Consider the following 72,089-nt stretch of genomic DNA (forward strand, 5'->3'; position numbering starts at 1 on the left):
TGTAATGATCTATGCGCCAACAGTGCTAACCATAACCATAATCAATGAGATAAGAATTTTGGCTTAGTAGTCAATGTGCACATAGTATGTCATTAAAACCGTGCCAGTCACTGGACAAGTACTAAGTACACTCACTGACATTTAAGAGCCAAAGTTCACTTTCTGTGGTGGTTTTTAACCCTTAAACCTCCCCCCAACCCCCCAAAAAATGCTTTTTACCTTTTATGTCCAACATAAGCTCAACTTGGAGTTGACTAATGTTGGAGTCCATGGCCACTCTCATGAATGGTCCTTGAGGAATCTTCTGGATTGCCTCTTTTTGATTGTTTATTAGTTACAAGGTTCATGATACTGTTAGCAGCAGGTTCACATCATTTTTATCTTTTTTAAATTTGTCTTTACTCTGACGTGTATGGGGGAAATGTGTTGTGGGAGCTGGGATGTCACATTGCCTGGGAACTGCATGTGGAGAACTGGGCTGCGTGATGTTGATGTTGCGTAAAACGTGTATTGACTTGACCACTCACGCATTTCAGCTGACCACATATGACTAATAAAGCATCAGGGCTCTTCTGCTTTTTCAAAATGAGAGATTGGGTGGGATGTTTACTCAACGCTACTATTGGTCAGTGTTCTGGTGGGTGACCAAGGGCCACTGTATCAGGCATGCTGTCCTCATGTTGGAGAGGCTGAAGACCTTATCTTTTTGTTTGGTAAAACCCCTTGCCAACATGCTTGAACTGAGCCAAATTTGGACCTATGGATTTGAAGACCCTGAAATAAGAGTAGAAAAATAAGATCATGTGTAAGAAGTGGTGGCATCCCTGTGCCCCATCCCTCAGGGACTTTGTGCAGCAGGCTTTACTGGTACTGTATATACCTGAGTGAGATCCAATGCCTGCCCCGTTATTAAGTAAATCAACCCCCCCCCTCCCCCCCTGTGGATTGAGTATCTGCTCGCCTGCTGCTCTTGAGCACAGCATGCAGTCTGCTTTGTTGCTGAACACAGGCCATTTTATCTCTGCTTATCTAACAAGGAAGACTACATTGTGACAGGCGTGTAGGTCTGGTAGTGCTGTCCAATCTTCTTCACACCGAGTCACTCTGCATTACAGTTTGTTTCTCAACATCAGGAACAGGATATTGCATTCGACCAGGACTTGAGCCGCAGTGCTGCTGATAAGCCTAATGCTGAAAGATGGTGTGAAGTAATGAACGGGCAACTGTCTGCCCGGAACTATGTTGGTAGTGGGGTGGAGTTTGGAGGCACATCAGCATAGACACATCTGTGAGGAATCTGTGCCCCCCTTGGCTTGCGCCACAATACCGACTTAGTCTTTCTGGGTACTTTCGATGGCATACTGATTTTACTGTGTTGAAGACTAAACTAAAACTCCAGTTTTCATTCATAGTGACAGTCTGCCGTATGGAGGTGTGATATGGAAATGTATGCTATCTGCTTCTGGCATCTCCTGTTTTTATAAAGTAAATCAAATTTATAACTGATCTGATTAATAAAATGTGGGACACAAAATCAGTGCTGTAGCCTCACAGCTCTGCAGTCCCATTAGTTCTTTGTGTTCTCCCTTTGTCTCCGTAGGTTTTTTCTCCCACATCCTAAACGTCTGCCTTTTACGTCAGCTTGAGACTGTAAATAGACCTGCTATGAGTGAGAGTAGGCGTGTGCCCTCAAGCAGACCGGCACCTGCAGCTGCTTCAACTTCCTGCAGCCTCGTACTGAATTATGTGACCAGACAAATCTAAAAATGGCACCATTCATGCACTTTTCTAAATGTGTTTTAGCAGGACTCTGTCACTGAGAACCTGCTATGGAAGCAACAGGTTTAGATGGAAGGCCTGATGGTGCATCCACAGGGATAATTTGAAGTGTGCAGTAGGATGGCACCAGAGTTCACAGATGAATGGCTTAACACTCAAATGGAGTGGCCTTCAGAAGACTGGCAAGCATTCTGGTGTGGTGGTTAGGGCTTTGGACTTCAGATCCTAAAGTTGTATGATGATGAGCAAATCACTTCACTTGTCTGTACACAAGCTGGAAAAACAAAAGAAATGTTAACAGTTGTGTTTCAAATGGTGTGAATGGCCTTAGATAAAGGTGTAAGCCAAAAAAAAATAAACGTAAGATGGTCCTCTTTGACAAAACAGCAGAATCAATGCTTTATTGGGATGTGAGGAGCTATATAATTACATAAAATGTTTAGAAAATTTTCTCCTGTAATGTTAATCCAAATCCTGTTTTTTGGCCTTCCAGTTCCTATTAACGTAAGACAAGCTGTAAAAGAGCCAAAGCCTCTCAAACCTGTTTAATCCAATGCAGGGTCCTGGGGCTGGAGGGTGTAAAGTAGGGTCCAGACCTAGAGAAGGTGCTAGTCCGTTGCAGGTCATTTGCACTCGGCCACTTTGGATTTGCCATTTAGCCAAAACTGCACGCCTTTAAGGCGTGTCAAAGAAATCCCCACAACAACACAGGGAGAACATGCAAATAGTAAAATAACATTCTCTAAACAGCATAGTCATTGATAGTATAGTTCTCTACTTGTCTTGCACTTGTCCTGTGTTTATATATAAGCGGTCCTGGAAAACATTTTTTCATACCACTGTATGCTGAAATATGGTGTATGGATAGCATGACATTAAAACCACTGGAATTGTTTTCCAATTAAGGATGCCAGAGACTAGTCTTCCCTGTTACACACATTATTAGGTGGGCTATCAGTCTAAAGCTGCTCAGCAAACCCGAAGGTTTAAAGAGCCTGGAAATGAGGCAGGAGCCAACTCTACAAGGATGTCAGCCAATCATACAGCCCACCTACACTCACACAGTGACAGCTCATAATCATCACTTAACCTGCACATCTTTGAGAGAAGGAAGGTCTACACTAATATGGGGAGAACATGTACGCCCTGCTGGCATGCAATCCATGAGTAAGACAGGCTTACCAAAGTTCAAGTTTTGTGCCATGGAAATGGGGAAACTTCACCCGTTTAACGGCTGTACTCGGGTCCTAATCCTGGTGGTTCGTTGTGTGGTGGGTGCGGCAATGCACTTTATCAATGCATGCTCCCAACCGCCCCACGTAGAATGCAGGGAAGCACCAGCACCATGATCAGTGAGTATATTTACCTTATCTTGAAATGTCTGCCTCCTTTGCCTGAACAAAGCATGGTTTACAACACTAACTACAATATTTTATGCAATGAAAAATGACTGAATGTACCATAAAGACAGTCTGTACAGCACTGAATGGAAAAATGCTAATAGGAAGTTCTGTGTGGAACGAGATATCGTATCACACAACCAGAGCTATGGGTGCAGTTTATAGTAACATACTTATAAGTTCAGATTTTTTGTAATTCTTGTGTGGGTTAGAGGGGTGATGGTGGTGTTTTTATTTGATATGATATTTATTGATAATCTTTAAGATCTATCCATCCATCCACTCTCTTCAACTGTGTTGACATACATGCCCCACATGGTATTGGCAACCTTGAGAACTGCAATAAGTCAGCCTGTCGTCCTAACCAAGTGTTATGGGAGTCTTAGCCTGCCAGGTTCGCTCCCATTTTACATTATGAACTCCTGACCAAAAGAGTCACTAAATACCAGATGCTCCATCTGCTGGGCCAGTGGTGTGTGCGCTGTTACACACATTATTAGGTGGGCTATCAAAACAAAGTTGCTAAGAAAACCTGAAAGTTTAAAATGCCTTTAGTCAGAGAATATTGCCTTTTGGCTGCTGCCCTGCTGATGAAGTCGGCCTTTTACTATTTAACATGCAAAAAGTCACATTTCAGATTCTCATGGAGTGCCTCCTCTTCATTTAAGGCACAGCCTAAAGAGCGACCGTGTGGCGGAGGTGGTCAACACCTTTGAGTCCAGTGATCCTAAACATTCTTCTTAATCTCATTCAGGCTCCTACTACCATGAGACCCAGTCCTTTATGGGACGCCACGCACAAGCATGCCTGCTAGGGCCATGTAACCTAAAACACATTTCTTTGAAGTAGAGGCAGTATCTAAGGTGGGTTTTGAACCCTGGGCTCTGGAGCTATGCAGCAGCAACACTAACCACTGGCCTTTACAAAATGTTGTCACCTTACCCTTGTGTGCAGCAGACAGCATTATATCAGATTTTTTCCTTTAAGAAGTCATTGCATTTAGTCATCCCTCGGCTGGCTAATAAGAGGCCACCACGAGATCTGCAGCAGTCTGAGGGCCGATTAGTCATGTCTTGTATCAACTGCCCACTTCTAGAATGTCTGGAAAAAGGTAGGTGGGGATTTGAATCTCATTTGATTTATGAAAAAATAGCATGTATGTCATTGTTCACAGCCAGCAGTGTCCGAGGTTCCACCTCTGATACCATCTGAAGACTGTGAGGCACTGGCCTGCGCGGAGTGTGGTACCATGCTTTACCCACTGGCATACAGGGCCCCATCTTTCCATGACACCTCTTTGAATGTGAAAATGGATGGATTCTATTTTTTATGGGTCTTTTGTTTTTTTATCACCATTCCCATGAGTTGATTTCTCAGTCACTGCCCATCCTGCCTCATAAGCCCAGTCGGAATGCGTTCAGCATTGAGGTGGAAGTGGAGGGCTGAGGAGTCAGTCATGGCATGATGAGCAGTCTGAATATCCGCTAATGCTCTCCCCGTCATTCCATTTGAACCACACCAGACGCCCCAGCTGACCCGCGACTCCGACATTGCTGCTTGCAGCCGAGGGTCTCTGCATTTTATTCAACATTTCAATGATTTCAGTCACTTGTCCCTTCTGAATTGCAGTATTTTGGCTGGGCACTGGCAGGGGCTAGGTGTCTTTTTATTTTTAAACTTTTTTAACAAGAAAAAACTTGTTGCTTATATATATTTTTTTACAGCTTCTTTCAACAAGTTAATTGCAACCCTCCACTGCAAAGCTGACCACTAAGCCAAGGCGAGATGAGCGCAACTGAGAGGAAGGCGCGTTCACAATCAGATCTTCGATCTTCTCTCTTGTATTCTACCATTGGCTGCAGTGAGTCACATGTAATAGTTTGGCATGCATTATACTTTCTTTGAAAGGTGCTATATTATTTCAACACTTCAAATTTTAAACTACTAAAATGTTATTGTGTTTCTCGATGTTCTGTATTCTATAGCTGGCCACCTGCTGAACTGCTGGACTTTCAACTCTTTCTATCTCCTTGAAATGGGGGTACATTAAGTAAAAAGTCACTATATACAGCAAAGAGCCTTAGCTGAGCATATACTGTACCCACTAGTGTCCAGGGCCAATCGTGTGCCATTGCTCAGCTGCACCATCATTTAAATTGTTGTCTCAAAATGCTAAAGAAAAAGCTGCATCTCCATCCATTTTCTGAAATCAGGTTCTGTAATATGGACCATCAGAAACATACTCTGGCACCAAACTGGGAGCTGCCAGCCCCAGGCACGCTGACACACTTGGTAAAATGAAGAGCAGTGAATATCGCAAGCCGTGTAACTCCAGTTGTGCCACCATGCTGCTGTCAATATGTGCATTTAAATAGCAACCAGTAGTTGAAGTAGAAATAAAGAAGAGGTGATCTTCGAGGTGCTTCTGTGCTGCAGACAAATTATAGATGGATGGATTACATTCTACTAGCAGACCTTGAAAATATGCAGGCTACATACAGCCACCATGGTGCATAAAGTTACAATGCGATAGGGCCAGGGTGGAAGAGGCTTGGCTTCATAAGTGTGGTTTTAAAAGTACAGAGGGGCTTTGAGAAGTGCCATTTGACTACAAACACTTGTCAATATCTATGGAAAAGATCCAAACGGAAAGATCTAGAAATGTCGGTATACTCTACTTCAAGCACTGATAGTGACCCCAGCCTCCCAGCCTGGACTTTAGTGGCCAAAGGGATGGGCAGCCTGACTGCAGATCCAGCAGTCTTTCCACATCCACCATGAAACCCCAAGCATGTCAGTTTATGCGCCTGTGGGCAGACTGTGTGAAATGAGTGAGGCCCACTCTAAACTGACATTTGCAAGTGGACATGTTCTTGGTCTTGTTTGTTTTTGCTGATGCTTGTATATAATTGCATCATAGCTGTGTTAACATGCTGAATGAAACTTCAGATTAGATGCTCTTACTTTGTTCATCATGAAGACTTTTGAGAGGCTGGACTTAAAATAGGTCTGAATGCTGGTTTCAGAACATCTCAAACCTCTGCAGTTTGCCTGGATTGGTGCCAAGGCTTCTCTGATCCACACACTCCACAGAGCCTAAACACACTTGGACAAAGCTGGCACCACAGTCAAGATAAAGCTGATTTTTTTCAACACCTTTAACACCATTCTGCCTCAATGACTTAGGAAAAACGCTCAAGGCTTTGCATCTTGATACCCCAGCAGTTTTCTGGATCAGGGAGAACCTGACCAGCAGAGAGCAGTTTGTAAGGTGGAGGGACTGTGTGTCAGAAATGGTGTGTAATACTGGAGCACTTCAGGGCACTGTCCTGTCCCCCTTCCTGTTCACCCTCTCCTAAACAGACTTCCAGTACAATACCAGTGCTTTCCATCTACAGAAATTCTCAGATGACTCCTCCATCATAGGCTGCATTAATGATGGAGAAGAATCTGAGTACAGGAAGCTTGTGGAGGACTGTCTTATGGTACAGGGAGAACGAGCTCAACAAGAGCTGGTGGTGGACTTCTGGTGTGCCTCTCAGACCAGTCATCATTCGGTTGGGGGACATGGAAGTGGCGCAGAGCTACAAGCAGATAAGCAGCAAACTGAACTGGTCTGACAACACAGTGGCACAGTCCAAGAAGCAGAGCAGAATGGACTTCTCAAGTTGACTCGGATCTTTTGTTGTATGCAGGAAGCTGCTGGAAATGTTCTGCTAGTCCATAGTAGCCAGTGTGTTGATCCACACTGTGGTCTCCTGAGTGAAGCAACTTGATGTGCAATAATTGAACAAACTTACCAAGTAAACCTACTCCATCATAACGCTAACACTGGACACCCTGGAAGCTGTGGTGGAAAAGAAAATGGAAGCAAAATTGGATGCCATCATGAAAATCCCCTCCAGGAAGCGCTGTTTGGAGCACTTTTAGCCGCAGGCTTGTTCCTCCACTGTGCACTAAGAAGTGCCTCCGGGGGTCTTTTCTGTCCACTGCTATCAGTCAAGTGAATGCTTCCTACTACACCCCAAACCAAATGCTTATACTCCTTAATTTGATGTTTCTACATGATACTCTTTTATTATTTATTAATGTATCTGTGTATTCAATGATTGTATTTGTCCTGTGAGTCTGTATCTTTGTTTTTTCGTGTTTCTGCTGCTGTATGAATTTATCCTCAGGATTACTAACGTTTATGTGTTATTATCTAATGTTCTGAAACTGCATAAACAGGGTGGGATGCCAGTCTATTACAATCTATAAGTGAGCACGTGAGATTGACTGAGCTCTGGCCATCCCATTCAGGGTGGGTTTCTGTTTTGTGCCCACTGCTACTAAACTAGACTGAAGTTTGGAAGGCTTTCGAGCCTTAAGTCCCTGATCTTTTCATCTATTTAAATCCCCCCAAGCCCCCCCCCGTCCCTCATTATTACTGTATATGTGAATATCAATGTCGTAGAGAACCCCCTCCAGTTTATAGGTTGACACTCATAAAGGGGGCCTGTAGCCCCTGCTACAGTCAAAACTGGTTTAAGTGAGTTTGAAAATGACTTTAGGGAAGTGTCCATATAAATGGGTGTTAATTGGTGGACTGGCTTGCTGTCACGGATTGGCTCCTGCTTAGCACCTGATGCTGCCAGGATTGGCTGGTGCACCTTTACCCTTACAGACAAAAAAAGTGTGCGTGTAAAACTCTGACAGGCTTAGGGACATGTTTACTGTGCACTTGTGCTTGGCATCTCTTATCCTTACCACTATTTTAAAAATTAATAGTGCTAAGAAACTCTTTCTGAAGAATTAACACGTTTTGAAAAGGGTTAAGTAAAGTCACTTAATGCTTAACGTCCACGGCGGATGGGAGAGGTCAGTCCATCACGGGCTCAATTTAGAACGGCCAGTTCACTTCTCACCCACGTACAGAAGGGGCAGCAGCGACCCCCAAGGGGAGGCCATTATTCATCAAACCTTGGGATGACCACATCCTGTCCTCTCCGGTGCATGGCCACTTCTGGACAATAAAAAAAAAAGTCCTTATAGTTCAGTAGCAGGACTGCTTTTAGTCATTCAATGAAAGCGAGTGACATTTACTCCCTGGGAGTGTCCAGAAAGCAAAGGAGGCCGAGTCTTGGGGGGCTTCTACCTTTGCTCGCCGGCCTCTGGCTTCGGTGTTCTTTCTGCGCGGACCCAAGGGGTCGAGCTGCCATTTAGATCCTTCTCAGCCAAAGAGTTAAGAATTTGCAAATGGCCTGAACTATTCATATCAGATGTTGACTTGTTTTTGCAGCTACTGATGTATCTTTATTCTTTATCGCTCTGAGAAAATGCGTCTCTCTCTCTTTCTTTTTATATATAGAATGAGTTGAAGTAGTGCTGCGTCAGCATGTATCTGCATGAACTAAAAAAAAATGAAAAAGTGTCAGTTCTTTGCTGACATCTAAAACAAAACAACATGCACGACTTTTCGACGCTCCTAATTGATTTCATTCTTACCTATCAGAATCTTGTGAGCGCAAGAACCAACCCAGGATGGGAGGACAACTTAGCTGTTTTAATTTTACATTAGTGCGTAGGCCCACAAATATTATTCATTCAGTGTATATGTTATATAGCGCCTCGCACACGGACCATTTAATTAACAGGAAGAATCGCCTGGTGCCCTCTCATACTAACCGATTTTTTTGCAGGTGATCGGTACAGTGATTGGCGCATCGATAACATTTTAAATATCTCCAGTCCGGGGTGCTGGGTGTGAGTCCAGGATGGGAGGGTTGGAGCAGTAATTTCACCCCTCAGTCCTTACTGTTCCTGGCATTAGCGGTTACGCAACGCAGGGGATTTTCTTACCGAGAATGAAGGGGGGTGGGGTTGGAGGGGGGACCGGCTAGGCGCCACCCATCCTGAAGGATAGTCTATAAAAACGCGATCCGACTATCCGCAAAGTGCATTTGGGGTCAAAGTGGACAACAAAGAACCTCGGAAAACTTGCTTTGTAACTTGTTATTGTTTTCATTTTTGCTGTGTTTTCTTGGAACGTAATAGTTTATGCGTCCACCTTCCTCGGCGGTTAGACGGAGTGAGCTGTCACTTAGTTCAGTGTGCGTTCACTTTCCTTCGCATCCGACCTGTGGGATTACTGCTCGACCAGCATTTCCTTGGAATTAAATATTTTGTTTCGGCATGCGCATCCTGGAACCTCCACAGTAAGTAGCAACTACATTGCGATTGTCTGGCGGGTTAATGTCAAGTCGCTCTCTGGTTCTGCACGCAGGTCCCTGTCCCATCTCAAAAAAACGACCAAAAAGAGCACCTTGCGCTGCTAACCAAGCTTCTGCAGCATCTTCGGCAGCTCGCGGACCTGCTTGGACAGGTCAGCGGCGCTGAAGTCTCTGGCCGTGTGCTCTCACTTTTGGACTTTTCATTTCGCCTACTTTATGTGCAGCAGTCTCTTAGTTTAAACTTTTTTACAACTCGACGCGCCAAAGCTTTTTAGAAACTCGGCAGCTGGGGGTAGGGTCTAACAGGGAGCTATAGCGGGGCAACGCTTTCCAGTAAGCGGAGATCTAAGCCAAAACGAGCCATGCCAATTGTCGAGCGGACGAGCAGAAAGATCTCGTGAAGAAGACAAGTTAACTGACAAGTATTCCGCGTGCAGGCTTGGGCAGTCGGTGCTCTGCAAAGCATTGCGCTTACCTTTAAAGGCGTCATACTAGTTAGATATTGATCGAATTTTGGCGTTCATCATAATTTATCTGTCAGATCAGGACACCTGTCGCGCATGTCATCTTAAAACTACTGCTCTGAAATTATAACATTGTACCATATAATAAAGACATCAGCAAACCCATCTTTCAAGCAGCTTCTCACAGATCTGCTCTGTAACGGTCTATTTTGCGATCTCAGTCGGTGACCCAACGCCAAACCAGTTCCAGTAAACCAGTGATGGGCCGCTGGAAAGGCGGACAGCCTTTCACTCAAGGGAATGGAACTGCAAAAGTAAAGAAGTGTAGTTTGAGTAAAAGTGTGGAATGCCCGAAGAATATTAAAGGATCAGTTCTAGTGGTAAAGATGTCAGATCCCCCAAATGCAGCAAGTGATGCCATTGCCTTTCTGTCGTTATTTGATATAATGTATTTTCCATCTATTGTCTTATTTAACAGAATTGTGTCAAGAAACGCAGCTGGGGTCTTTCATACCTTCAGCAATGCACCTGTATAATGCCTTGCAGCGAACCAACCTCTTATCATTAGTAAAGTCAGAAGTTGTTTTTTTTTTTCTTTTCCTTTTTGTAATTCATGTGCGTATGGGGGGGACTGGCATTTGTTATAATATTTCTTGGGTTTCTGTAAAAATTAAATTTCCCCTGGGGACAATAAATGGTAAATAATATCTATCTATCTATCTATCTATCTATCTATCTATCTATCTATCTATCTATCTATCTATCTATCTATCTATCTATCTATACTCTTAAAAATTAAGGTGCCAGACTGGTTCTTCTTAGTGAGGCCATAGGGGTACGATTTGTTCGCTACTGAAGGACCCACCCACATGAATGTTCCAGAAAGAACCTTTTATTTATTGAAATCTGTAAGAAGAAGCTCCATACAGTTAATAACTATGACTGGATGGTAATAGACTTGTGAAATACCAATGAGTTTCATTTTTAAAAGGACTCTTATTGCATGTAATCAAACAGGCTGAGTTCAGGTTTCCCTAGTCTGTTTGAGTCCTGCAAGGTAGCCTACCATACATTAAAGATTGCAGTTTTTTTGTACATATGAATCTATCTATCTATCTATCTATCTATCTATCTATCTATCTATCTATCTATCTATCTATCTATCTATCATATTTCCTTTCACATTTACACATGTGTCTGTCTAGATTTACTTGATGCACTTAGAGGACCTGTATGTTTCTGTCCCTTTTTTTTTCTCATTCTGTCTGACCAAAAACTGCTAGATTAGTTCATTTACACATTGTATTGTTCTTTTGTGCCATATCTTGCTGTATGATCGACCTGTTTAGTTTTAAAAGTGGAATTCTTGTGCAACAATAAAGTAAGCTGAAAGAAGCTACAGTGTGTGCATAAAGAGTTTGGACAACATACATATTAAATGGAAAAAGGTATTAACTTTAGGGCTATCTTAACGTATAAGCACAAAGGGCATTGGCCAGAGGCCACAGGAGCATAGGAGCCCATGATGTTTCTGATGTCTATGTATGCTTCTGTTTTGCTATCAAAAGAGGGGCCCCAGCGCTCTACTTTGCCCCGGGGCCGATGAATTTGGAAATGGCTAGCAAAATATGTAGAAATTCATAGTGGACCTGTGGATCCAAGAGTTGTGGGGATGTACTCTGCCAGGCTTATTGTGGTATTAATGCACTTTACATGGCAAATGCAATGTATGACAAAGTACAAAAATAACACAGTTTTCTCTTTTCACAGGATTGAAACTCATCAGATGCCATTTGTGGTGAGTTCTATCTATCTATCTATCTATCTATCTATCTATCTATCTATCTATCTATCTATCTATCTATCTATCTATCTATCTATCTATCTATCTATCTATCTATCTATCTATCTATCTATCTATCTATCTAAACTCTCTTTATTTAGTGAAATAGCACCTCCAAGTGTTCAGAGTCTTTCTGCTTCTGTGTAACTTCATAGAACAATTCACACCTGTCCATTTTCTGATCATAAGGAGATCCTCTCCTGACAGTAACAGGTGTTCAGCAGGATCCAACACAGAAGGCCAGTCCATCACCATGCATTCAGACTCACACATTGCATGCTCTCCAAGTGGGCCAGTTTTATGGCTACTAGTCCCTCTAAATACATTGGCTCTGGACTTGGGGAAGAAGCCATCACAAGCACAAGGCAAACATGCTTTGCAAAGTCCACACATCTGAAGAAGGATGCTCCAGTAGCACTGATTCAGTTTTTGGCTAAGGATATTTCACTGTGGTGTTTTCTTGGTCTTCCATATTTGGATCAATTGTCCCGCGTTTCCCATTTTCTGCTAAAGTCTGCAGCAGCGATTGGGTGAGTCTAAATAATACTGGGGTGAGTGGAGGAACTTGGGCCGCAGGCTGGCATCCTGTCCAGGGTTGGTTCCTACCTTGAGCCCCTCATTGTTAGGAAAGAGTCCACTTCCCTTGAACAAGCAGGTGTACATTCAAAAAGTGGTTTATCAAAATGTGAAAATGTTAAATCAAGTGTTGAATGTAGTGAAATATGTAACTAGGAAAACTAATCCAAGTACCTCTTTAATTTCTTATCTTCCTCTCCACCTGCTGCCCCCACTCATACACAGCATAGCACATTAGTACAGATGGGAAGTAAACTGTTTTGTAAATGGATGGAAGCAAATTTGCCTGAACAATATCATATAATGACATTTTGGAGAAACAAATAACAAAAAAAACACCTCAGGCTTACTTGTAACACTTTTTAGCCCATCCGGTTTGCCATCGGTGTATTCTCCTTCTTCAGGCCGGGTCTTATGGAAGAGCTCATCCTGAGTAGAGTGGGTTTCCTTAATGGTGTCCTTTTTGGTGTTCGTAACTCTACAACTGAATGTGAAATCAACTCATGAACATTTTGTCTTTTGGATTTCATAAGCTGATTTATTTTAGAAGAAGATAGGCGTTTAGATCCTGACAGAGAGGACATGACCTGAAATGAAAATGCACTCTTATCACTAACAAACATATTAAAATAAGATGGAATTGTTTAGAATTGAAGGAATAAAAACTTCTATTACATAAAACAAGACAGAAATGGATATAAAGAGTTGCTAAAACTGCCAGGATCAAGCTGGACAGATTGACTAACTGACCAAACCAATATCTCAATTCTGCATCTTGGGCTGATCTGCTAAACTAGGTGGGAAGCTCAATGCAAGACAGAAAAAAAACCAAAACGGGACTGTCCTTATGATATTACGATAGTTCAGCACATGATATTGCACTGCAGGTGGGGTACAGATATCATCAATTCTGTATCTGAGTTGGGATGACACAAATAAAGCTATTGGTCATAGATGTTAACATCGTTCACAATGGATGTCGTGTTTAAATTTTAATTAATTGCACCTAAAACTGTGGCATTCATTTTCCTAAAATGGTGGTGTTCAGTTAAAATGCAAATAGAAAATGTTATCAATCTGCGCAGGTTTCAATTAAAAAAATAATTAAAGTAAAAACCTTGATACTGGTGTTGCCCTGACTTTCCCCCCAGAAATGGTGCACTTTTAGTGTTGACACACATGCCTGTTGGCCTGCTAACTGGGCATCAGCTGCTCAGCCTTGGCAGTCAAGGTTGTTTAGGGAGAAGAGTCTTCTTTAACTTGTCTTGATGTCTTTTTTTCTTTTCTGATATTGCTATTATTTTTGATAATCTTCTTCTTCTTTCGGCTGCTCCCGTTAGGGAAAATACTAATTTTTTTACACTAATATAGTGCTTTTCTCACTACTCAAAGCGCTGTCCGCGTATTGAGGACCTGGGATGTGAACCCACAGTCCCCGTACTGCAAGGGTTAGGGTTACACTTAGATTGAAACTCTTTCTTTCTTTCCCTGACCGTATGTTACCAAAGAATTTCCTCTATCTTCTTTCTTTCTTTCTTTCTTTCTTTCTTTCTTTCTTTCCCTGGCCGTATGTTACTAAGGAAGTTCCTCAATCTTCTTTCTTTCTTTCTTTCTTTCTTTCTTTCCCTGACCGTATGTTACCAAGGAAGTTCCTCAATCTTCTTTCTTTCTTTCTTCTTTTTCTTTCTTTCTTTCTTTCTTTCTTTCCCTGGCTGTATGTTACCAAGGAAGTTCCTCAATCTTCTTTCTTTCTTTCTTTCTTTCTTTCTTTCTTTCTTTCTTTCTTTCTTTCTTTCTTTCCCTGACCATATGTTTATGAAGGAAGTTCCTCGATCTTCCTTGACAAAGGCTGCAGTTTCCAGTGTAATGCCATTGTCTCCAAAGTGGTGGGTGGCGTCCTGGCTGAGCAGTGCCTCAACATTGCGAGAACGGCTTTGCGAGGCTTGCCAAAGCTGGCATATCTGAAAGATTTGCACACACACGCTGGGCTCTGAGATTACTATCACATGCAAATCTGCTCTGACTTGTTTAACCAGGCACTAACAGTCTCTACAATACTTTTACTGTTTTGCATCGCTTGCCTTTCACTCTCTCTGTTTCTCTAGTCCTCACATTCTCGTTCCTTTCCAAAGGTGTTTACTGGCCTGACATACAATATGCACAGTCTTAGCAAAGTTTTAAAAAGAAAAGATGTCTGTGATTTTCGTATTGCTATATTTAATATATACACATATGTTGAAAATTCAGAGGCTGCTGCTGGAGTACTTCTGCTTGTCTATTGGATGTGCTTTAAAAAGTCACTGTGCACCAATCTGGTGCCGTTTAGAGACACTTTAGGACATAATATAGAATACATAAGCAGAATTTTCAACAAAATGCAAGCTATAATAAAAACAGAAAAGTACATTTTACCAGTTATGTCTCTCATTTTTTTTATTTCTGCCCATTCTGATTACTTGCTGGCAGGTTATGCCAGGCAATCCTACCAGCGTTTTCTGATTAAGTTTGTGAATTGGCCGATGTGTTCCTCGTTCAGTCCTTCATATTCTAAATGTAAAGGGAATCTCTGTTGATATGTCTTCTGATTTCCACTTCACCACCACTGTTCTGTGGGCTGCAATGTCTGAATGACCAATTGTGGCCATTAAACCAGATTCTGACCAGCATGGGTATCTGCCTTGCTTCTTTCATGGAGATCAGTTATTTTCATGTTTTCTCCTTCTTCAGGCCGGGTCTCATGGAAGAGTTCATCCTGAGTATAGTGGGTTTCCTTAATGGTGTTCTTAATTCCAGAACCAAATGTGAAAATCAGCTCATGAACATTTGCCTTCTCGATTTCATGCCCTGGTTTATTTTAGAAGAAGAGAGGCATTTATATCTTGATAGGATGTGAGATGACAATACGCTCTTATTACTAACAAATGTATTAAAATAAGATGAAATTGTTTAGAATTGAAGGAATGAAAACTTCTATTACATAAAACAAGACAGAAATGGATATAAAGAGTTGCTAAAACTGCCAGGATCAAGCTGGGCAGATTGAAAAAACTATCCAAACCAACATTTTCATTTTTTTTTTCCAGTCTTCCTCTGACAGTATTTGATCGTCTAGCCACCCATTTTATCCATCCATCCATCTATTATCCAACCCGCTATATCGTAACTACAGGATCATGGGGGTCCGCTGGAGCCAATCCCAGCCAACACAGGGCGCAAGGCAGGAAACAAACCCGGCAGGGCGCCAGCCACCGCAGGGCGCACACACACACCAAGCACACACTAGGGACAATTTAGAATCCCCAATGCTCCTAACTTGCATCTCTTTGGACTGTGGGAGGAAACCGGAGCACTCGGAGGAAACCCACGCAGACACGGTGAGAACATGCAGGCTCCAGGCAGGGAGGACCCAGGAAGCGAACCCAGGTCTCCTAACTCTAAGGCAGCAGCGCTACCCACTGTGCCACCATGCCGCCCCCACTCATTTTATAAACCTGCTTATTTCATTGTAGGGTTCATCTCTGTAGCATCCAGCATAAGGAAACACCTTGCAGACTCCAGGCAAACAGTGACTCCAGCTTAGCTTTCTGAGAGGCAGCAGCACTCACCACCATGCTGCCCTGCTATTTATTTAAAATTTTCTTGACCAGTCGTTGTTGGGCCAGTGTCCCTCACTCTTTAGTCTGGTGGGCTGTGTGACATTTCTTCTAATGGTGTAGGGACCTCTGCAAACTTTTAGCTCCATTCTCACTTCACCTGTCCTACCCTGTTTGTCCATCCTTCCTTTGTCATGCTCAATTGCTTCTCTTTTGTGCTCAGTGGGCAGGTCTTAAGTTTGGCTGTCCCCTATTTTTTTTACAGTTCCCAGAAAGCTTGGCATGCGACATGGATGTCTTTGTGAAATCAGAAGGAGGCTTCTCATCATTGCTGAGTGGTCCTGAACCTCACATCGGTGAGTGCACCCCCCCGCACCTACTAAGTTTGCAAATACTGCAGGCGACCTTTGCCTCTTATTTTCATCTTTTCAGTTTCTCGTATTGTTTGGTCTGCTGCACGGCATGCAAATCAGCCCGGGTCATTTGCATAGCTTTCAGGTTCATGGACTCAGGTGTGAGTGACACTTTCTCAAACAAAAAAATGGCTATTGTGAAGACAACAAAGGGGCTTGTTTGTGGTGTGTGTCTGTGTGAGTTGTAGGTCATCCAAATTCCTGTTAGCCTAACTGTGTGCTTTCAGTTAGTAGCAGCTTGTAAATTAGAGTCCAGTTCTTTTACTAACAAATTTTCGTGGTTTGCCCGGGAACACATCCTCATTGCTCTTAAGCTCGAGTGACAGTTTGCTGCAACCCGAGAACAATAGTTTGAGCCGGGAAATGAGATAGCAGCCATGGCAAATGACACCTTCTTCACAACAGTGCAGACATTTACAGGTTACAGGGATGACTGGCCCCCCAGCTCTAAGTCACATAATTAGCCATTTGGTGCTGGGACAGTTTCCACCATTTCTGGCTGGATTAGCGACCCAAATCTCTCAGGGACATAATCAGCCATGGGGTACATGGACATTGACAGCCGTATCTGAGAGATGTGGGCAGTTACAGGGTGCGTGCACCTGCTTAGCTCCAGATGGGAGAAGGCTAACTGGTTGTGTGACTTTAATCAAGAACAGAACATCTAAAGGACCTAAAATAACATACAAATATAATGTGAAGATAAATTGGAAGAATAAGACTAGGAGGAACTCAAACAACTCAGAAAATTAATCCTTGCAGCCATACTGGGCCTTTCGATGACTACTTCAAATCGCTGCCTTTCCCACCTCCAGCCACCACAATGTCCTTCCTCTACTCTCCTCAAAGCCCTCTCCTTAATTCTTTGGTCTTTTATTTCTCCCTGCCATATGAACCACTCATTTTTTAACTTCAGAATGTATTAATGCCTGACAGAGATCAGCCTTTCAAGCTCACATTCAAGGCCAGAATTCAGAGGCCACCAGCTTAGGGTTACTGTATTGGCCACCGAATCATAAATCCTCAAGCTCAATCGTCTATTTCAAGCTGCTGTTACTGCCTGTTTGGCTGTCATTTGTTATGAACAATGGATACCCATGTGCTCCAAGGGAGACCGGCTTGCTGCTATGCAGTGGCATGGAGGAGTTCAGCTGACGTCTTCCAGCACAGTGAGGCTGTTCTTTTACTTTGATTTTCCTCGACTGTCTCATTGTGAGAAATCTTCTGCTGGACATCCAGTGGCTCCCAATCACTCCTACTGGTTTTAAGGGAACACTATGGTCACTGCTGTGGGCTTCTATCTATTATACTAGGTTTTCCATGCATCCATGAGGATTTTTGGCAAGTACTTCAGATTCCCTTCTTCACCTGAAATGATGAATAAGTTCAGTTAATTGACAACCCTGAAATTGGTCCTGTGTGGTTAAGGGTGGTGCAGCAGATGCCACAGGGTAGATCCGAATGCGAGCTCTGAAGTAACACTGGAGACAAGCACCCTGTGGATACGAGACAGACAGCATCAATATTTAACATGATTTGCTTGGGAGAGTGCAGAGGTTTTGAGTAGTGAGAAGCCCTGGCGTAAGAAGATCTTGGGTATCTCACAAGCTTGGAGTGGGAATCAATTACAAAGGTTTGATGGAGAACAGCAGAGTCTTCATCAGAACTTCAAATCGAGGCTGGTAGGCCACTTAAGGAGTTACTAGTTTATGGCATTTGATTACGTCCCAGGACATCAGCAGCAGCATTTTGAATGACTTGGTGTTTTTGCTGCTGTTGTGACCTACGTATTCTGCCACAGAAGGGTTGATGGAAAAATGTGGAAAAAATAAGAGACCAGCAGAAGAGATGTGAGCCAAGTCAACCAACCATTTATAATTGGAAGTCAGATATACACTTTATACACATACACATATTTTCATTGTAGAAAATATGTAGATCAAAGGTCATTTTACCAGGAACACTAACTAACTAAACAGACACTACTCTTTTTGTTATTTCTCCGTCAGTGTTGTAGAATGTTACTTTCAGTTGCAGTGCTCATTACTTACAAAACAAAGTAAATCCATCCATCGTCTAACCCGCTGAATCCGAATAGGGTCACGGGGGTCTGCTGGAGCCAATCCCAGCCAACACAGGGCACAAGGCAGGAACCAATCCTGGGCAGGGTGCCAACCCACCGCAGGACACACACAAACACACACCAAGCACACACTAGGGCCAATTTAGTAAAGCCAATCCACCTAACCTGCATGTCTTTGGATTGTGGGAGGAAACCGGAGCGCCCGGAGGAAACCCACGCAGACAACATGCAAACTCCACGCAGGGAGGACCCGGGAAGCGAACCTGGGTCTCCTAACTGCGAGGCAGCAGCGCTACCACTGCGCCACCGTGCCGCCCACAAAGTAAATATACACGTTAAATAGTTACTTATTATAAAATTGAATATGTGACAAGCATTACATTACTTTTTCTTCTTTTGTATGAAAAACTGCATATTTAACTGGCCAGTATTTGTTATGAAATCCTAAATCCGCAATCCTTTATGAAGATGATCAGAAATACAGATAGATTTTATAATTGTCTTCTGTTTTATAAATACTGTAGCACCCCTGGTCCACACCTGAGAGGGAGTCACTCCACAAGTGACCAAGGCCATTCTGAGGGGCCGGGAATACCTGGAGAAGCTGGCTATACTATAAGGAGCAGCCCCCTTAGCTGCAGCGCAGACACAGCACATAGAGAGCACTTTGATGGCGTTTCCTGACTGATAAATCCCATTGGCTTCTTGCCTTACTCCCAGTGCTGCTGGAGTGACCCTAAACTGGGAAGATTAATTTTATCCTTCAGCACACGCAGGATTAAATGTATACTTATAGCTTTTGGTCAGTTCTTTTCACTTGAGGTCATGCTATGCACGTGCTTAACCTCTGTCTCACTATCTGTCACCAGACGGCTGGTGTGCACGCAACAGCAGCAGGCAACATCTTTGTGAAGAAAAGGCAATGCTTCAGCAAAATAACACAGTCATTTTTTTTAGAGTGGTTGGAATAATCTTTGGTAGGGATGTACTAATGCATATCTGTTTTTTTAAGTGACACAGGTATATTTTTACTTCAAGAAAATAAGTATTATGTTATGTAACTTGCCACTTTAAAAAGTAATCTGACGACGTAACACATGCTATTGCACATTTAATATGCTGCTCCCAACACCGTTAAGAGGAATAGGAAACACTAGTTGTGACCTTTATACCTACTGACCTCACACTTCCAGATCTAAAATCTAGCAGGATGATTATAAGGATTACCAAAAAATACAAAATACATTTGTAGCCAAATCGTAACATTATGCTGCTGGATATTCTCAAACAAAATTGACATTTTTTAGGAAATGAATGAACAAACAAATAGTTAAACTGGGCCTGTTGATCTATCTTCCTGCTACTGTTATGATAATTCCTCCACCACATTGTGCAAAAACAGGTGCGGACATCAGAAAAGCCCAAGTCAGACCAGCCCTTCACAGAGTAGGCCTAACAACAGGCAGTCTAACCCCAACTCAAAAGACAGGCATCAGACCTGCCTAGGCCCAAAACGGAAACACAGTTCCTTTAATATATAAGTATTTATTAAATGGGATTCCAACAAAACAAAGACAGAAGAAAAAAATGTCAAAATGATGTAGACTTGTCTAAAAGGAAACCCTGAAGCAAACACATCTAAAGACAGAACCACAGTATAAAGCAGGGGACCAAAGCTAGTAAACCCAATGTTATAAAGAAGCGAAAAACTATGAATCAGAAATACGAATCAGAAACAAAGATGCAATGCTGAAGCTGCTGATCCAACTTTGGCTTAAATCCTGCTGGGGCCAGTAGCCCAGCCACCTAATTAGGTGGCCCCAAGTCCTTGGGCCCCACCTATTGGAGACAGGGCAGATAACAAAGATGACAAATAAACAATAGAATTAAACACATTACAGATCACACAAAATTCAATACACAGAATATAACCCAACCAAAAACAGAATTGATAACGTAATTTGAAATATTACACTGAAGTAGCCCTAATGCTACTCATAGGAAAGGATGGAGTAGTAAGCAGGATTCAAGGCAAAGTCTCAAGCTCTGTCAGCTAAGTAATAAGCTGAAGATGATTAACAGCAAAAGCTAGATTGGTACCATGAATTGGAGAATGCAGAGAGCAGGGTTCATTTGCAAAGAAAACAGAGTTCAGGTAGGAGTGACAAGTTCAAGTCAGGTGGGGGTTGTGGCTGATGATGAAGAGAAAACAATCAATGAGATCATGAAGAACAAGCGTGATGTATTTCTGGAAATAACTGCTGCTGGTGAACTTAGAGTATAGATAGAAAGTAATGAAACGATGTCTACCAGGGCTATAGATGTTTGACCCTTTTTAGTCAAAAAGTATCCAGAATTAGGAGGAAAATGAGAATAAAACTTGAATAGCAAGACAAAGAAGATGATGCATAAATTAATATTGTATGTGAGAGCGGTCAGTCACACCATCCTCATATGTATCATTTAAAACACTCCTTTTTTTTGTTTATTGGCAGAATCGGTATGGAACTGGGGAGATACCACTGATGGCATGTTTGACAATTTTGGGGTAAGCCATTTCACTCCACTGCAGAATGTGACATACATCCAGCCTACTGTCTACCAGCCGACCTTCATGGCTGAAAGCCTACAGGTGCCAGACACACACCTGACGTATCAGAGCAGTCAGGCGGACATTGATCAGAGTACACAGGTATGTCTGAGCTCTGCTGAATCACTTAACTGTCCACCATCTTGCACCGACCCCATCTCAGCACTCAAGGCAGTCAACTTTGGTAAAAACAAATCCACTTTCTTCATTTATTTCAGCCGTTTGCACCTTTTCAAACCTCCCTCAGTGACCAGTTAAGCTCCGCTCCCTCAGAGGAAGATGACTTCCACAATCTGAACAGCCCTGCCCTTGAAGTTTCAGACTGTGAATCAGAGGAGACTTTTTCTCCAGGAACTTCGCCCACCACTCGTAGAGGTATTTTTTAGAATTACTTTGTGACATTCCAATTCTAAAATTTTAACTAGAATGGGGATTAAAGTGCCCATTAATCTGTATTTCTTCTGTTCTATGGATTGCTGATTATTAACTTTCTCCCTTTACTTTTTCTCAGGTTCCAGCATCGGCGGCAACAGCAGCAACAAGAAGCTTCGACTCTACCAGTTCTTGCTGACTCTGTTGCGCTCTGGTGAGATGCGAGACTGTGTGTGGTGGGTCGACCGGGAGCGAGGAACTTTCCAGTTCTCCTCCAAGCATAAAGAGGAGCTGGCACATCGCTGGGGGCAGCAAAAAGGCAACCGTAAGACCATGACTTACCAGAAGATGGCACGAGCACTCCGCAACTATGGCAAGACAGGAGAGATCCTGAAAGTGAAGAAGAAATTGACATATCAGTTTGACAAAACCTTGCTGCTAAGAAGCTTGCATAAGTGAGCCATTGTAGGCATCCTGTCCACCTGATTCAGTTGTCACTCCTCAAATCCCAGATCTTTGCACCACTGCAGTTGCTACTTTCACACCCCATTAAGACCACTATCCTCCGTTGTGTTCCTGAAAATTAGTATCACCCATGAGTCTTCCTGCTGCTGGTATCACATCCTCCTGAAGACATTTGCAAAAAGGGTAGACGTTTATGCATTTAGGTTGGGAAAATCCATACTTGCTGAGTGCTGAAGGGCTGAATGGACTTTCAGGCCTCTTAAGTTTCACATGTGCCATTGTATTGCATTTAATGTGACTGAGAATCCTTGCTCAGTGAGATTTATGTAGCGTGCCGGCGCCCTCGAAACTTCAATGGACAAACTGAGCGCTTGGGACCCAGCTGTCACACCAAACACACAACTGAATCCTATTTCTGACACTGTTAGAATCAAGGTCTCAGATTTCAATATTCGGAAAGTGACATTACCTTAGCACCATGAATGGAAGACAAGAGCAAAGTGGAATCTTGAGATAGGAATACAAGAAACCACGGACATGGCAAAGCAGCAAAAGGTGAGGGAGAGTCGGCCACCAATGGTGCATAAACTTCCAGTGCCTACAAGATACAAAGCTAAGTTACTGCTACATGTGGCTGCAGCCCACAACTGGAATAAAAGTGCTCTTTGGAGTCGAGATGTAATATATTGTGTTGACACTTATGTGTTTGTTAACATTAATATTTTGTAACTTTTCTATTCTTTTTCACTGAGGTTTTTTTTGTATATACTTTAAATAAAATGTTTTTATTCAATAAATTTGAAATGTTTAAGCTCAAACATGTGCAATATGGATGTCATAAAGAGATAATCAGACTCAAGCTAATGGTAGCCATGATGCTTCTACTTTGGGGAATCTTCACAAAAAGGTCTAATCCGTAGAACAAAATCCAGGAAGTCGTTTTATTGTCAAGTGTGTCACACCTGCACATGGACAGACAGGGAAGGAGGACGCACACATGCTGCCACTCCCTGGTGCCTGTCGTTTTCAGCCTCTTTCATTATAAAGTGGACTAGGAGTCCATTAGTGTAGAAGAGGATGCTGACTTTTATTAGCCTTACATAAAGAGAAGACATGCTGGAACTGAGAAGATTTCACCTGAAAGCTTTCAATAGATAGATAGGTAGATATGGTGCCTGAAGTGGAAACAAATAAGTGCTGATAACTCTCTGTTTTTGTCAGCTTCTTGGTTCTCCTTCCAATGTTTTGCAAATTTTACTCCATGTCTGAATCAATCAGAGAGTGAAGGTGGGGAGGCCTCGGAGATTCATGTACAGTGGTCTTTGTAACATTGGATCACAAGCTCCTTGAGGGTGAGAGCAGCAGATGCCAGCGCACAACCATTAACTGCTAGTATGCTGTGGTGATAAATGGAAAACTGCTGATACTCAGTAATAGTGTGTACCGGGTTACTTAGATAGATAGATCGATAGGTAGATAGAACTTTATTTGTCTCTAGGGAAATTTGTCTTTTTACAGAATCTCTTTAAATAAATATATACATATACAGATAGATAAATACATATATACTGTATATACACCCACTATGATCTGAGCACACCCCAGAATGACTAATATGGTAGAACATTAACAAGAAAGAAAAGACTGATTTGGCTGTCACTGTCACAGTAAGGCATTATGCAGATGTATTGCTGTTGGTATAAAGGAGCCCCCCATAGCATTTTTGACACACTTCTGCTGAATACTTCTTTGTCTGAAACTACTTAGTGTCAGTGTGTAAGAGAGGGGATGTTCAGCATTGTTCAGAATGACGATCAGTTTTGTTTTAATTCTCTCCTCCGGGGGTCCAGAGTGCATCCCATAACTGAGCTTGCCCTTTTAATTCACTTGTTGATTCGGTGGGCTCTCTTGAAGTGATGTAACCAGGCCAGCACAACACAGTGTTTTCCTAAGAGCCTGCTTAGCCCTTTCTTATCTGGTTCCTCTGTGTTACGACACCAGTCCAACATATCACTGATGTGGACCACCTTGACATCCACTCCTTGATTAGTGACTGGACATAGAGGATGTTTGGTGTGTCAAACGTCAATGATCAGTTCCTTAGTTTTGTTGATGTAAAGTTGCAGACAATTTTCTTTGCACCAAGAAACAATCTTCTCCTCCTGACTCCTATACTCTGTCTCATCCCCTTTATCAATACACCCAATAAGTGCAGAATCACCTGAGAATTTCTGCAAGTGACATGGCCTGGTGTTATATTTGTAGTCAGAGGTGTAGAGAAAAGGAGACAGGACTGTTCCTTGTGGTGCTCAAGTGTTGCTCACATCCAAATCAGAGAGTCTCACAAACTGCAGTCTGCCCAACAGATAGTCCATTATCCAGGCCACCATAGCCTCATCCACCAGCCTGTCTCTGACTTTACCCCATAATAATGGTGTCTGGTTGGTATTGAAAGCACTGGAAAATCAAAAAAACCGAATACTCACAGTGCTGACAGCTTTGTTGAAGTGACAAAAACCCTTATAACTGCATCCTCCACTCACGTCTTTGCCCAACTGGCAAACTGCAGTGGGTCCAGGTGTTCTACCACAACAAGAGTCCAGGACAAGCTCTCAAAGGTCTTCATGATGTGAGATGTAAGTGCCACTGATCTGTAGTCATTAGGTGAAGAGGCGCCTTCCTTCTTTTGAAACAAGAACAATGCAGGAAGTTTTCCACAGTAGTGGCACTTTCTGAGGCCTTAGGGACAGACTGAACAGGTGACAGAGGACACCACAAAACTGGTCAGCACAGGCCTTAAGAACTCTGACTGATTCAATCTGGTCCTGTGGCTCTTCCTGTGTGTAATGTCCTCAGTTATCTCCCTCCTTGGTCTTCAGTTATGATCTTCAGCCCATATTGATGGTCAGAGGTGGACTCGTCAGTTGATATGATAGGAGTTGTCGATGTAGTAAAGATGGTCTTGGGGTTAGGGTTAGGGTTAGATTGATCATTGGAAGAAGGTGGCAGTGGGAGGAAAAATCTTTAAAAAAAAAAAAAAAAGGTTCAAGGCATTAACATTGTCCATATCCTCTTGTTTCACCTGATCCCTGGATTGATTGAGTCCAGTAATTATGCCCAGTCCATTCCAGACATCTTTCATGTTATTTTGAATGCTTGTTTTCTATTTTTTCTTTGTAAGCCTTCCTAAACTCTATAAAACAAGTTTGTCTGAAATGTTTCACCCTCAAGTGGTTTGTAACGAAAGTTGTGTTAATTCTGACAGAACATGATACATTTAGGATTTCATCACATCTGAGTTTAAAAACACAAAGCAGAAACCAACAACTTCCACCATTCTTCCATTCTAACCTCTTGCAGCCTTGTCAATAAAATTCATTTAAAAGCTGCCACTCTAACTCGTGCCCTTATCATGCCTAGTAAATATTTGTCCAACATTTATTCAGGACAATGTGAAGATCTGTATATTTACTACTACACACAACATTTTACAATATACTGACCAACTGGCTGATGTCCTCAGAGACATCTTTAACTTCTCTCTGGGTCAGGCTATGGTCTCCATGAGCTTCAAAAAGACTATTATTCAAACGGTGAAGTCAATGGTGACATGTCTCAATGACTACCGCCCTGTAGCACTGACTCCTGTTGTGATGCAGTGCTTTGAGCGGTTGGTCAAAAGACACATCAACTCCATCCTCCCCACCTCTCTGCACCCACACCAGTTTGCTTACCATCCAAACCACTCCACTGATGACACCATCCCCTATACTTTGGCTGTACTATCTCACCTGAACACCTGGGATATGTATGTCAGAATGCTGTTTGTTGACTTCAGATCAGCGTTCAACACAATCATTCCCCAGCAGTTGGTAAGGAAACTCTCTCTGCTGGGCCTTGACACTCCACTTTGTAATTGGATTCTAGACTTTTTGATAGAGAGGCCACAGTCAGGGCGCATTGGCAGCAAAACATCAAATACCATCAGGCTGAGCGCAGGCGCTCCCCAAGGCTGTGTGCTAAAACCAACATTGTTCATGCTGCTCACCCATAATCACACCACCAAGTCCGAGTCCAATGTCAAATTTGAAATCCATAGTGGGACTCATCAGTAATGATGACAACACATTCTACAGAAAGGAACATCTGGTGAGGAAGTGTAGTGAAAATAATCTGTCTCTAAATGTCGATGTCTTATTACATGACTTCTATTTGGAGTGGATGTCAAACTTGAAGACTGCTGCTGCTGATCTCATCGGTGGAGGATGTCAGATTGCGTGGCTTTGCAAGTGACATGACTCGATAATGATTTTCCATTACAGTTTCACATTTCCAAAGTATCACATGATCAACCCATTCTCTGACAGCCATTAATGTTCTGCTTGACAGAGCCAGTGCCCATGTGAAGGCTTTCCAGGTATGGTGGCTTCAGAAATAATCTCTGTGCTGTTTCTTTTTTTTTCCTTTCTTTTTTCCATTCTGTTGAAGTATGCTAAACATACAACATCAGACAGACAGCATCAGACAGCTTGTACTTCTGGGTGAGCCCTTATTGGCTGTCAGCTCTCATACACACAAGCTCCCCCTTACGACTTGCAACTCGAAGTAAGTTGTAGCCTGGCTGGACTTTTGTTCATTTTCAATTCTTTGATTTATGTTAATTAAGTTAGTATTACATTTTTGATTATGTGCATTTTTCTTTGCTTCTGATTATGTTTACGTCAGTAAGCTGCCTGTGTTATGCTCTGTGTGTTTTATGGATGGTCCCCCAGGAGGTGGGACCACCTGCCTATCACTGCCGGGAACTTCCCTCTGACCTATAAACGTGGAGGGTCTCCCACAGTTCCTGGTGGTTCATTTCAAATGTGCCTGGGAGTGGTGGGTTTACTTATGTTTTGCTGTGCTTATTGTGGTGACAGATATTTTGACTTCTTGCTCTGTTTTTGACTTCCCCTTTGCCTTCCCATTGTTTGCCTGGGATTGTCTTGCTGGCAACTCATTTATGCCTTTAGTGCTCTTCAGAGCTTCTTAGTGAGACAGAACACTTTTATAAAGACTTTTTGTTTGCCCTTACTACTAGCCAGGGTTTGACAGTGATATCCCCCTCTAGTGGGCATTTTTAGGTAGTGCTTTTGGAACTTTTTGGGAATGGCATGCTTTTGGACTTCAAGTTCACAACAGTCAGACTACATGGATAGTGGTCATGGGAGTGTGCTGCAACTGTCTCCGATTTGGTAATGTTATATAAATGAAGTGTGTGACTAAAAATTACTGGAAGAGTCATGTAATGTAACAGGGCCTTACATTTTGCTTATAGCAAGAAAGCAAGGAACAAATGTGCAGTACAGAGGTGGGACCAGTTGAAGATTTAAGTGGGAATTTCACACAACAAATGGATACTTGAATGGACTGCTATCCAAAGAAAACATATGGCTAATAGCAATCTTGGTAGGAAATTGACTATTGAATAAAAGGGCTGACGGACACGACTACAGGAGAATAAAAAATGGGGATTGGCTGGTTAGCTAAGGGCAAACAACAAATGTGTCAAAAGAGGTCCCTGGGAATACATGGCCCAGTGCAACAGAACATGATAGGTGATGATTAGAGCAACATCCACTTCTGTTAAAGGAAAAACAAGAACTTGTGGTGGATGTTTGCTAAAGAACGCAGACACAGAACACTGATGGATTGGAAAATCATCACCTAGTCAGATGAATCTTGGTTTCTGCTCATTCATATTGATGGAAGATTGGGATATGTCAAAGCACCTATATGTATCCACCCTGCTGGCTGTCAACAGTGCAGACTGGTGGCAGTAGTGTAATGGCATAACATGCTTTTTGATAGCACAAGCTGGGACATGAGGCATGTGTAGTGCAACATTTATAAGACACAGGGGATTTGAATACAGTTGCTTTATATGTACTCCCACTTTATGGTGGGCATTTTATAGAATAATGATGCCCTGAGGTACAGTAAAAGGAAGGTTCTGGAATGGTGACAGTGGCCTCAGCTTAATTCAGTAGCCTCCCCACTTACCAGTCTAGCATCTATGGGATGAGATGGAATAAGCTATGTGGAGCTGAAATCTACTATCAGTATATCTCCAGTGTAGATTCCATAATAGATAGATAGGCATCTTATCTGGGATGAGGAACAATACCTTACTAGGAGATGCAACCCAGCTGGGTAGAAAGGTGGCATTGCTTCTCTGGTATGGTCCCAGTTTGAACTACCGCAAGGTTCCACAGGACCTGTAGAACTACGTTGGAGTTCTTGGATGCTGCCAGAGGGCACTGCCGGGACATTAGTAGGGAGCTTCTGCATGCCTCAGAAGTGCTTCCACAATGCTATGTACTCATGGGTCCAACATAAAAGGAACCATTCTGCCTTACTAAAATGAGTCAAAGTCAAGAAGAAGAGGGTGACCATCTGTGTGGAGGTGGAAGGAGACAGAAAGACGTTTAAGTTTCCTAGATTATATAGGGTGGACTGCCCTAAAAGCCTGTTAAGGTTGTAAGATTTTTAAACTCTTTTGAGACCCTCCTCAATGATGCTGCATGCTAAAACACAATGAACGTGTCTGTCGAGGGTTGCTTGTCTGTTGCCGAGGCAACCACAGGTTTACAGCACCACAGAGGCAACTACACATTCATAGCTTCCCTGCATGACACGTCTGATGCCCGATTGGTGATGCAGTGAACATTATAACCCGGCCACTGACTCAGCCCAGTCCCTGGCCATCCGGATATTGGCTGTGGTCCTATTCAACATGAATATGATTAAGCGGGATTGATGATGATGTGCTGCGCTTGTTCTGGGTAGCAAAAAAAAAAAACAAACAAACCCTAAAATACACTCTCCAACCACTTTATTTCATACACCTAGCTAGTACTCGGTTTGACCCCTTTGATATTATTTTCTACTTTTTCTTAATTTTTTTTTCTCATTTTTTTTTCCAGGTGAAAGAAGAAGAAGAAGAGCTCATTTTTAACAGCAGAAGGAAGTGGACCTGACACGTGACATTTCTCAGATATGTCCATTATAAGGAACTAGCCACTGTACCTATCAAAGACAGGTAACAGAATACTCCTTAAAATATTTGCTATCTCCTGCCCTACGTGTTCCTTCAGTGCCTTATCTCTGTATTTGCAAATGTGAGTGGCTCCTAAGCGGTGCTCCATCTCTTGCTCCCATTCTCATAAAGCCTGCTTCAAAGACTTTTTTTGTTATTTTTGAGGTGCATTTCTGTCCAGTTTTATACTTGCCACCTTTGAAGGCGACTCTCAATGAGTCTTTGGTGGCTCATACACCATTACATCTCCTTGTGTGTCTCATGATTGCACTTCCTCTTTCGTTGCATCACCAAAGCCAAACTGACCAACCACAACAATGCCAAGCCAACCAATCAGATTGCTCCCAGGACCTAGACACACAGACATAAGTGTTTTATTATATAGTAACTAGATAGACTGGTTTGGATTACCTTCTAACTTGGTGGGGGTTTCAAGTTCAGTCTTGGAGCCCCCATGTGGCTGCAGGTTTTTGTCCCAATCGACATAACAATCAATGAGTCATTTTTACTTTTGTCAGTGTCAGTGTTAACTTAGTTCCTTCTCTTATTATGCATTCAGTAAAGAGCAGTAGTGTGAGATTTTCTGTACATTTTCAAGAAATTAAGATATTTGTGCAGTTTCTTTAAATACTTCACACTATTTTGAATTTTTTTTTCCATTGTTTTTCTGTGGAATTTTCTTTTTTTTTTTTTTACTTGTATCCAAATACAAGAAATGAATGATCACTAGAGTGGATGCGGGTGCAAATAATGCTGAATGCTACTTTGGTAGTATCCACTTGTGTGGTTATTAGCAAATAATAGATAAAAAATTTAAACATTAACAAAGAACCAAATACAAAATAGCAAGATGAAAAAACAAATACATCACTGTCTAACACAGATAAATGGTTACTTTATCCGGTAATCATTCAGCATAACTATTTTGTGGCTTCTGGAGTAAAACCAGAAAACAGAATCTGGGAAATGACAGCTTGCATAATTAATCTAAGAAGCCAATAAAAAGAAGAAATGGATTGGGATAAAAACCTACGGCCATGAGGGGCTCCAGGACTGAACTTGAAAACCCCTGCTGTGACTTGCTTCATTTTAAATTTTCTCTCATTACTGTCTGAATGAATTGGGAGGAGAAGGCAGTTTACACAAAGGAAGCTGTGACGCTTTAGCTCAGATTAGGATATGAGTCTGTACCTGTTCACCTGCTTCGGCATTACAAAATTGTACTGCAATATTAATTGCCAAGCCTGAGGGATAAATGTAACATACAGTAGTATCATTTGTAATTCTTCACCACAATGAGTCTTATTAACCCTGCTGAGTATACCACAAGTGTTAAATGGCAGGGTATACATAGTCACAGAGGGATGGAATGGTGGTGCAGTGATAAGCTCCAGGACACTAGACACGCAAATCTGGCTTTACACATTTTCCCTGTATCCACCGTCTTTTTTTCTTTTCTTCACATACTTTCTTTTTCCTTCCACATCCCAAACACGTGCGTGTTATGGGAACTGCAGACACTGATTTGGCTCCGTATGGATGCCTTTGGATGTATTAGTGACAGGGCACTGATATGGACTGATGCCCTGTCCTGCTTTTGCACCGATTACAGCCAGTGTAGACTTGACTGTTCATAAGCCTATGATAGAAAATGCATGCATGGATGATAGAAATGAAAATAAAGTTACACCTAAAAATGTACTAAGAAATGTCAAGCGAATATTTGCAGAGCCCCAAATATCTTGGTAGTAGATAGATAGATAGATAGATAGATAGATAGATAGATAGATAGATACTTTATTAATCCCAAGGGGAAATTCACATAATCCAGCAGAAGTATACTGATACAAAAAACAATATTAAATTAATAGTATATATCCATTTGGTGTTGCTAACCTTTTCTGATATAAGTGCATTCAGAAAATTCAAAGTTGGATATTGTCATTATAAAGTGTTCAGATATTTTTAGAAAATGCCCACTTCTTAATTACCCATATTTGCTTAGAAGCAATTTCCGTGCAGCCTTTATAGTATACAGTATAATCTGTGCATATGTACTAGTGCTGCAACAAGCATCATTGATTATATAATAGTAAAGATTTCATAGTATCTAACAAATCTAATCTAAAATCCCATCTAACAAATGGGAATTCTATACAGTGATGCAAAATACCTACAGACATTAGCAGTGCAGACTTTATAAACGTCTTTAGTGAGAAAATTGAAAATACAAGATTCCACAATTCAGCATAATTTGACAAACTAATAACTACACTGGCAAACCTTGTCTCATTTTGCACACGCCACTTTAATAATTTTAATTTGATAGTAGCACAGGACTTTATAAATTGAATTTCTAAAATGAACAATTTGACATCCCGCGAGAGACACTTTAACGTCATGTGAGACAAGGCAGTAAGAAAAAAATTAAAACAAGTTCACGGACATCTAACCTAGCAGTTGTTGGAATGCTTTTGGCAGATGCACTTCATGTGCTTCCAGCTCTTAAAAAAATGACAAGCAGCAAGCAAAACATGCAGCTCGCCATGAACAGCAAGCCAGCAGATGATCCGACTGCCTCTCCTTAACGTGAGTTAAGCCCCCAAATTCACATCGCGAGCAGCAGAGACGCAAGGTGGCAAAAGGACAGCTGCTATACAGGCTTTTAAATGATTGACGCGCAGCGTGACAAGCAGAACACGCAGCTCGCCAGCAGCAGCGGCAAGACAGCAGATGATCCGATGGCATCTCCTTAGAATGCGTTCAGCCGCCCTCTTTTACAACACAAGCAGCGTTATACGTCCTGCGAGAAAGAGATTTAACCACGCCCAAAAGTTTTAAAGTAAAAGTGAAAATAATGCATATGTAACAATTCCCATGAAAATAACAATCTCTTTAAATTGTATATCAGGTAAAACAACCCGGGGGTGAGCAAGCGAAGTGAGCAGGGGGCAGAGTAATACAATAATTATGAACCATTACTAACCCTCCTCTGTTCTATTTCTCTTCTCTGTATCTGGATGTGGCACTTGGTACCACTGCTCTACTGACAAGCTGCTCTCCTGCATATGAAAAAGTCATCATGGTGGCTCTAAAATCGGTACTGACCCCTACTCTGTTTTCTGTTTCTTTTTCCGGTTTCTTTGTGGTGGTGGCCTGCGCCACCTCCACCTACTCAAAGCTTCATGATGCTCCAACAATGATGGATGGATTAAAAGGAAGAAGTCTACGTGACCATCATCATCATCAAGCCCTTCCGTGAGAATCCTAAATCCAAAGAGGACTGTTTCATTTATGTTAGGTAGAATGCCCAGAGGGGACTGGGCGGTCTCATGGTCTGGAATCCCTACAGATTTTATTTTTTCTCCAGCCGTCTGGAGTTTTTGTTTTTCTGTCCCCTGGCCATTGAACCTTACTCTTATTCGATGTTAATGTTGATTTATTTTGTTTTATAATTGTGTCTTTCATTTTTCTATTCTTTAATATGTAAAGCACTTTGAGCTACTGTTTGTATGAAAATATGCTATATAAATAAATGTTGTTGTTGTTGTTGTTATCTCAAATAAAGGAACACTGGAATCATCAGATGAAAAGATTCTCTCATCAGATCGGACGGCCCATCAAAGACTCCTCTATAGAATGCCAAAAAGAGGGTGGGCAGCTACTTGGCCAAGGTCTTCAGGGTTCAAATTTATAAAAGCTATGTACACAGAAAAAGAGGCCCAAAATGTGCATATGTAACTTTCCACGCAAAAGTCGGGATTTACAAAAGAAAACTTGGCTGCTGAACTTGTGCATATTTACAGCAACTGTGACCTATCTGTACGCAACAGTTCAGAGAAACTGGGAAATGATGAGACACTTGATAAAGTAGGAAAATGCAGCCAAACCAATTATTGATGACTCATGTGTATAATAATTCATACCACTAAACCATTACTATAATATGCATTGATGTGACAAATGTATTAAGCCTCAAAAATGATAAATATGATGTATAGACTCTATTTTAGCTTCCTTTTAAGAGGGCCTATCCTGTGTACTTGAAGAACTTTTTTAGTTTTTCATCAGTTTATATCAACTAACCATGGTCACACTTCAGGCAACTGGCCGACAGATCACAAATATCTTAGACACGCTTCACTCTATCATACAGTGGCATCACTAGGATGGTGTATAGAGTGCAGAATGTACTGGGTGACACCATAAGAGGTAGTGATACCCAAATGAGTGTCTATAAACTTTTTTTTGCAGTGTTTTGGGCTTAAACCACCAAGGGGTACCAAGGGGAACCTCACTGAAATGATTATGTGTCTGTATGCCATTAATAGTAGGAATTACCATGCTGCAGTAAATGGCCGGGTGAACACGTGCTGCACTCATTAACTCTTTGTTAAGGAGCTCTATTTATCAAGTCACCCAGGGGTGCAGGAGGATCTTAATCCAGCCTTGGTTGCTGGACCATAGTGATGCCACTGCCATCATGTTCTCTGTGCCAAAATCCATTAACCTCTACATTAATTTTCCACATGGGGTAGGTGTACAGAGATAAAATGTAACATGTTCTTTCGCCAACATTAAAAACTGCCAACATAAAATTTATAGCAGTGTCCAGTTTGCCTAACTTAGTCATGGTAATCGATTGCAGTCATATTGTAATAAGTGCACTGAGAACAACACTGCTTTTGTTATCCATAAGCAGTTATATGCAATTGCTGTACAAGTCATGCCAAGATAAGACTGACAAACACTGTGATTCAGTGGTCTGTGTGAAAACCCATGAGTCATTTATTTTGAGGCATGGTTGCTTTGGCAGACAACTTGCTGATGGTGCTGTACATGATGTTTGACACGTTGGTAAGGTAGCTGGCTGAACATTTCACTGTTTCACATGACCTATACAATTCATTGTAACAGTAATCATATCACTACATGTGCCAGGTGATAGTGGCTACCTGCTGGCACCTTATGTCTTTCCTCGACCTATAGAACACAGAGGAGAGTTGCTACAATGCTGCACTCAGTTGCAGAGCGCACCTTGGGACTCCTTAAATACAGGCAGTGATGTCTTGATGCGTAAGGTGGGAAGCTGCTCTGCCAGCCAATGGAGGTCAGCAGCATTGTGACTGCACATAGTATGTACAGTACACGGTTCATTAGCATAGTCCATATATTATTGTTTCAGGGTGACAACTGGGCGGGGTTCAACTAGAGCATTCATGCACACACATTTAGATAGACAGATAGATAGATAGATAGATAGATAGATAGATAGATAGATAGATAGATAGATAGATAGATAGATAGATACTTTATTAATCCCAAGGGGAAATTTATAAGATGATTGTGATTTATAAAAGGTAAATTGTGTAGAGATTTTTGGCATATACATACTTTCACATTCTAATCCACGCAAAGCTTTCTGAATGACTTCCCCGGGACTTTGACTGTGTCTGACTTTGTCTTCTTGACGTTCTCTCTTACAATTGGCCATGGATCCCCAGACGGTTATTTTATCCCTGGATGCTGCTATGTGGAGTTTTTAGTGTCCTCTCCTCCACTATCAACTGTCCATAGTTCAACAGCTAATTAACTGACAGCTATTGCTGGCTTCTGTTTATGTTAATCAGTTTCAAGATACTTCAGTTTCCTGTGTGTTTAGTATTTAGTAATTTGTAAAAGTTATATCTGCATTTTAAATGAAAACTTACAGAGCGGTGCATATTATTTAAGTCAATAGGATTATACAAAATTAAACCAAATTGAACTGAATTGTTCCACTTACAATCCTGCCACTTGATTTTATCCATTTATAATTTCTTTCTTCCTTAATGTGTATGTCACAAAACTATATAATGCTCAACTTGACAACTTTTTGGTAACTGCCTTTTTGATCTCAGCAGGAGTTTTTCTTTTGTTCAATGAATTGTTCACTGTAGAGATTCTGACCTACGAGGTCCGCCATTGATTGAAAGTGCTTTATTAGCTAAGCTTTGTTTCTAATGATGAACCCATTCTCTCTTTTGTCTTTTGTAGCCTTCTTAATGAACTCTCTCTACTGTGATATTCTACATGTTAATAAATCTTTATATCCTACGTCCTCTATATAGCTGTATCTACACTCTTTTACTGTAGTTATGTTTAGAGTCTGCCTCTGGGTCTCAGTCATCAGCAGACAATTTCCCCTTTACAGTTGGTCTGTGTTGTGGTGGATATCCTCCCTGTATTGAAGTTAGGAAAAATGCAATCAGGCTCACTGGTGCAAGGGTGCAAGAGTGAATATTTTGTTCAATGGCCTGGTGTCCCATTTTGGACTAGTTACTGCATTACATATTTTTCATATGGGATAAGCACAGGCTCTCACAGCTCAGTGCTGGAAAAATACTAGCTGTGGAAAAGAATAGATGGAGAGCTGCATCTTACAGAGATATACCTGGTTATGTAAGGTACAGTCAACTTGCTAGAGTAAGGCAAAGAATTCAAACTTCTATCCTTGTGATTCAATGAGAAGTCACACAAAATGACACCTTTTATTATCGAACTGAACCTGCTGTAATCGGCTTTGCATAACTTCTCATTTCATCCATAATTGCCAACATGGTACAACTCCCTTCTACTATATCCTAGTGATTCCAATTTCAATCTTGTAACCTTCAATCATCCTGTCCATTGGAATAAAAAGGGGACAACCAGTGTCTGAGCTACTTAAGATGCCACTGGTTTGAAGTTAAGAGAATTGTGAATTTCAGTTGAACGTATTGAATGATTCCTGCTTAGAAACTCACTTCATTCACGCATCCATCCTCTTTTTAAACGTTTATAAAGGTTATGCAGTACCAGCACTTCTAGTACCGGGCATATTGCAGACCACACTCAAGCACACACCTTCACTCATTCACGCAGAACTAATTTAGAGTTTCCAATTAACCTCACATTCACATATTCGGGATGTGGAAATAAAACAGCGGTATCTGGGGTAAGACAAATCACAAGAACACGTGAAGAAAACATACACTTAACACAAACTGAATGAAATCATGTCCCTGACGCACCAGCATTAACTCTGTGCCAGTATTATTACAGTAAATTATATTCTGCTCAATCAATCACATGCTTTATTCATGACAAATTACTTGTGTGAGAATAGAAATAAAAGTAAGTAAATACGGCAAATCGAGAATAAAAAACATGAATACAAAAACAGGAAACGATGAAATACACTACCGATTTTATTCAGAAGTAAACCCAGTTTCGGACTGGAATGTTTTCTTCGTTCTGTCTTTACGGATCATTAAGTATCTTTTTTAACTAACTCGCTCTCTGTAAACCTCCGAGCCTTCGGCGTAGACTCGGTTTGCTGTTCATTGGTTGTTTCCCCAAAGTAAACTGATCGTAAATTGGTTGAAACGACCAATCAATTAGCATTTCTGGTTAACGTCACGGTCCGGTCGCACTGTGGTAGGCGGGCTTCCGACGCGACTCTCGTGTCGCTGGAGCTGCTGTTTTCGTGATGGCATCACATAGCGTTGTTAGAACATTGGCATTTGCTCAGTGACGGGTCACTTTGTGAAGGAGGATCACTTTGTGAAGGAGGAGTGGTCGCTTAAATCCAAGCCTTGGTACTGCACTATCCCGTCACTAAAGGCCTGGGAAAGATGGATCCTACCCTGTCATCTCCTTTCCTTAATGACGAGCTGAGCTTAACTGTGGAGCAGGCGGTGAAGACAGCCGTTCAGACAGTATTGTGTGAGGTGACCGTGTTCCTCAGCAGACAGCTGTCTGCCTTACGTCTAGGCTTATCGGAGAAAGAACACGAAATCGTCCGGCTCACCGCAAGGTTGGAAGCGCTGCAGGGCAGAAGTAGCTGCGGCCTAGACGTTCACGTTGTTTCGGGGTTCTGTGACTCAAGGCGGCCGCTTGAGGATGTTCGCGTCCACCCAGAGCCTGTGGAAATCAACCGGCCTGCGTCTCCAGCGAAAAGCAGACGGACGCCAGCGCGAACGCTGGGGAGGATACGCCCGCGGGTTATGCTGCCTGCCCACAAGCTTCCTGCTGGACTCCGAACGCCACTGGCCGAAAGCGGTACGTGTGGATTGCGTCTGGAGCAGCGCTGGCCGAGTCGGCGGACAGCGGGAAAGAGAGGTCGGTGAGCTGGTCAACTGAGTTACCTCACTGGTCCACTGGAACTGACGAGACATCCAGCTCTGAGTGGTGTAGCGGTGATAAATACATGTAACAGTGAAGGAGGAAAGTCCACATATGTCCATATCCTGCTTAAAGACATAACACGCAGTATCATAGGTCTAAGTGCCTTGCCGGTTGATTTGTGTTTGGCACAGACTATTTTCTTTCAGCTCCTAGTGTAGTGCTCGTTGTTTGATTTGAAAAAATTCTACGAGCAGAAAGTGAAATCCATGAGGGATGTGAGCATCTAGACGGCTAGAACAAGCCCTTTAGTCTCCTTCCCCAGTAATGCCCTCACTTTTCCTCTCTGTGGTTTGACTTTTCCGTGGAGGAAAGTGTCCATTAAGTTTTTTAGTTGACCAAAAGCTCAGCTTAGTCACAGAACAAAAGTGTATCAATGTGTTTAAAGCCGTATTTGGACAGGATTAGTTTTACACCTGGAGGTACCCAAGGCAGACTGCCACTCTCCAAAAAAAATTTTCTAATCTTTATTTTATCTTTACCTTATTGGAAGAGAGGAGTGGACCCTGAGAATCTTTGTTATGGGGCTTTAGAAGTAAATAATTTGAGAAGCACAGTGCTAGTGTATTTATGCAACTTTAACTTATCTTAATATATGTATCAAATATGATTGATTCAAAAGTATTTCTTTGGCATGGGTTATCCTACATTTTTAGTAGTAAAGGCAGTTGCAGTGTTAAGGGTCTTCAAAGTAATGTCAAGGCACACAGATTGATGCAGGTTATCTACAGAGCTACGCATTTGACGACATTCAAAACAAAGTTTAATTTGCACTTGCACTAGTAGTCCTAGGTAATACCTCTCAATGCTTGTTTTGATCATACTAATGTGGTTACTTCAGTTTGGCTGTAACTAAATATATCAATGTGGGACCACTGGTATATATAATGATTTGCAGAATTAGGTTTTTATGATAAAATGTAGCTTGATGCATAATTACATAATTTTCAGTTTTATTTTTAAAAACACACAGATAATTTCCTCTATTATACAATTGTGAATGTTTATTAATGAGTGATCTTTCCATATTCCTCATTTGAATTCAAATATACTTGCATGTGGTCACTGTCCCCGTCTAATAGTTAGATCCAGTACACAAATGCCAGTATAAAAAGTACTAAAGCCATTGAGCATTAATGACCACATAAAACCTACCATCCTCAACATCTTGCAACCTTCTTTACTTGTCTTCTCAATATTACCACTTCAGACATCACTTACTCTATTTTTAGATGCCTAGGTTTTATTACTAAGGCAGGGAGGGGTCATTGATTAATTGAAAACTAACCTGACACAGTAAGACTGAGTAAAAGTGCATGGGAGTGTGCCCTGTTAGAAGCCGGACTCCTGTCCAGTACTGTTAGGATAGATCGGGTTTTGGCAAAAATTCCCGGAAGTGTTTTTTGAGAGAAAATAAAAACTTTATAATAAAACTTTCACAAATTCCTCCTCCTCCTACCTTGAAATGCAATACACTTGTCCCTGCACTTCTTCCATTCCTGTTAACATTTCCTGTACTCATCTTTTGTTATAATCTCTAGAGGCAGAACAAGCAGAAGTCACAGAGAGTAAGAGCTGGCAAATACAACTGGTACAAGGGTAACAACATTGTTTTTGTTCCAAAACTCCTTCGCTGACATCATGGTGGTTGCAGGTGTGCTGTCACGGTTTTTTCTAATACTTTCTTGAAGACGTCTACTGTCACTCTTTAACATTTTGTTCGTATGGAAAAAAACTCCTTATGAACAAGTCTATTAATGTTGAAAAACACAATAATCATTGGTTTTCGAAATTTTGCCCTGGTGGCTTGGAGAAGAATTGTTTTTACCGAAATCACCTGTGTGATTGTAGAATAAACACCAGAAATAACACTTGATCAACTCGGCACAATACCACTTGGCGACTGATTCACCTGACACATTCATAGGCACATTATACCCCGTGGCATATTCGATAACTACACCATACTCCTTTGCTATTGACCTGGCTAATTTTGGGTCCCCCCTCATGTATTAGAAAATAGGAAAAATATGAGTGGTACATGGAGGGGCTGACATCATTAAAATGGTGCAGTTTAGGAGAACCTAAGAAAATCAAAGTTCCCATGTACAATGTGTACATGGACATTAGAACAGTCTGTTGCTAACTGATTTCTCCACTGCTGAACAGTCATATTGGCATAAATGTTTGTATTCATTCATCTATTTTTTGAGAACGGATAGCCGCAGAAACTAGCCCTGGATACAACACCATCATATGCATTTTCTTTAAGTATATTCATTTACACTTAAACTGGGCACACCAGTTACCTTTTTAGAGGGTGTGAGTACCAGGAGGAATGCAATTCACAGGGTCACACAATGCACATAGAAGAAAAAAAGCAGGAATCAGTCTGTTACCTGAGCACTTTGTGTGTGTGTGTGTATTGAAGATGTCAAGGCAGCACTTGAGCTGAAACAAAATCTGTAAGTGATGTTATTTAGTGTTTAAGGCATGCTGTGATACAATTAAAGCAGTCTGCCACAAAAGCCACATGATAGGCTCAAATTCTTCTTTCATGTAGAGAGTATACCACAGTCGCTTTTACTGGCTGAGGCAAAGATAAGCTTTTCATTCAATTGACTATCCATGATTTTAACTGTGAGTGCTCATCCTGCAAAACACTCATTTTACTTAAGCCTGGTTGCATGCAATACATCTGCATTAAAATTCTTATAATTTGTGTGCAAAACCAATGCACATGATGAACAAGGCTTTATAGCATTTAACATTGATTTTTGGTTTTTATTTGATATTTGTGCCATTCTTTACTGTATTGCTGCTTTACCTTAAATTATGTACCACCCATTAATGTTGTCATTCCTTGTATTTTGTGTATACTGTCCCTATAGTAACTGTTGCTTACACTTTAATCCACTGTGGAAATCACATTAGGTAACAACACATGAGACTGATAGCTTGATCATACAACAGAAGCAATGTGTTCTTATGTGCATTTCGTATTGTTACAAATAATTTCTTTTATTACATATTGGAAGTCAAATGACACAGTTGTATACAAATTAGGCACAAAAGTGGGTATTTAACAGAAACTGCACAGTTAAAATAGTGACTATGAATCATATTGTTTAGCTATGGCCTGACACTTAAGTTCTACTATACAGTAATCCCTCCTCGATCGCGGGGGTTGCGTTCCAGAACTCCCCGCGATAGATGAAAATCCGCGAAGTAGAAACCATATGTTTGTGTAGTTATTTTTATATATTTTAAGCCCGTATAAACTCTCCCACACTGTTAACATTATTAGAGCCCTCTAAACATGAAACAATACCCTTTAGTCAAAAATTTAAACTGTGCTCCATGACAAGACAGAGATGACAGTTCTTTCTCGCAATTAAAAGAATGCAAACATATCTTCTCTTCAAAGGAGTGTCTGCATCAGGAGCAGAGAATTTCAGAGAGAGAGAGAGTGCTCGCAAAGAAAAGCAAACAATCAAAAAATCACTACGTATGCTTTTAAGTTTGCCGAAGCACCGCAATAAAGCGGCATTTTTTAGAGGAGCGTCAGTATCTTTTAAGCAAACGGCCTCTGTGCAAAGAGCCCCTCTGCTCACATCTCCTCTGTCAGGCGCAGAGAATGTCAGAGAGGGTGAGAGAGAGGCAGAGACAAGCAAACAATCAAGCACCACGCGGGAAGCATATCTTATAGAATTGAGGAGTTTTAGTTAATATGTAATACATGCTCTGATTGGGTAGCTTCTAAGCCATCCGCCAATAGCGTCCCTTGTATGAAATCAACTGGGCAAACAAACTGAGGAAGCATGTAACCTAAATTAAAAGACCCATTGTCTGCAGAAATCCGCGAAAAATCCGTAATATATATTTAGATATGCTTACATTTAAAATCCACGATAGAGTGAAGCCATGAAAGTCGAAGCGCGATATAGCGAGGGATTACTGTATACTTTTCAACATGATGGTTGTACCCTTTCACTTAAATTACAATCAAAGTTTTGGAAGTTGTCATGCAGTTTGATCAGTTTAAAGACATTTTCACACTCATAGACTGTTTGCTTTAGGCTGAATCAGAATGTGATTAGTTACTTTGTTTTGATCTCCGGTTTTTTTGATCGCATTTCACACAGCAAACTTTCATGCAAACCAGAAGTAAAAATAAACATATCATGGGTGTGTTGTGGACTTGTTTTATGGGTCGAAACAATTTTTTTCCTGGGGAAAAATCATCATGGTGGGTCACCACTGTATGTGCAGTAATGATGTGGTAGGTAGTTTGTTTGTCAAATGCATTCTAGTGGACAGAATGCCTATTATTAATAAGAAGTGTACATGAAAATTATACATTGTTTCGTATGCTACAGAAAGGACACATTTCATCAGGACAATTCTACAGAATAAGACTGTGCTGGAGGCACACAGTGATATTCTTCAATTTCATTTACGTAATAGAGGTCTCTGGCGAGTTTAATCTCACCCAGTGATGTTGCATATTTGTTCTCCATTATCCTCCTTTATGAACGTAACCTTAATTTAGTTAATCTCAAATCACATGTCTAATAAATTTAGGTCTGTAAATAATTATTAATGATGTTCATTTTTGAATGCTTAATTAACAATTCCTACATAATGTCAAAGTTGATGTGCCTCCTGTGTTCACATTGTGCCTAAAGAATAATTGCATTGAGAAGACTCCCACCTGTGAAAATCACTCTTGCAATTTAAAATGAAGGGGTTTGGTCATTGGTTGGACGGGGCATTGCTATTCTTTTCTCATTAGTGTGGGCATTTATGGCTCTGTAGTGCTGGTCAGAGAGCAAGGTATCAAACATGCAGAGGGTGGAGTGGATCTCTAATGATATGCAGGGTAGTAGCATCGATGTCCAAATTTGTGAGTTTGTCACTGATGATGCACAGTGCTGCCTTTACCATTCTTTGTTGAACTTTCAAATCGATTACAATGCAGTCAGCATACCATATTTTGTTGCAGTAAGTTATGATGTTTTGTAGTGCTATGATAAAATTTGATCATAACCAGGGGCCTCATGGATAACGAACGGTGTACAGACGAAAAAATTCAGATGCACAAAACCATGCATAAGCCATCTTCCATGATGGTCCAGTGGTAGTGATGAGCTGGCACCCCGTCCAGGGATTGTTTCTGCCTCTTGCAAGATGCTTGTTGGGATACGTGCGACCCTGAATGGAATAACTTAATGCAGCAGTACTGTCTGTGTCAAACGTACCAACCCCCAATTCCTGTCCTTTCATTTTCTTTCTCCACATAACCAACTGCCACACAATGAGCTGCATAATAAATGTAAAACCAGCTGTAAGCTTAGATTACAGATTCTTTAAAACTTTTATAAAACATTATTTGTAATACATGTTTAATTATTTCATCCATCCAGGGTTGCATTAGCAACTGCGAGAATCAAGCTTGAGGAAGGAACAATCCCTGGATGGGGCACCAGTTCATCGCTACTGCCGCACACTACACCCTCACGTGTTTAATTATCAACAGTATACATTATTTAAATAAAGCTAATGATTTATCTGTAAAATATAATATGCATGCTTTAATGGACTTCATCAGAAAAATGATATCAAGAATACATCCTAGTATTCTAACAGCACACAACTCCAAGAGGATAGCTCTTGGATATCATCATCTGTAAACACGCGCTCTCTTCTATTGAATTGAACTGAATTCCTTTCTGGTCGAATGAGATTCAATATGCAAATTTTACATAATCTTATTTTCCTATAAAATGATAACAATAATACAATAAAAAAAACTATGAAAAATATACAATATGAAAGCATAAGAACAATAAACATGTACATACACTGCAGATACTGCAAATGGTTCATAAAGTGGCTCAATGTTACAGTTGTAGTGCAAATTTATTGTGAGGTTATTGTAATTATAATTACAAGCAGTTCTACTGGGAGCACTTGATCCACTGATTGAGTGTGTTTATAGCTCTTGGGATTAAACTGTTTCTGAGCCTCGAGGTCCACACAGGAAAGGCTCTGAAGCATTTGCCTGAGTTCAAATAGACTATGGCATTGTCTGAGTGGAATCCATGCAGATGCTGGTGGCTTTCTTTAGGCAGCATGTGCTATAAATGTTCTCCAGGGGTGGAAGCTGTATACAGATAATCCTTTGTTCTTGACACAACCCGCCTTAGAGCTTTCCGATCAGCTGCTATACAGCTATGATAGCACATGCACACACAATGAGTTAAAATACTCTTGAGTGGTGCACGGAGAGTAAAAATGCTAAAGCAGTGGTGGTATTTGGAATAGTTAGTTCATTCCATGCACCATTGTATTGTTACAGAATGATTACAATCAAGTGAATTAAATTTGTATATGACATGCAATTAATTTTGGTGTATTTGATAATTCCCACGTCAATGATGCAAATCTGAAAAAAAATGGAGACCACAGAAATGGAAGCACTGCTATGACTCTGGGTGTCGCTAGTTTGCAAAACAGCAGAAAAGCGTGTACACAAGAGTAGATGATGCTATGAATATGTGCGTATCTTTACACCAAGTTTAATTTTTATACATCACAATGTGAGTATAGAAACTTGTGTACACATCATTTATACATGAGGCCCCTGGTCAGGTAAGTTAGACCTTTTCAGTCACTTTATGAAGAAAAGATGTTGATGGGCCTTCTTCACAAGGTATATGGTGTTTAGGGACCATGAGAGGTTCTTTAGAAAGTGCAGTGTGAAAAATTTAAAGTGGGTTAACTTTTTCCACTTGCTCATTGTTTATTATTAGGGATTTTTTCCTCTGTCTTTTGTGCTTTCCTATAATCAGTTATTTAGTTTTTTGTACATTGAATGAAAAAATGTTTTCTGCACACTATTTGGTTAAATTTTGTCCTCCTTCCCTGTAGCTAGTCTCCTCATTACTGAAGAGTAATCCTAGTATGGTGGTATCATCCGCAACTTTGACAATAAAATTTGTGCCGTGGATAGGTGGCAGTCATGAGTAATGGTGAATAAAGTATCGGACTTGGCACACATCCTTCTTGAAACCCCAGTGTTGAGGACCCTAGTGGAAGAGATTCATGTGCTCAGCCTTCCACGCTGTAGTCTGATAGAAAGAAAGTTATTAGGATGCTTAGTCCCAGGTGGATGAGTTTAGAAATCAGTTTATTGGGGCTCACGGTGTTAAAATACCTCATGCAAACTACTCCAGGGTTCGCTTGGGACCGTGCAGAAAGAACTATTTTTAAATTGTCTTTGTCCTATTGTTTTGGTTTGCACCAGAGTGCGATTGGCTTGTTCACATCTACCTAAAACAAACTGGACTATGGGGGAAATCACTCTAAGGTTAAAAAAAAGTGGTTTAAACAACCTAGGTGTGGAAACTTCTGTAGTCTTAAATTATCACAGGTCAACAAATAAGTCATAAAAAAACATACATTTTTCATTAGTTCCTCTTCTGGAAATAAAAAAAAATAAATAAATAAAAACACATGACATATCTTCTTTTAATTGTTTAGTTTAAAATTTATGTTGAGGGCACAGAAATAGGAAATTGAGATTGAACTGTAATTTTTACTATTTAAAAGTGTTAAAGGAATATGATACAGAAAATTCCAGTTTTGCTTCCTCCCCTTAATACGTCCATCATATATCTGTTAGAAAGTATTTTTGGAAAAACTGATATTTAAAATGTAGTGTATATTAATAAAAACACATATACATACGTTTATGTATAAACACGTTACATGTTTTCTTTCATATGCAGGTAGTGAAGGCTTCAAAGAAAACTTGCCCTGTCCCCCAGAAACTAGTGAAACTTTGAAGGCTTCACCCATCACCATTGTGGATGATGCTGAAAGATTAGAATTATATCATATTAAACAAGAAGTCTCTGAACATTTTAGAACTAATTCTTCAAAGTTGGAAAATAATGCTAAGTCACAGACAAGCCTCCACAATCAAGAAGGAGTTGAAGGAGCCTGCATTCTTATTAAAGAAGAGGACTCTGATATAGAGCCAGTTTATATTGGTGAGGAAGGTTCAGAACTAGAGTCTACAACTGTGAAAAAGGAGATCTCTAAACAGCTGCATATTTGTAGGAACATGGAAGAACCTGAGCAACAGTGCAATGGGAACTGTGATATGGAATTTTGCAAATTTAAGGAGGATGATGTCAAGCCTTTCAATACTGCTGATTTGTATCAAGCACCATTAGGTGAACAACTGTGCTGCATCCTTTCAGAAGACCATGACTACCAGAGTCTTAAATGTTCTGGCTTTGAGATTTCTGATAGTGAGTCAGAGGACATGTGTACTCCAACTAACTCTCCCACCTCTTATCACGGTGAGTGTTACATGATTTTTGTCAGGTTTGTAGGTATTGAAAATTGTTGACATATGATTATAATCTTAAGATCCTGTCTCAAAAAAATTGCTTTGCGCACTATTGAATAAATATTTGAAGAGAACTTTACAGAATTTATTCTTCCTTACTAACTTAATTATGTTTCATTCCTCTTCTGTCATTTCACTATAGGTCCTGGCATCAACACAAGTAATGCTAGTAGAAAACTTCGGCTCTACCAGTTCTTGCTTTCTGTCCTGCATGCTGGTGAGATGCGTGACTGCATTTGGTGGGTCAATCAAGAGCGGGGAATCTTCCAGTTTTCTTCTAACCATAAAGAACAACTTGCACATAGATGGGGACAGCAGAAAGGAAACCGCAAAACCATGACATATGAGAAAATGGCACGAGCACTCCGCAACTATGGAAAGACGGGTGAGATCCTAAAAGTGAAGAAGAAGCTCACTTACCAGTTTGATAAGACATTACTGCTCAAGAGTTTACAAAACTGCACTGATTCTGTTTTACATCACAGTTGATCATGTACCATCCCTTCTTTAGCAGTCAGCAGTCTAGTTTTAGTCTTGACTGTACTGGTTCATCAGCTAACCTGTACTGTTTACATCTAAAATAATGCTGTCATACAGTGGTGGATAGTTGTTAATATAGGGAGCAAAGCAACAACCAACTAAAGTCATTAGGTGTTATTTCTTTTAATTACAGCGATTCTCAACAGAAAAAGTGGGTTAAAATGAACAAATGCAACAGTTTTAAATTGTACATTTTTGTTATTTTATGCAGCATATTTAAAACTGTTGGAAAAATAGCAAAAGAGTAGTCATTAATTAAAGGACTGTGAATTTATAAAACTGGGAATTCTTCATAAACATATTTCTTTGTTGCATATTTTATAGTATTTAGTGAAGAGCATTATACTGTCACAATACATGACACATTTCTAGTTATCAGCATTCCATACTCCATAGAATCACTTCAGCTGAGGATTACTTAAAATGGCAAGTTTTTTGACTGTGTGTGTTGCCCTACACGAGCATGAGGAGAACATGCAAACTCCACACTGTGAGTACCATGACCTGAAATTGAAACTTGGTCTGAATGCAATGAGGTGGTTGTGTTTCATAAGTGGAACAGATTTGTAATTTAAGCAATTGCAATTTTAACAGTATTTTCTGTAATGCTAGTGTCCATCTATTTAATGTTAATCACATTTTCCATAAACATTTTTCAAATGATGCTGACATTTTGTTTTATTTATACATTTTGATTATCTGTTGCAGCATCATGCTGCTTTTTCATTAGTCCTTTAAATATTTATTTTATTTTCTAATTCATAAATCTTAATTTTATATTTATTTGTTTATTTTTAGTCTTTACCATGGAAAATGGAGCAATGAAATGCTTTTCCCACCATCTTTATATATAATACACTACCGCGGCTGTCCGTTTTTCTGTCCAGGATTTTAAATCACAAACCGTTTGACCTATCGACCATTAAGTCTGGAACACATATACCACGTGATGCCTACTGTCCACTTTTGGTGTGATGATTAACCTCCACGGTTATTCCTCTTTTTACTTTTATTTTATTTTATTATCGAATCAACGTCAGCTAGGCGGCCGTGCGGCACATGTGTACGGGCGCCATTCTCATCTCTACCAACTTCATATCTTAAATCATTCTTGAGGCAGATTGAAGACTTAAATGCCAGCTTAAGTGAAAAATTAAAGAAAACAGACAAAGTAATTGGAACACAAAAACTGACAATCAGTTTTAACGCAAAAAGCTGCAGACAAAAGAAGAGAAGCAGCGGATCGCTAGGGTGGAGAAAAGAAGAGCTGCTCAGAAAGCAACAAGTGCATCAACCTCTGAGCAAACGAGTGCTAAACGTACAGAGAAAGAAAGAGTATGAAAACTATGAATGCTCAAGTCAAGTGTATTTATTGCATGTTATCGTGCAGTGCGCCGTTACTGGCATTAAATATTGTTAGATTCAGTTTCATAAAAAGTAACATTATATGAGACAGTTCTGACAAAGTAAATGAAGGTTTTATTAATTGAACTTTAGAAACCAACCCAATATCAGCACTGTAAGATAATTATGAGGTAGTTCTAAACAAAAAGGAGTCCATGAATGGGAATGATTGGCTCAGCCATGTTGGTTATCTTCGCTAAAAAGCCTAATGGGGCACTGGGACATACTGTATGTTAGCGCATAAACAAGTATAACTGCTTTGTGCTTTTTGTATTTTAGAGCTGAGCGATCTCTACTGAAAATGGTAACAAGGAGACATATGCAAGTGTAGACAACATACTGACAAAGTCACGGTGAAGCATGCAGACATGATGTGCTGTCCAGCATCTGACCTGTGGCCTTCACATTTATTTGACTGACTCTCTGTGTCATTAGAATGATTATCAAGGGTGGAATATCGCCCTCAAATAAGAGCTGCATTCATGACAGGACTGAGTACCATATTGACCTGCAATTCTGACCTCAAAATGGGTGAAGCTATACAGTAAGATTGCTTCTCTCTTGCAAATTCACTTTGAGGAAAGTTGAGCTTACAGTTGTCAAGGAGGCAGGGATACATAACTGCTAGAAATGCTTTAAGCCCTTTCATGTGAGAAGAACTTTTAAGAGAATAAGACACACAACTGGCATACAAATGCAGTTTATTCATGCATATATCAATTCCAAAAAAGTTGCTTGTACATTAAATGAGTTGATTTAATTTTTTTAAATGTCTGTTTATGGTGTAAACATGTTGGTATATACATTTAATAGAAAATGAATCCATTTACTTACATGTAGTGACTTCATTTATTTGTATTTGTTGTTGTATCCATATTTTTTTAATAACATGGTCCTTCTTTTCCACTCCATCAACATAGGTTTGACTGCTTAGTGTTGCAGTAATTGTAAAAAATAAAAGGAGAAAGTAATTTGGAACATAACAGTATCAAGAGAAAGAACTAAACGCACATAGAATTACCAGTTAGGCTGGTAAACAGTAGTGCATTGGGGTCCTTCAAAAGTCAACTGGTGGTTGCAAATTTAGGCAAATAGAGATTGTTGGGCTAAATGGCTTGTTCTTGTCAAAACTGTTGTAATGATGAAATAATAAAAATAACTTTTTGTATGCAGTATTTGTACACTGGTATCTTCTTATGCATGTATAATACGTTACCATGGCTGACCGTTTGTCTGTCCAGGATTTTAAATCACCTGTTGATCTATTGACCTGAAATTTGGTACACAGATACTACGTGACCTCTGCTGTCTGCTTTTGGGGGGATGATTTTTATCACTCTTTCTATTTTTATTTTATTTTATTTTATTGCAGAATCAACTCTCTGCAGGGTGGCTGTGCGGTGCATGCGTATGGGTGCCGTTCTCATTCCCTACCACCTTGGCCGTCACTTCCTCTTCCTATTCATATCTTAAATCATTCTTGAGGCAGATTGAAGACTTAAGTACCAGCTTAAGTGAAAAATTAAGAAAAACGTACTAAGTAATTGCAACACAAAGACTGACTTGATCAGTTTTTAACGCGAAAAGATGCCGACGAGAAGAGCTGCTCGCGAAGCAGCAAGCACATCAACCTCTGAGCAACCGAATGGTAAACGTACAGAGAAAGAGGATGAAAACTAGGAATGCTCAAGTCAAGTGTATTCACTGCACATTACCGTGCAGTGCGCCATTACTGGTTGATTGATTTTACTGTCATTTTGTCCATGGTTGATTTGCACCTTGCACATGATTCTGGCTCTCTGCATCACTGAACTGCAGTAGACCAAGCAGTTTTGCGAAAAGATGAACTGATTCAAGTTTTGAAGTTTTGTCGATATAGTAGAATTTCCAAAAAAACAACTCATCCAGAACATAAAGAATCATTTTGGTTATTATTACTTATAAATAGCCCTAACACATGATGTTAAAATATCAGATGATTACAAGTTACCTATTTGGTGTGACATGGAAAAAGGCACTGCTCCAATGTCAAGAAAAATGGAGCCATGATACTTTATATTTATTGTGACTGTAAAGGTTGGCACTGTGCATTTACTATTTGTAATTGAGTGATGATGTGAGAATGAAAAGAACTGTATACAACAAATGTCTGAGCCCCCGCTTTACTCTCTCCATGACTGTGTAGCTAAGTACAGCTCTAACACCATCCTCAAGTTTGCTGATGATACCACTCTGTCAGAATGGTGTCAGGACAACAACCTCACCCTCAACGTTAGCAAAACTAAGGAGATGATTGTGGATTTCCGCAAACAGGCAACAGAGCACAGCCCCATCTACATTGGAGGTGAGGCTGTGGAGCAGATCTGCAGGTTTAGATTCCTCGGAGTCACCCCCACAGATGACCTCAAATGGTCAAGTCATACTGCAGCAGTAGTCAAGAAAGCCCAACAACGCCTCTACTTCCTCAGGAGTAAAGCCCGGATGTCCCCCAGAACCCTGTGCAGATTCTACAGGTGTACTGTGGAATCCATCCTGACAGGAGGCATCACGTCCTGGTACAGCAACTGCTCAGTTCAGGACTGTAGAGCTCTGCAGCGGGTGGTGAACACAGCACAGCAGATCACGGGCACACAGTTCCCTGCGATCCATGATATCCACACTACACGTTGTCTCAGCTCCGGTGGGCTCTTCCATCTCTGGGACTGAAGTCACCGAGGTGGTCAAAAAACTCCTTGGTGGCAGGGCCCCGGGGGTGGATGAGATACGCCGGAGTTCCTTAAGGCTCTGGATGTTGTAGGACTGTCTTGGTTGACACGTCTCTGAAACATCGCATGGACATCGGGGACAGTGCCTCTGGATTGGCAGACCGGGGTGGTGGTCCCCCTCTTTAAAAAGGGGGACCAGAGGGTGTGTTCCAACTATAGAGGGATCACACTCCTTAGCCTCCCTGGAAAAGTCTATTCAGGGTTTCTGGAGAGGAGGGTCCGTCGGATAGTCGGACCTCGGATTCAGGAGGAACAGTGTGGTTTTCGTCCTGGTCGCGGAACAGTGGACCAGCTCTTCACCCTTAGCAGAGTCCTGGAGGGTGCATGGGAGTTTGCCCGACCGGTCTACATGTGTTTTGTGGACTTGGAAAAGGCATTCGACCGTGTCCCTCGGGAATCCTGTGGGGGTGCTCGGGAGTATGGGGTACGGACCCCTGATAAGAGCTGTTCGGTCTCTGTACGACCGGTGTCAGAGCTTGGTCCGCATTGCCGGCAGTAAGTCGAGCCCGTTTTCAGTGAGAGTTGGACTCCGCCAGGGCTGCCCTTTGTCACCGATTCTGTTCATAACTTTTATGGACAGAATTTCTAGGCGCAGCCAGGGTGTTGAAGGGGTCCGGTTTGGTGGACTCAGGATTGGGTTACTGCTTTTTGCAGATGATGTTGTCCTGTTTGCTTCATCAGGCCGTGATCTTCAGCTCTCTCTGGATCGGTTCGCAGCTGAGTGTGAAGCGGCTGGGATGAGAATCAGCACCTCCAAATCCGAGAGCATGGTCCTCAGCCGGAAAAGGGTGGAGTGCCCTCTCAGGGTTGGGGGAGAGATCCTGCCCCAAGTGGAGGAGTTCAAGTATCTCGGGGTCTTGTTCACGAGTGAGGGAAGAATGGAGCTTGAGATCGACAGGCGGATCGGTGTGGCATCCACAGTGATGCGGGCTCTGCATCGGTCTGTCGTGGTAAAAAAGGAGCTGAGCCGTAAGGCAAAGCTCTCAATTTACCAGTCGATCTACGCTCCTACCCTCACCTATGGTCATGAGCTATGGGTAGTGAGCGAAAGAACGAGATCGCGAATACAAGCGGCTGAAATGAGTTTCCTCCGCAGGGTGTCTGGGCTTTCCCTTAAAGATAGGGTGAGAAGCTCAGTCATCCGGGAGGGGCTCAGAGTAGAGCCGCTACTCCTCCGCATCGAGAGGAGTCAGATGAGGTGGCTCGGGCATCTGATCAGGATGCCTCCTGGACGCCTCCCTGGTGAGGTGTTCGGCACGCCCAACCGGGAGGAGGCCCCGGGGAAGACCCAGGACACGCTGGAGGGACTATGTCTCCCGGCTGGCCTGGGAACGCCTTGGGATTCTCCCGGAAGAGCTGGAAGAAGTGGCCGGGGAGAGGGAAGTCTGGGCCTCCCTGCTTAAGCTGCTGCCCCTGTGACCCGACCTCGGATAAGCGGAAGAGGATGGATGGATGGATGGACGTTGTCTCAGGAAAGCCACCCTGCACTGTCACTTTTCACCCTCTTCCCATTGGGGAAGCGACTAAAGTCCATTCAGATGCGCACCTCCAGGTTCAGGAACAGTTTCTACCCAACTGCAATCAGACTCGTGAACAATCAGTAATCTTGTGTCACCTCCACTGCTACCTGCACATATACTTATGCCACTGTCTGTATTCCTACGATTCTGGTGTTATTTATTTACTTATTTATATTCATTTATTTATTGTGTGTGGGTTTTTTTATGTCTATATTCACTGTCTGCAGGGGCACATGCAAGCAAGCATTTCATTGCACATGGTGCTTGTACACATGACAATAAAGAATTGAAATTGAATTTTTAGGTAATCAGGGCTAAATGATATCTTTAAATGCATTTTCTTTTATTTAGACTACATGTTTGTTCCTATCGTTCATAGTCAGAAATGCCAAATATTTTACATTGTCATTATAGGGAGCTGGGAATTAAATTCCAGAAGTGTGGTTGTGTTTTATAGTGGAGGGTTACATATCTCCCAAAACTGATAAGTAGGGTTTTGCTCCGTTTTATGTTTTAAGCGGGCTAATTTGATGATAGACACTCACACAAATGCCAGTGCCTCAGGACAGGTGACTTATTAATAGGATTTAATGTTTGTTGCTTCTTCTTTTCACATAGTAGTTTAAGAACACTCTTAATTGTTCTTTAAGTAGTTATGCATAAGTCTAGTGAAATACAGTCAGTCATATTCTAACCCTCTTAGTCTTTAACAGGGTTGCAGGGGCCTGCTGGAGTCTAATCCATAAAGCATTGGGCACAAGGCAGGGAACAAACCCTGGACAGGGCACCAGTTAGTTGCCGGTGGAAACTCGCTCACACACACATCAACCCCAACCACACGCTAGGGCCATTTTAGAGTTCTCAGTTTACCTAGCCTGCATGTCTCTGGAGAGTAGGAGGACGCCCATGCGGACACGGGGAGAACATGCAAACTCCTTGCAGGGAGGACCCGGGATGTGAACCCTGGTCTCCTTACTGCGAGGCAGCAGTGCTCCGTGCCACCCTGAAGTGAAATGCAGGTAAGTTGTAAGTCTGAAAGACACTACTGTAATAGATCTTATGTTTCTGATTTTTTAATATGCAGGAATCACAGTGGTAAAACGCTTAAAAATATGAATATATAACTGATTATTAAAAAATAAATGAATAAATCACCTGATGTGGCTTTCGAGCAGTTGAATGTACTGAAAATTCATTTGTGATTCTGGAGCATGTGATATGCAGAATAATAGACAGCTGACATTTTTTTGTTTCTAACAGTGGGAATGCCCTAATGAAGGATGATCCATTGTAAAATGATCTTGTAGGTTCCTTTGAAGAAGGGACTATTAAAGCAATGCCAAATACACCATTTTGTGCGTGCAGCCATGCAGATTAACAAAACTGTGTTTCATTTTCCAACCCCACTACCTCTGTTACATTCATACATACATTCTCCACACTCGTAATCCAATTCAGGGTTGTCGAGGGACTGCCACTACTGCACAGGCAAAATCAAAGCTCAGCACTTTTAGCTCAGTCTGTATGGAAGAACAATCAGCACTATATTTATGAATAAACTGATAATTTACTAGTATTTGCCATATATTCACTGAGTTTAAAATTGATAAAAGATATCTCATTACCTTTTTTTGGCTGTGAGAAATATGGCACCTAAACAAAGAAAACTTTGGATATAAAATAGTAAAAGAGCTTGCCGTCCAAGAAATGTGAGCTGCATTTTCACTCTCCTCACAACTCAGCTGTAGCCCCTCCATCCCCATCCAAATCAAACATTGTACTCTTCCTGCAGTAATCCAGGAGAATTAGCAGTTAAGTCTTCTTAACTTGTGAACCATGACTTGAGCATCTAAAGCTTAAAAATATAGTGACAGTAATACACAAACAAATACATGGCATGTCATTTTGTAACCTGCTTAGTCGGTCTAGAGCTTCTCCCGGTCCACTGCTGGGTGAAAACACTTCAGGGCCGATTTAGTGTCACCAGTTCACCTAACCTGCATATCTTTGGACAGTTGGAGGAAACCCATACAGACGCAGGAAGGACACAAAGCTCAGTCATCTTACTGCCAGGCCGCACTGCATCACCACTCCACCGGCAAACAAATGCTGTACAATATTTTCTTGTGGCTCTTTATTTTAGTTTGTGCTTAAGTCACTCTTTTCTGAATAGTCTCATTTGATTTATTTTTTGTGATTGGTTGTAATTGTAGCTGGTGTGGAGGATTGCCGGCTTTCCATGCCGGTCCGCACCCCCAGGCCGCCAGGAGGAGCTCTCCCGACAGCAGGATCGTGCCCCGAGGTCCAGCAGGGCCTTATGAACCTTGTAGTGTTTATACACAGCCCTGCTGGATACCTTGGGGGCCACCAGGAGTCGCTGTGGGGGGGGGCTTATAGGCTCTTTTGTGCCCTATGACCCGGGAGTACGTCATGGTCACATGATAGGAAGGAACGACGTGCTCCCGGGTTGAAGAAAAGGACTGTTTGCCCTGACCCGGAAGGAATAAGGAACTGTGGACTGTTGGGACAGGAACACCTCGGGTCAGGGGCTATAAAGGACAGTGCCTCAGTCCAGACGCTGAGCTGTGCTGGGAGGTAGAGGAGCAAAGTGTCTGGGCGAGGAGGAGTGGTTATTGTATTAGTTATTGATTTATTGAATGAGTAGTGTGGAGGGTGCTTGGTGCACTATGTTAAAAGAAAATAAAAAGGTCGTGGACTTTTACCTGGTGTCTGGAGTGCACTACTGCCCCCTACTGCCACACTGGTTACATTTTGGATCGAATGTTTTTTGAAAATAATACATTATTTACACCTCCTTTTTGAAATAATTACATACCAAATAGGAACTGAAAAGAATAAAGATATATGGCCCACTTACAGACTAACCAGTGACAACTGTTATGAAAGAGTATTGATATATAATGTCACACACGTGCGATTGGGAGACAGCTGAAGGGCCTAAATGATAGCAATTCGATGCCAGAACAGGGGGCGGTGGGGTGCGCTGACTGTCTCTCTCAATCTCTTGCAGACCGTCCATGGGAAATCCTGCAGGGTACCGGCGCCACTGATGACATCTCTTCTAGTACCAATGACGTCACTTCCGGGTCTGGCGTCATGACGATGTCACCTCCACTTCTGGTTCCGCCCAGATGACGTCATTTTCTTGACTGGCCTTTAAAGCCACCATCTTGTCTCAATAACTTCAGTTCTGTTTTGGACTCGGATCTGTGAACATCTTTGTTCAATTTAAACCTCATTTTTGCAGCCCTTAAACAATATATGGGTGGCTGCTCCAAACCTTCATGATATCTGAGACTCATTCTTGTGACAATAAATATACAGTATGTATATATAGTGCAAACTTGACTGACTGACTCAGTCGCTCACACAGTCACTCATCAACAGAAACCTCATTTCCAGTTAAAATGTTGACGTTTGGCAGGATTGCACACCTAGGCAAGTAGGTATCCACTAAGAAAGGACATTTAAGTGCATCAATATTTAGGGGTAAAAAAACAAAAGAAAAACTACAACAAAAAAACTAAATATCTCAAAAATGCTAGGCCTGATTTGACTGAAATTTGGTGATGTTATAGAAAAAAGAAAATGAGCTGCGCCGTGTTATTTTATTTGCTAATATTTATAAACAATAATGGCTGTTTTAATTCATCTTGTCTTTTTTGTTGCTGAGCCCTAACAAGTGGGAAAATGCACCATATAAATAAAATGTATTAAGTGTGCCTACACATCACCACTTGCCAAAAGCGAGGAGAGAGGAGTGAGTAAGGAAAAGAGACAGAGTGACATGTGGTGTGAGCTCTGAAGTGGAAGATGGACGTTGAAGTAAGGTGTAGTTGCACATTAGAGGTGTGCTACACAACTGGGGTCTGTCTGCCAGGGAGGGAAAGAGAAGTACAGGAGGAGTTAGACCCTTCATGTTAAAACAAGCCATGACTCAAGGGGTTAGCGTTGCTTAGAAGGGAGTGGGGTGGACACTGTATACTGTACACCGTACCGGACAACTCATTAGTCGACATGTGTATGTCTTATGCACGCACGTAACATTTAAGGGGAGCCAGCACCCCACCCCTTGGTTTATTATCCCTTAAACTGCACAGGCACCACATGAAGATGAGTTCCATCAAACAAAGATTTTATTCCATTTTCTTATTCCTTGTATTTCCATTTTCTAAACCTCCGATATCTCAAAATCCATCCCTGCCCTCCTGGCTCAAGAAGGTGTGTGTGTGTTTGGTTTGTGGGGGGTGTTGGTTCATTTCATTACGCAGTGTATATGTTTAAGTGTTTTAGTATATAAGATAGCAAAATACCCAGCTCAGAGCGAGAAGTAGTGTGTTAAAGAAGCAATGAAAAAGAAAAGGAAACATTTTGAAAATAACGTAACCTGATTGTCAATGTAATTGTTTTGTCACTGTTGTGAGTGATGAGTGTTGTTGTCATATATATATATATATATATATATATATATATATATATATATATATATATATATATATATATATATATATATATTACACACACATAAACATATATATATATATATATACATACATACACACACACATATATAAACATATATATACATATACATACATATCTACATATATACACACACAGCTATTTCATGTATCAGTGCAATACGCTGTTTGTTAAAACGGTTGACTCCGCTCTTACGTGCAATAACAAATCAAATCATTCAGTTGTCTTTGCTCATATGTCATTTTAGAGCTGGACGCCTGGCATCTTTTTTGGCCACAAGTTCGTTTCTGTTTGGTGTGAGGTTCTGTGTTGTGGAGATTCTCAGGATGGATTGCAGGTGCTCATCAGTGAGGCGACTCCTGTGTGCTGTTTTGTTAGTCTTTATCACTGAGAAGAGCTTCTCACACAGATATGTGCTACCAAACATGCACAAGGTTCGAGCCGCATGTAGACGGACTTTTTTTGTTCTTCAAAGTCACCAAAGCGCCGTGCAAACTCAGTGCGCAATAACTCTAGCTTCGCAATAACTTGCAGCATCATAAGGTAGACTTGATTAACAGCTAAGTGTTCGGCAAGGCAGCTGAAGCGCTGCATTATGGGATCTGTAGTTTATTGTGTTACCAGCGCTTCATATACCCGGCCATTAATAACAATAATACAGTATATAAAATGATCTCGGGGCGGATATAATTACGCCGGGCGGATGTGGCCCTGCCCTTGAGTTTGACACATATGGACTAAATAGAACTTGAAAAGATATATTTTTCAAATGTGATCGCGCAATTCAGATAGAGTTGACGCACTACAGCCTGCATGCCTCAATGAGTCATCCTCCCTCGCTCTTACTTTTTACCGCTCATCTAATGAATACACTGAGTATGGCTTTACCAAAACAATCATTGATGGCGAATAAAGTATCCATTATTCGAGTATGTAGATCGGGATATATATATATATATATATACCCCATCGCAGCGAGAAGTAGTGTGTTAAAAAGCTAGAAAAGAAAAGGGAACATTTTAAAAATAACGTAACATGACTGTCAATATACAGTATTTGTTTTGTGAGTGTTACTGAGTGTTGCTGTCATCAAGGATTTGATTATCATTATTTCTTTCAATCAGGTTCGTATTTGTAGGATGTGTTGTGTTCAAGTTACATTCCGTGTTTGTCAATCGCTGTAAAGATGACAGGATTCATTCATCGATTCGTTTCTTACTGCATCAATAAACAGCTCGTCTTCTTCTTTATCTGAGACCTGACACACTGCATGCACGGGTTTTTTACACTGTCTTCCTTTAGCGGACATTGACTTTTTCCACCGTGTGCTTTGTTTCCGCAGTAGCTGGATTTATGAATATGCTTATCAGACGCTTCATATTTTTGCTGCCTTTTCAATTGTGTAATTCGGTTTTGTTCAGCTCTTTGGAACTGTTGCTTTTATCTGTGCACTGCGCCAGTTCACGTGAGCCACTCGGTGTACATGCATCGAAGGTTCCCAGCTGTGCTGGTGCCATCTCGTGCTATGTCCATGGCTGTATTTAATGTTACCTTAGTCCTGGCACTTAAAACTTTCTCTCGCAGTTTCGCTGAGTTTGTGTCAAACACCACCCTGACCATCTCATCTTCCTCTCCATAAGCACAGTCCTTCACCCGTGAATATTTAGTGGAGTTTGCTATTGGATTGCCGCTGACGGACGGCCTTATATGGGCAGGCACTAAATTACAAACGCCAGCGCAGCCTGTCTATGAACTTAATTTAAAGTGTAGGTTTACATCGTTTTTGTTTCAAGTAGCAGAACTCATGAATATGGTTGTATATGTCACTCGCCGCTTCTTATTGTTTCGCTGCCTTCTCAATTATATAATGCATGTTTTCTTCAGCGCTTTTTGAGGTCTTCCTGGTTTTCTATGTACTGCGTGATTACGGGAGGCGTGATGATGTCACACGAAACTCCGCCCTCACGGCGTTGAAGCTCATCTCCATTACAGTAAATGGAGAAAACTGCTTCCAGTTATGACCATTACGCGTAGAATTTCGATATAAAACCTGCCCAACTTTTGTAAGGAAGCTGTAAGGAATGAACCTGCCAAATTTCAGCCTTCCACCCACACGGGAAGTTGGAGAATTAGTGATGAGTCAGTGAGTGAGTCAGTGAGTGAGTGAGTGAGGGCTTTGCCTTTATTAGTATAGATAAGCATTTAAAAGTTTGAATTCACCACACTAGCCACCTAACTGTCAGGTCAGGTCAGATCAGGGTTCATGCACTGGTACAGTATGTTGCCGCACCCAACACAAGATGGAAGAGCTCGGGATCCTGGTTGTCAACACCCCAAACGTGGTCCAGTCCCACTCCACCAGAAATGACCCTCTATTTGCCGTAGCCAGGTGTTACGTGGGTGTCCCCTAGGCCTGCTCCAGGCACTCGAGTCCTCAACAATGAGGATTCTGCGAGCTGGATCACATTTGGAGAATCATGCCACCTAGCCGTAGAGCCGTAACTGACGCTCCTTCACAATGCAGGTATTGTGCCTCATTCGGGACAAAGTCAAACCAGCGGTACCCAAGGAGTCTCTGATGAGACACAACACCAAAAGGAGTCCAGTCTTCATCTTAGGTCACTGGATAATGTCCATGTTTCGCATCCATATGGCAAGACAGGAAGGACCAGGACTCTAAAGACCATCATCCTTTTGCATAGATAACCCTAACTGTGCAGCCTGTAAATGTCATTGCAAGATTCAGTGTTACGAGTTTATTGTATGGGTATGGCAATAAAAAAAATTAAAGCTTGAATATATAACTGACAAAAAGCACAAAAAGTAATGCTTGAGTGAACAATATAAGCAAATGAAAATGGTTAACAATAATAATAATAATTCATCCATCCATTTTGTTAACCTGAAGAGGAATATGGGGAAGCAAGCATTTGGGGGGCAGGAATACTCAAAATTCCTATTATTACCATTTCAATTCAAAATAATAGTTTCCTATAAAATGTAACAATTTTAATTAATATAATGGTCAATTGCCAGAGTCAGTCACTAAGAAAAGCAGGAATTGATCTATGGCTTGACTGTTTCACTCATGGCCAGTTGTATGAAGCCTGTTCAAGACTAAGCAGCTCCAGTGAACTACAGTAATAATATTGGCCAAAAAACAAACAAACTATAAACTCGTTAGTTAGGCACATGCGATTAACCGACAGCGCTGTTACAGAAGCCCAATCTCTTGGGAAACTTCCCAGGCAAAGCTGAGTAACTCAGCTAGTTTTTATATAAATACAAGTAGAATACATAACACAAAAATTAGGGGGACAATCTAAATAATTCATTGACTATTTTAACCAAGATAATCAAGTAATGAGGGTAGATTTCTTATCAAGGGTGAAAAAAACATGGAAATGAGTGTCAGATAAAGAATTCAAAAATAACCATACGGCCTACTAACTGTACATGTAGGACTGTGCCAACCAAGCTGGCGTTGTTCAGAAAGACGTAGAATAAACATGTTAAATGCCCCCGAATAAACTGATATGAAACAGAAGTTTAGGTTGTGTGGCGATGTGACACTTGTGGAACAAAGAAAAGGAAACAAACTTTAATTTTAAAGACCACATTATATCACTAGAAAACATCCAGAAGGAGAAGTCTGAGAATATTTACATAAACAGTGACGGAAAAAAAGAGAAAAAATGGAATATTTGAAGAACTAAAACGAATTACAGAAAATTATTAACATATAAAGATGTTCGGATAAATAGATATCTGGTGATCCCAACTGACTAGATAGTGCAAAGAAAAGAAAAACACCAAAACTGCAGGGCAGAGCAAAAATAATAATAGAAAAAAAAACTTTACAAACATTTGTAAAGCTTGTTTTTATATAAACAAAATCCCTGACATGCATTTTTCACTTCTGCAAACTGCTATAACAAGAAAATGGACGATTCTAATTGTAAAGCAGACGGCTCCTGCCTGATGATGAAACGTTGTGAGGAACCACAGGCTGCAGGCATCCCACGCGATCTGTAAAGCAAATCAAAAGAGACTCCTAGAGACATTCAGGCATTTTAAGATTTCTGTCCATTCATCCATCCTTTAAGACATTTTGTGAACTTGGTTTATTGCAGGTCATGAATGAAAAGAAGCGTAACATCACACATTTGCCCTGTGCCTATAATGCACCAGTTATCTGTTTGGAAGATCTGACTTACGTTGACTTAGACAAGTGTGTAGGAACAAGGTGTTTTGAAAGGTCCTTTTGTGAAGGTCCTGCAGGTGTCACCCTCATGGCTTTAGGGCAAGGCTGCCCACTGGTCTGGTGCTTTCTTCATGGCATCTTCTAAAAATGAATTAAACTGTGGGTTTCTTCCATACCATAAATTTTCCCTGCAATAGTCTTAAAAGCACACTAGGGGCCCATATTTGAAATCTGCTACTCTGAGTATTTCTAAAGTGATTTACCAGACGTATGATAAAAGCACATTAAAAATACAGAAAATGGGTTGTGATGGAAAAGGACAGTGAAAAGTGAAAAGCTTTGGTTTAAAGTAACAGGTAGAGTATATACAGATGTGAAAGAAAGACCATTGTGTCTTATCATTAAAGAAAGTATGGAGATCCCGAACGGCTACAACATTTGGAAACACGCCTTACCAAAAAGCTGACTTATTGTTTGTGGCACAAAACAGGAAAGCTAATAATTGAAAGGTAGAATTGACCTGATGCCCATACTTCCTCAATACCAGCTGTAATTTAGAGATTCCAACTTAATACAACATCACATAGCATTCCCAGACTCATTAAATACAATTCAGTATAACAGACCTGGGCACAAGGCAGGGAGCAACTCGGGACAGGGTGCCAGTCCAACACTAGGCCCACTGAAGCACACATGGCCAATTTGGAGTTACCGATTAATCAACATGGAAGTCGTCAGGGAAGTGAGAAGAAAACCCACACAAACATGATGAGGATGTGCTGAACGGTGTAGGAAAAAGCAGACATTGTGCTCTGTTAGGCTTTTGTGGCTCAACAGGCCTATTAAGAAAGGAGACTTAACAGGCATCCAGCTGCACAAAATCCCCACTTGTATTTCAGACTAAGTTGCTGAACTCCAGCTTGTACCAGGATCTGGGCTTCCAATAACACAGATATAAATCAAAGGTGACCTGGTATCTCTCTAGAAGCCCCTCTGCAGACTTCCTGAGCCAGAAGGTGCAAAATGGATTCAAGCAAGGACAAAGACCTATAGAATTCAAGGAATGACAGCTAAGATGGACAGAAGAACCCACCTATTAAAAAACACCAATTTTAAAACTGGAAATGACTTTAATCCAATCAGGACAAGGTTCAACCTTCCTTTAAACCACATGCATTCCATCTCTCAAAGTGGGTGAGAAGTGAGAGGAGATGAGAGAATGGCAAGTTGAGAGAAGTTCAGGGATTCTCTCAAGGAGGGGGATCTCTCCAAAATGGCTGAAAATATCTGAATCCTGATCTCTGAACCTAAAAGTTATGAGCTGCTCTTGCTTGGAGAGCTGAATTCGACAAACTCTTATCTGTGTGGACCTGAAACTGAGACCCAGTCTATCAAGCCAAAAGCTGACAAGGCTGAGAAGCCATGACTTCAAGAAGGGAACTTCATCATCTAAACTCTTGGGCCAGAATAAGTAATGCCTTTCCTTACAAAGTGGCAAAAGACAGCAGAAAGTGAGCTGAGGAAGCAGCAGCAGAGCACTGACCAGGATCAAGCAGCAAAGGGAAAGAGTGCACTTCAACGCAAGGAGAATCTTTCACTTGAACCTGGAGCAACAACAAAGCAACAACTTCACACAACATTGGATATTATCCATAAAGACTTGGTATTGTAAAACTATTTTTCTTTGCCAAGATAAAGTAGAACTCTAAATACCACTAAACAGACAGCCTATATATGTTACGTTTGTCTGTCTAGTCTGTCTGTGTCCAGTCTTATGTATATGTCAATATATGCAGTATATGCAGTTATATTTCTATGCTCTTTATGTTTATGAAATTATTCTGTTTCTTAAAATGAGTGTGCCTCAGTTACCTTGATACAAGTCTAAAAGCCAGAGACCCGTCTCCTACAACAGAGAAAGTTAAGGTAATTGAATTAGGAGCCTTGCTAAATTATTGGAATAATCCCACATTATTATGGCACACTCTTGGGCAGCTGTCTTATTGATTATTAACCATCAGTATTCCTACAAAGGACAATATCTGGACACAGGAATTACATGCAGGACACGGGATCCAAGAGTTGGTAGCAGTACCCACCACACCACCATGGCACGCTGGTGTCCTGACTTATTTTATTTTAGACATGACTACTTTCTCAGTGCAGTAGGTATAGCACTGTGCACATTTTTGGTATGAAGCACCTTGCCAGAACGTTTGATTAAAAATTTCTATAAAAACAGGCAAAACCTGAAAAATCAGAAGTTCTGTGAAAGTGACGCTAATGCATGCATCAGCTTGTTTGTTGGCCTGAGAATTTGTTCAAACCAAGTCTACACCCTGTGAATGGTAGAAACAATCAACCCACGGACAGAGAAGGAGCAGAACATCACCTCCAGCTAAGGAAGGATGTAGTTATGTTCTGATTTTGGCCACTATAGCATGTCAGTGTCAGGAACATTTCTGACTGGTTTCGGTGCAAAATGTTACAGTTTGTGGTTAGGGATGTTTGTGATTTGTGTCCTTTTCCCTTCTTTTGTTTTTTTTTTTTTTTGTAGTTTTGATGTTCATAAAGTATTGTCTATAGTGCACTAATTTGTGAGATGTCACACATGCGACAGGAGGATAAGGATGTGCATTCAAATCCTGATATTATGACCTTTTCATCTTTTCCTACTTCTATGTGGGGTCATTGTGCTTGATCATCCTTCTACATACAGCTCGGTCTTGCACCTCCTTGACAGTCAAGCCAGTTTTCTTCAGATCTTTTTTACTTTATCTATCCACCTCTCCTTTGGCCTCCCTCGCTTCCTCTTCCCCTCTACTTCCATTTCCTTCACTCTTTTGTCCATATATTGTCTCTACTCATCCCATGTTCATACCACTTCAACACTCTTTCCTCTACTTTCTTAAATATCCCTCCCACTTTTTCCCTCTCATTGTGTCATTTCTAATTCTGTCATTTTTTTAACTCCACACATCCATCTCAACATCCTCATTTCTGCCACGTCTAATGTCTTCTCCTGAGCTGTTGTTACTGCTCATGTCTCAGTTCCATACATCATTGCTGGTCTTAACCACTGTCTTAAAAACCTTACCTTTAACCTTTACCTTAATTCTTCTATCACACAGTACTCCTGATGCCTTCTTCTGCACTCTGTGGGTTATCTCTGTATCTAATACTACATCTTGGACTACCACTGATCTGAGATATTTAAATGTATCCTCTCCTTTTTCCCTACAGGCTAACTCTGAATCCTGAATATCATTAAACCTCATATATTCTGTCTTCTTCCTATTTGTCTCCAATCCTCTCTCTTCCAAAGCCTTCTCCATTCTGCCAACTTCCTCTCTACACAATACAATGTCATTAGCAAACTGCATGCACCAGAATTATGGCCTACAAAATACGATGAAGAAAATATTATGAGAATGATAAAGTTGTGCCAACATAAAATCCTACATCCTTTTCAGAAACTGCTTCCTGTAAGTCAACGTCTCCCATCTGTTTTTTTAATTATTGTAATAAATTAATTAATTGATTAATTATTTTGATTAATGATTTTGCTCACATGTAGCACTTTTCTCTCTTTTGTGTGAAGTATCAGTTTCTATGTTTTCACCGAATGTTGAAGATTGTCCAGGTCTTTTTGAGTTGTTTTTCCCAGCTATCTTTCCAATTTTAGTTTCTTCTGCAAATTTCTTAAGTATACAAATTACACTGAAATCTATGTCATTAATGCAAATTTTAAAAAGTAACAGTCCAAGGAAAGACCCCTGAGGGTCTCCGCCATTGACCGCACCCCATTTTGCTTCTTAACTGTACTCTTTCTCTCTTGCTGATTAACCAATATGAAGTTTAGTCCTCCAGCCTGTCCTGGGCAGGACTCCAGGGGCAGACCTACCCTTGGGGCATTCTGGGTATGTGCCCATGGCCTGTGAAAGTAAGGGGCCTTTTCACCAATATCCCCCCACCTTGACTGATGAAATGATCAAGTATCCATGATCAGATATGACCAAGGGGGCAATGGAGGGTGATGAAGGGATTGAGTCTCGGAATCAACAGTGAGAAATGCCACACTGCTTTAAATGACACAGTGTGTGCCTGCTGCATTGTTAAAGGTACGATCATCAATCTGTTAAGGAGCTAAGTTACCCAGGAGCTTGTGTGGGGATTCTTAATTTGACATTGGTCTCTTCCTAATAGGCAGTGTGCAGGAAAAGTTTCATAGCAGGGTGTCCTTCATGAATTCTTGCTAGATGCTCAAACCACTGCTTCAGCGGCTTCATTCAATTGGCCTCCTGGATTCCTACATTCCTCCTTGTGTCATGAAGTGCATTCTCCATGGCTAAGTAGAGAATTCTAAATTCATCCATTTGAACCCATGGCTACGTGGAGAGTCCATTCGAAACCATAAAGTCATTGTTTTGGTCATCAATTAAAGATCATGGGTGAGGTTAACCTGTAGGTGAGCCTGGGATTTCTTCAAGAGACCCTGGACTCTGTTGCTGTCTGATGAACAATTAAGTCTAGTCTACTCTGCTTTACCTATAACTATCAGAGCGCTGATCTAGACAGATGGAAAGTAAAAAAAGAGAATAACACAGATGATTTAGAAGCAAAAAAACACTGTTTCTCAAGGTTGCTCTGACTGCTTGTGTTGTCATTGACATGAAGAGGATGAGGAGCACTGAATACAGAAACAAATCCACTCAAAGAATAAAATCAGACTGTACATTTCCAGCACAAAGCTAAAATATACATTTACAGTATATAAATACTAGCCATCTCCCGCGGCTTCACCCGCGTATTAGTGAAACAGGACAGTGAGGAGGGCCCCGTCCTGCTCTCTACTCCTGACGTCACTCTTCCCCCTCCCCTTGGCCTGCAGTCTCTGTCTTGGATTAGCGTGAATATATCGCTCCTGCAAGTGAACTATGATTCTTAGCGCAATGAGAGAAGTTGTAAAATCAACCAGAATGTTCAAGCAATTTATAGAAAAAAAAGATCTAAATCCATTAATTAGTTCTCTTGTTCGCTAACTAAGCGGAGTTAAGGTTACGCCCCGAGACAGACACGTGAGTGAGGAGGGCCCCACCCCCCTCCCTGCAGCCTGATGAGTCTCTCTTGGATTTGTGCTAATAAATCGATACCACAAGTGAACTATGATACTTAGCATGATGAGAAAGTCACAAAATCAACGGAATGTTCAAACAAATTCAAGAAAAAAATCTGTTAAGTAGTTCTCTCATGAAAAGTGGACAGACATACAAATGGGTCTAAAAAAACTATAAGAAATGTCATGCTTGGACCACTAAAGTTTTAAAACCGTCTCTTAGCAAGAACCTATGGGCCAAGGATGCCCTACATTCCAAATATCAATTCCCAAGTCCTCATAGTTCCGGAGATTTCGTGATGAGTGAGTCAGTGGTATCTGGCTTTTATATATATAGATTATGCATATTCAGAATGAGTGTGTAAATTTATTTAGTACTGTACTACTATAATATAAATATGAGTGACAGGCATATAGTCAAGTACAGTAAAATGTGATTTACTCGTCATCAACCTTGATTTATCAATGAGATACAAAGTCATTCCATTGTCTTCACTTAGATAGAAGACCTTGAGCACCACAAATAGACAACAGGATAGTTGTTTTGGTGTGGACAACACTGGAGGCAAATATTGCTCAGAGAGGTAGAGGAAGAGATATTAGGATAAGAGGAGGATGGGAATGAGGATATGGAGAAGGACAACAGAGATTCACCATGGATAAAATCCGGGCCACTCTGGTTGATCATGTGTTCAACCATGGCTGTAGAATGAAGGATCTGGGCGAAGAATCCTACCACACCTTTGCTGTTTTCAGGAACGTGAGGAGGCAGCATTACAATGTGTTCTGCCATTAGACAAAATGGTGTCTTACATCGCCACAGGGGGTGCGCAAACCAGTGTGTTTCTTCGTGCCAGTCCCAAGCCCGGATAAATGGGGAGGGTTACGTCAGGAAGGGTATCCAGTGTAAAATTTTGCTAAATCAATATGCGGACAACAATAGAAATTTCCATACCAGATCGGTTGAGCCCCAGGTTAACAATGACCGCCACCAGTACTGTTAGCCAACAGGGTGCTGGCGGAAATTGGGCTACTATTGGCCGAAGCAGAAAAAGAAACAGAAGGAAAAGAAGAGTGGGGAGAGGTGTCTGGAGGCAGGAGGAGAGGAGGAAGGTAAAGAAAGTGGAACTGAGGGTAGGGACTTTAAATATTGGCAGTATGACTGGTAAGGGGAGAGAGTTAGCAGATATGATGGAGAGAAGGAAGGTTGATATATTGTGCATGCAAGAGACTAAATGGAAAGGGAGTAAGGCCAGGTGGATCAAAGGTGGATTCAAATTGTTCTATCATGGAGTGGATGGGAGGAGAAATGGGGTAGGAACAGTATGTCAAGAGTGTTTTGGAAGTGAAAACAGTGTCAGACAGAGTAATGATTATGAAGTTGGAAATTGGAGGCATGATGATGAATGTTGTTAGTGCATATGCCCCGCAAGTTGGGTGTGCAATGGATGAGAAAGAAGATTTTTGGAGTGAGTTGGATGAAGTGATGATCAGTGTACCCAAAGGACAGAAAGTGGTGATTGGAGTGGATTTCAATGGACATGTTGGTGAAGGGAACAAAAGAGATGAGGAGGTGATGGGTAGGTATGGTGTCAAGGAGAGGAATGAAGAAGGTCAGATGATAGTGGATTTTGCTTAAGGGATGGACATGGCTGTGGTGAATACGTATTTTAAGAAGAGGGAGGAACATAGGATTACAAGAGTGGAGGAAGATGCACAGAGGTAGATTACATCCTATTCAGAAGAGTCAATCTAACGGAGATTGGAGACTGCAAAGTGGTGACAGGGGAAAGTGTAGTTAAGCAGCATAGGATGGTGGTCTGTAGGATGACATTGGAGATCAAAAAGAGAAAGAGGGTGAGGGCAGTGGCAAGGATTAAATGGTGAAGTTGTCGAAAAAGGAAGATTGCAAGGTTGAGGTTAGGGAGAAGGTGAGATAGACACTGGGTGGTAGTGAAGTGTTACCAGACAGTTGGGCAACTACAGCAGATGTAGTAAGGGTCACAGCAAGAAGGGTGCTTGGTGTGACATCTGGACAGAGGAAGGAGGAAAAGGACACCTGGTGGTGGAATGGGGAAGTACGGGATAGTATACAGAGGAAGAGGATGGCAAAGAAGAAGTGGGATAGTCAGAGAGATGCAGAAAGTAGACAAGAGTACAAGGAGATAAGGTGCAAGGTGAAGATAGAGGTGACAAAGGCTAAAGAAAAGGCGTATGATGAGTTGTATGAGAGGTTGGACACTAAGGAGAGAGAAAAGGACCTCTACCAATTGGCTAGACAGAGAGATCAAGCTGAGACAGATGTGCAGGAGGTTAGGGTAATAAAGGATAAAGATGGAAACATACTCACAAGCAAGGAGAGTGTGTTGAGCAGATAAAAAGAGTACTTTGAGAGGCTGATGAATAAAGAGAACGAGAGATAGAAGAGGTTGGATTATGTGGAGATAGTGAATCAGGAAGTGCAATGGATTAGCAAGGAGGAAGTAAGGACAGCTATGAATAGGATGAAGAATGGAAAAACCACTGGTCCAGACGATATACCTGTGAAAGCACAGAGGTGTTTAGGAGAGATGGCAGTGGAAATTGTTTAATGGAATCTTGGAAAGTGAGAGGATGCCTGAGGAGTGGAGAAGAAGCGTACTGGTGCCGATATTTAAGTGTAAGGGGGATGTACAGAACTGTAGTAACTATAGGAGGATAAAATTGATGAGCCACAGCATGAAGTTATGGGAAAGAGTAGTGGAAGCTAGGTTAAGAAGTGAGGTGATGATTAGTGAGCAGCATGTCGATGAGGTTGGCATCAACTTGAACAGAATAAGGTGCAGAGGAAGAAATGTCATAGGGCAACATGCCATTATCAACATTCCAGGACAGTGAGTGGGCAACATTTCTGTGTGTGCAGCCATGAGACAAAATTATGTCTTACATCACCATGCCGTCCTTGGCCCATTCAATGTTGACCATATCATAACATTTCTTGACACAGTACACAACATCTTGATTCCTGATGATCACCAGATAGGAGTCCAGCAGTTCAGGTTTGTCACCGTTTGAGATAATGTGAGTTTCCACTGGTGTGCTATGGTGCAAAATCGGTTTATCAACCATTGACAAATGTCTGTGCTGTTTCTCCCACCCAACAAACTCCATTTTTAAACCCAATTAAAGGAGTCTTCTCATCATGGACGTGGAAGGTATATGATCGCCAGTCATATAGATGTGTGCCACTTCTCCAGGAAATGGAGGAGGCCTGTGGAGATATAGATGTGGGGGCAAGCCAGGGGTGATATTTCACTCCAGAAGATACGTTCCTCATTGTCTCTCCATGAAGAACATTTCTTGTGACCGTGAAGCCTAGAGGCACTCCAGCCGTCCTAACCCCAACACAGGCAGGCAGAGACACGAATTTGCCCCACAGTACACATGTATTCCCATGGGGAAACACTTTTCTTTACTTTTCTTAGCAGCACAACTCAAATAAATAGCACCAAAGCCCAGTAATTTTCTTCTCTTCTCTTACTTTCCACTCCTCTGTCGGCAAGATTTGTCCACCTCCTCCCGACTCTTGCTCCCTGAATAATGGTGGCTGGCTCCTTTTATAGGACACCTGGAAGCACTCCATGCATCCAATTACTGTACCTTCTTCCGGCAGCACTTCCGGGTGTGGAAGCTAAATAGGGCTCAGGAAACATCCAGGTGGCCTCTGGTGGCTGCCCTCTAGTGTTCCAGGGGAGATAGCATCCAGAATAAGCTCTCTTCCCTGGTCATTCCATGATCGCGGTATGCTGGCCAGGTAAGGGTACCAGCAGTCCTCCACATGACGTAGATTTGGTGTTCTGGCCAGACCCAAACAGGAGACAGGATCCTGCGTAATGGTATCCTTTTGTAGTTCTTTCCTTTCTTTTTATGTATCACTGTCTGTATTTTTTGCCAAGAAGCATACAATACAGAATGTTCCTGTCCAAACACAGGGCTAAATGTATTTGTTTTTGGAAAAATAAACTTGATTTTTCCCTTGTATGTTTTATTGACTACATGCATGTACAGTATTTTGAAGAAATGCCTAAAATGTTTTCAAACCATTTACAGAAGACTGCAGTGCATTGCACATGGAAAATGAAATATGGAATGCAGTGTTTTGCATTTATCCAATCAGTGTGTAGTTCATTATTAGGATGGTGTACTCATTTGATAGTTTGTATGTAGAGTTTTGATGCAATAGTATCCTTTTGATAATGGTTTATATAGTTTTGTGCTTTCTTAAGAGTTTTGTGGTCTTTTTCACTTTGTGCTAGTGTTTTGACTGTAATCACTACACCACACTGTCTGCCTATAATATACAGTAACTTTTGACCATACTGCTATGGTCCATCAACCATCCATTATTTTTTGTGCTGTACCTTCCATCATATTCACCATTCGTAAACCCCACTGAAAGTTTTTTTTTTCATCATGGACAAGGAAAGTGTATAATCACCAACCTTATAGATGAATTCTCCTTCTCCAGACAATGAAGGAGCCCTTTGGGTATACAGATGAGCCGGCATGCCAGTCACGCCGAGTAGCATCCACATGCAGAGCCACAGCACCGTATGTCACCGCAGTTATAGACCCGTAATTACAGATCCGGAAGTGATGTCACCTTCGTTTCAGGGCTGACTTTGAAAAATTACTTTTGGAAGGTTTCGGCATATCTTGGCAAAACCCGGAAAGTAACGTCGGGTGAAGGACCCATTCAGAAATTAAACGATAAAAATGAGAAGGAAAAAAAAATACATCAAACCAAATAATACGCATCATTGTAAAGTTCAGAGGGTTTCTGCCATCACGTCGTGTCATACATCAAATTAAACAATACGGATCGTTTCTGTGAAATACACCATTAACATTTACATTGTGTTCGGGTCTGTGGGAACCATTTAACATGTCGACAAAATGAAAATCATCAAGATCTGTGTTAATTGAAAACAGTTTTTCGTTTACATTCATGAAACGAAATATACAATATAATTATAATGTTTGCACCACATTAGAGTTAAGTAAAACGTTAATAATAAAAGTGATTGCGTTTTTTAAAATGTACTATGCATGTGTGCAATATTGTTCTAAACCAATTTAGAATAAACATTTAAGCCAATCTAATATTTTTAAACGTGTATGTGAAGAAAATGGCAATACATATTCTACGCTGAATTATGCTATATATTAATTGCCTTATATAGCACTGCTCTAGTTTTTGTCACTAATTATTATAAACAATGGGCCATCAAAAGAAATAAAATAAAAATACTAATAAGAACACAATTTATTTATATAGCACCCTTCTATGCCCAAAATTCAGAAAGAACAACAGGACCTATGTAACATTGGCTGCAAATAATATCTTCACTAAATAAAGATAAATACAGAATATGAAAAACATTCAAATAGAATAAAATTCTAGACTAAAATAAAACATATAATACTACAAAAAATCTTGAACAAATAGCATAAATTGTGATAAAAATGCAAACCCTGAGTACCTGGACAGATAGAGGGGGTAAACTGAAAGAAGGGGCAGAATGTCAGGTCTGTTTAATGTCCTCCTAAACGAATGAGTTAAAACAAATGAAGTGAGTAAGCTGATGTCATTAAATTTTGGGCAGTCATTCCACAGTCTGGGCGCTATACAGCTGTAGGCCCTCCTGTCACCCACAGAGTGCAGGTTAGTGTGGGGCACCGAATCGGAGGACTTTAGTGGGCAGGTCAATAACAGAATTTGATATTCAATCCTGTAAGACACAGGGAGCAGTGAAGGTGCAGCAGGATGGCTGTGATGTGCTCGCTGTTGGTGGTTTGTGTCAGGACTCTTGCAGTTGAGTTTTGAATCAACTGGAGCTGTGATATAAGATTATATTATGATAAAATTAAGCTAACTTAATTATTATATTATAAATAAAGGCATGAGGGTTGTCCTGGATATGACATAAGCTACATAGTGTCTGACAATGAGTCCAAGGATTTCATCCCGATACCTAATGGCAGTCAAGGTGTCGTTGTCTAGCCTGTAGAGGTCTGTGCGTCCCTCTGAGGATATGCCTCTCCAGACTGACCGTCACTAACCCCCACCAAACCAATCATGCTGAATGATGTTACAGGCAGCATAATGTTCTCCGCGGCCCCTCCAGACCCTTTCACGTCTGTCACATGTGCTCAGGGTGAACCTGCTCTCATCTGTGAAAAGCACAGGGCGCCAGTGGTGGACCTGCCAATTCTGGTATTCTATGGCAAATGCCAATCAAGCTCCATGGGGCCCACTAGAAAACTTTGGGCCCTCAGGCCACCCTCATGAAGTCTGTTTCTTTTTGTCAGACCACACCAGTGTTCACACCAGTGGCCTGCCTGCTGGAGGTAATTTTGTATGCTCTGCCAGTGCTCATCCTGTTCCTCCGGTCCTCCTGATGGGATAAGGCCCTTCTACGGCCCTGTCCAGCTCTCCTAGAGGAACTGCCTGTCTCCTGGAATTTCCTCAATGCCCTTGAGACTGTGCTGGGAGACACAGC

General features: G+C 41.3%; 2 protein-coding genes across 3 annotated transcripts; both read left to right on the forward strand.

The window, feature by feature from the left end:
• The first annotated feature begins 9,132 nt into the window (after window positions 1-9,132).
• On the forward strand, window positions 9,133-22,559 carry LOC120542113 (transcription factor Spi-B-like). Its single transcript, XM_039774276.1, has 6 exons — window positions 9,133-9,376; window positions 11,626-11,653; window positions 16,133-16,223; window positions 20,859-21,055; window positions 21,172-21,328; window positions 21,465-22,559. The coding sequence occupies exons 1-6, from the start codon at window positions 9,354-9,356 to the stop codon at window positions 21,782-21,784; spliced, it is 816 nt and encodes a 271-aa protein (XP_039630210.1). The 5' UTR covers window positions 9,133-9,353; the 3' UTR covers window positions 21,785-22,559.
• Window positions 22,560-36,281: 13,722 nt separating this feature from the next.
• On the forward strand, window positions 36,282-47,099 carry LOC120542544. 2 transcript variants are annotated; one of them, XM_039775075.1, is made up of 3 exons: window positions 36,282-37,010; window positions 44,867-45,445; window positions 45,638-47,099. In XM_039775075.1, exons 1-3 carry the CDS (start codon window positions 36,524-36,526, stop codon window positions 45,982-45,984), a joined length of 1,413 nt encoding a protein of 470 aa, XP_039631009.1. In that variant the 5' UTR covers window positions 36,282-36,523; the 3' UTR covers window positions 45,985-47,099. The 2 variants fall into 2 exon arrangements, with proteins under 2 accessions (XP_039631009.1, XP_039631010.1); XM_039775076.1 differs by having other exon boundaries at window positions 36,282-36,950.
• The last annotated feature ends 24,990 nt before the right edge of the window (window positions 47,100-72,089 follow it).

Source organism: Polypterus senegalus, chromosome 13, assembly GCF_016835505.1.
Source record: "Polypterus senegalus isolate Bchr_013 chromosome 13, ASM1683550v1, whole genome shotgun sequence".
In the NCBI taxonomy this organism is placed as follows: domain Eukaryota; kingdom Metazoa; phylum Chordata; class Cladistia; order Polypteriformes; family Polypteridae; genus Polypterus; species Polypterus senegalus.

Coding starts and splice junctions, on each gene's coding strand:
- LOC120542113 (XM_039774276.1), top strand. CDS start 9,354: ATGCGCATCCTGGAACCTCCACA. Junction 21,056..21,171: donor ACATTGATCAGAGTACACAG/GTATGTCTGAGC, acceptor CATTTATTTCAG/CCGTTTGCACCTTTTCAAAC. Junction 21,329..21,464: donor TTCGCCCACCACTCGTAGAG/GTATTTTTTAGA, acceptor ACTTTTTCTCAG/GTTCCAGCATCGGCGGCAAC.
- LOC120542544 (XM_039775075.1), top strand. CDS start 36,524: ATGGATCCTACCCTGTCATCTCCTTTCCTTAATGACGAGCTGAGCTTA. Junction 37,011..44,866: donor GCGGACAGCGGGAAAGAGAG/GTCGGTGAGCTG, acceptor TTTCATATGCAG/GTAGTGAAGGCTTCAAAGAA. Junction 45,446..45,637: donor CTCTCCCACCTCTTATCACG/GTGAGTGTTACA, acceptor ATTTCACTATAG/GTCCTGGCATCAACACAAGT.